The sequence below is a fragment of the Oreochromis niloticus genome, linkage group LG17, assembly GCF_001858045.2.
Source record: "Oreochromis niloticus isolate F11D_XX linkage group LG17, O_niloticus_UMD_NMBU, whole genome shotgun sequence".
NCBI classification, from domain to species: Eukaryota; Metazoa; Chordata; class Actinopteri; order Cichliformes; family Cichlidae; genus Oreochromis; species Oreochromis niloticus.
In genome coordinates this window covers 28,067,141-28,139,229 of record NC_031981.2, presented here as the reverse complement: position 1 = coordinate 28,139,229, position 72,089 = coordinate 28,067,141, and the positions used below count along the sequence as shown (strand labels likewise).

The 72,089-nt window shown below is 39.5% G+C and overlaps 3 protein-coding genes and 2 long non-coding RNA genes across 6 annotated transcripts in view; 2 read left to right on the top strand and 3 right to left on the bottom strand.

Annotated features, from left to right (window-relative positions):
• Nucleotides 1-5,348, bottom strand: part of rgs4 (regulator of G protein signaling 4) — a 6,115-nt gene extending 767 nt beyond the window's left edge. Inside the window, exons 1-5 of the mRNA XM_003453543.4 lie at nt 5,157-5,348; nt 4,744-4,851; nt 3,374-3,438; nt 1,414-1,577; nt 1-1,054 (exon numbers count right to left, since the gene is read on the bottom strand). The exon at nt 1-1,054 is cut by the window's left edge and continues 767 nt beyond it. Coding sequence (XP_003453591.1) covers nt 809-1,054; nt 1,414-1,577; nt 3,374-3,438; nt 4,744-4,851; nt 5,157-5,200 — 627 coding nt within the window. The 5' untranslated portion in view covers nt 5,201-5,348 and the 3' untranslated portion in view covers nt 1-808. The remainder of the gene's footprint in view (nt 1,055-1,413; nt 1,578-3,373; nt 3,439-4,743; nt 4,852-5,156) is intronic.
• Nucleotides 5,349-24,836: 19,488 nt separating this feature from the next.
• On the bottom strand, nt 24,837-25,887 carry LOC109195074 (uncharacterized). Its single transcript, XR_002056750.2, has 3 exons — nt 25,685-25,887; nt 25,522-25,611; nt 24,837-25,443 (listed from the first exon to the last, which is right to left on the bottom strand). It is a non-coding gene; the product is annotated as an uncharacterized LOC109195074 (long non-coding RNA).
• An 8,705-nt stretch (nt 25,888-34,592) lies between these two features.
• On the top strand, nt 34,593-39,475 carry fetub (fetuin B). The gene is made up of 7 exons (XM_019346985.2): nt 34,593-34,854; nt 35,220-35,333; nt 35,561-35,648; nt 35,821-35,987; nt 36,309-36,419; nt 36,733-36,819; nt 38,634-39,475. Exons 1-7 carry the CDS (start codon nt 34,639-34,641, stop codon nt 39,354-39,356), a joined length of 1,506 nt encoding a protein of 501 aa, XP_019202530.1. The 5' UTR covers nt 34,593-34,638; the 3' UTR covers nt 39,357-39,475.
• Nucleotides 39,476-44,388: 4,913 nt separating this feature from the next.
• LOC109195207 (uncharacterized) lies at nt 44,389-45,931 on the bottom strand. 2 transcript variants are annotated; one of them, XR_002056902.2, is made up of 3 exons: nt 45,651-45,931; nt 44,943-45,093; nt 44,389-44,848 (listed from the first exon to the last, which is right to left on the bottom strand). It is a non-coding gene; the product is annotated as an uncharacterized LOC109195207 (long non-coding RNA). The 2 variants fall into 2 exon arrangements; XR_003214381.1 differs by having other exon boundaries at nt 44,943-45,057.
• A 164-nt stretch (nt 45,932-46,095) lies between these two features.
• Nucleotides 46,096-51,448, top strand: LOC100708655 (histidine-rich glycoprotein). Its single transcript, XM_005458277.4, has 7 exons — nt 46,096-46,386; nt 46,689-46,799; nt 47,195-47,282; nt 47,449-47,606; nt 48,766-48,873; nt 49,956-50,042; nt 50,606-51,448. The coding sequence occupies exons 1-7, from the start codon at nt 46,171-46,173 to the stop codon at nt 51,335-51,337; spliced, it is 1,500 nt and encodes a 499-aa protein (XP_005458334.1). The 5' UTR covers nt 46,096-46,170; the 3' UTR covers nt 51,338-51,448.
• The last annotated feature ends 20,641 nt before the right edge of the window (nt 51,449-72,089 follow it).

Genomic DNA, 72,089 nt, shown 5'->3' with positions numbered 1-72,089 from the left:
ATAAAGCTTTTTTCCATTACCACTAAATTGTGAGGCCATAAGTCAACACGATGGAACATAACCAATCTGTGACCATGTTGTGACACCTAAAACTAACTGCAAAGCCAATCAATACAGTAAACGTAGTACGTTTAGCCTTGTTTCAGCTGTACCAGGGTCAATTATTACTTTACATTTATAATTGTATAAAATTGTACAACATTTAAACTTGGCGACTCTACTCCTACAAACAAGGGAAATCGGGGCATTATTTAAAAAGTGCTTGATGTATTCATTTAAATATTCAGGTCTGTACATAGCTAAACTAGTAATCTGTGCCGTTCCATTGACAAAATGTTCCAGTGGCACCAGTTTGTGTGTCTGTTGGCTGGAGGTAGCTTTCAATCGTTTTCTGTTCTAAGTATCAAGATAACCTGGTCACAGCTTGGAGATACGATTGTGTTTTGCAATGAATCCAGAAGGAAAACGTCACAATGCAATGATGTATTTACATTCTCTGTTCCCGTGTGCATGGAAATATTAAACATTCAGTCAGTCTGTAGAACATTTCACCTGATGAATGCAGAAATGGGAAATATATAAATATTTACAAGAGTGACCACATAAGCCCAGAAATCAAGAGCAAGTATCAAAAACAGAAGAACAAAAAACTACCTCACATGAACCTTCATCAGACATCTTCAAAACCATTCTTCTTTCCTTATCTAGAAACCCTGGACACCCCAGCAAACCTATCATTCCCAGTGTCAGCCCTAACTGACTGTCGGTCTTTGGCACCTGCTTCAAGCTTTTCCTTCCTTCGTCCTGACTAAGCACCACCAGCTAACACCTGACTGCTGTCAGCCATGTCACAGCTTCTCTTCTCTTTCTTCTCCTGAGCAGCGTTGCTCTGTTGTTGGCACAGATCCTGGATCAGTTTGGATTTGAGAAAGCGCCTATAGGAGTCTTTCTCCATCAGAGTGTAGATCATCTTCTGGGCATCGTCAAAACAAGAAGGGCAAGCGTTCTCCACGTTCTGTCTTGTTTTTTCTCTGGTCGCTGCATCTAAGTTTACCTTAAAGGTCACAGAATGAAAGAAAAGGTAAATGTACTGATCTGATGTATTCACTTATCAAGAGCCTAAAGCTGCCAGAGAAACAGCAACTGTTTTTGGTAATAGAGATCATTGCTGATGTGAGGCAGGAGAAACGCATGGGCTTATGATTATATGTGAAAAAGTAAAGAAGAAAGATATCTTAAAAGTAAATGTGGAATATTTTTTACTTGAAGGTAAATGTTCAGGTATAGTATTGGGGTGTGGTGAGTCATATTTTACCCGCCCAGCAAATAATCTTCTTTTTATGCAGAAGGATTTTACTCTTATAAATCAAATTGATTTTGTTTGTCATTTTATTTCAGTAGTGTTGTGATTACCTCATTAGGAGCTTCTGCACCAATATATTTCTGGTAGATCTGCTTGGCTCTGGTTGCTAGCTTGGTAGGTGCAGTCTTCTTGTAGTCCTCGCAAGCCATCCAGAAGTCCATGTTTTCCTCACTGAACTCTGACTTTAGGAAGCTGGTGAAGACTGTGCGACCCACTAAACACAGAAAGAAAAATGTGTCTCTTTTGATCCAACCGTGCTCAACAGCCACATAGTCCATTTATTCATTTATTTAACTTAATAACTTTAGCTAATATATATTAACTATTAATAAACTATTAATTAATAACATTGCAATTAATAATGTTGTTTACTCGTTGGTAAATTGTTCGTAAACCAGCTGGAACTTTCCAGTAGCCATCAAGCTCATGTTCACAGATGACCTTTGTAACACTTGTATAAAGCACATGTAAGTAGGCCAGTGAAGTGGTGATTGTGTAATTTAGTGCGAACCTTGTGTCCCGCTTCTCTAACTGGTTAATTTCGTTTATTCATGTTTATTTCTTCTTTTCTGTTTTTTTTTCTTAGGTTTAGATAAAATTTTGGTCAGAATTTTGGCACAGCGCAATGTAATTATATAAACATATATTTTAACACTACTAATGATTAGTAAAGACTATTCCTTTGTTGTGAAATAAGTATTTACCAAAGTTTAATTAAGTCTCAGTTTAAACATTATCGTCATTGTAAAGCATTGCCAAAAAGATAAAGCAGTGTGTTAATGAAGCAAAATGAATAAGCCTCAACAGAGTGTAATAAATGCTCTAATATAATGGTGTGGCAGCCTTCGCACTCATCAAAGCCAGTCTAATTTTCTAATTTGGCTGCCTGCCTGATGAATAATGCAGCAGAATTAGCTAGAGCAGTCCAATTTCAGGTAGCAGCACCTGCCCAGACTTAGCCAAAAATTATGCCACCTCCCCAATAGGAGATTTAATCAGCTCCCAATTGCACATTAGTTGCCAGAAAACAATGAATCATGAATACATAAATTCTGAGTGCTGGGTAAGAATTTTACCAGCGTGTCCAAGTGCAGGACTCCAGTGGCGCGTTCGTGTCATGCTACAAAGCAATGTAAAACTGATTTACTTTATATTTAAAAGCTGCATCTTGTCTCACATGTCTAACATGACTACAAGAAGAGTTTGAGGAGACCTTTGAGGTCTCAATGTGGTAAACAAAAGAAATAGCAGTAGCAGCTGACAGATGTAGTATGGACAGCAGAAGGAAGCCATAACTATGTTGGAGGTCATGGAAAGAAGCAGGTCAGAACTCCGCTGGTTCCCGTAAGGCCATTGCTCCCCATGCACACGCAGACAATATGATTCTCAGAGGTCTTATGCATCATGCATCCGCACGCACACACACAGACACACACGCAGAGACACACACACGTGCACTCTGCACTGGTCAGCACGCCCTGAGAGGCCATCTAGTAGTGCCTCGTGACACGTAGCAAAAGCTAGAGCATGAGAATGTGCTGGAAAGTGCTTGAGTGTGTGTGTGTGTGTGCTGCATTTGCGTGTTTGTGTGTCCCAGCCAAGTCCCCTTAACTTTCTTTTAACAGCAGTAATGAGCACAGTGATGATACTTAATTAGCCAAACCCAACCATCTGCTACGCTGCGCTTATTTTGACTCTGCAGCTTGATTTTCAGCATCACTTTTGGGATTAGCAAAGCCTTACTGTCAGCCCTTACAGTGATATGCTAAAGCCAGTATTTCCCATGATTGCAGCTGTATTGTACTACATGAAAATGATTAAATATATAAAGCCAAAGGCACATTTTGCTGAGAACAAATGAGTGAAGCTTCTGCCGGACAGCTGATGGCATTATTATTACTGGGATGAAAAAGTCAGAAGTTCTTCCAGCTAGCTTTGAATTAAAAGCCTCATCTGACTTGTTCTAATTCAGATCCAGTTTTTTATGTGTAAAACTAATGTAACACTTACTTTCACTGTTCAGCACATGGTTGAAAGACTCCTTCCATGTCTCCACCTCAGCTCTATTAGGCACCCTAAAACACAAATGATCAATGCCATTTTAAGTAAGGTTGCACAGAAAAACATTTTTACATAACGTACATATGTACATTTTCACCGTGTCTCTAGTCTTTTTGCAGTACTTTCTCCAAAAACGTGAAGTAGCCACCAAACATCTCTTAAAAACATAGCAAAACATGACAACAAAGATATCTGTATGAGATGTCTTTTGCTGTAAATAGAAAGACACATTCAAACCCCAGTCGCAACAATTCAATTATCAAAATGACAGCAAATCAAATCATACCAACGCACGTCATCTGACAGCAGCAAGCCCAGACTATAGTAAAATGATCATTTTCAGTAATAAAAGACTAATATAGTCAGCATTTAGAATCATAATTTGCATTATACACAACGTTATATAAGCGCCACATCGAGTCTTTGTGTTGTGCATAAAGTGATTGATACTGCTGCTGTGCAATTATAGCAGGAAAACTGAATATTGATCATCCATAGCTGTCTCGGGATGCTGCTAAAAAACAAAGGTCAATGCGAGCGGGGTCAATGCAAACGTTCTCATAAAGAACAATAACAGGCTTCCCGTGGGAAGACGCACTCTGGAAGTGCAGAGAAATCTGATAGATTGTGCTCTTTGGTAACATAATTCGATTTCAGAATTTATACAGAATTTATCAATTATAAAAGCTTAATGACTGTTAGCCACACAAGTCATCACGTCTATGTCCAATTACAGGAGGCACTGGCTATGCCACTGGGCCAATATTTTTTTTTAAAAACAGTACTAAATCATTTATTTTCCATGAAATGAAATGGTTCTTCAGCTTATTGCGTCAAAGTGAGCTCATCTTCTACGTGGAAAGATGCATCCATCTATTTTCTAATCACCTCCCTATCTCTTTCCCAACAAGCCTCAGATAACAGAGAAGTCCCGCGAGTTTCAGTGATTCATTTAGAGGCACATCAATATTAAGGGTCTGCAACTTGAATTGAAGCACGAGGCAGGATTTTCTTATCTGTACCATGTTAGGTGTTAGTCGCTGAGTTTAAAGTCAAAAATAAACTGTGGGGAAATGTTTTATTCAGCTCTGCATCAATCTGAAGGATCTAAAACAGACACCGCCATCACATTTTTAAGCAGTTTCAACTCCTTCAGATTGGAAACGCAATATACTTTTGAAGGCAGCATGTGTGGCAGGCTTGGTTTTAGTTTTCATCATAAAAATTCTCTCTTTCGAAGGAGGCTTGATGTGCGACTTAGCACATAGAGCACATCTTTGAAACAGCAAATTCAGCTGGGAGAAGCTTGTTCCTCTAACCTTTTTGCAGCAGCCGTGGTTGATTTTTCTTTCATCTGCTTCTGATCTGCTGCTTGAGGTTCAGGCTTCTGGAGTAAGAAGCTTATTTTGTGCTTGATGTCTTTGGCACTGTGGAGAGGCAGAACGAGAGGACCGTGAGCAAAATGCATTACAGAAAATGTCAGTGTGTTTCCATTAGTGATATCTGCACAGAGACTTCCTTTATCTATGTAAACAAGTGGTTAACAGCTTGTCAGCTAGTTCCTCTTTTTCTATATTTAAATTGAGTTGCTGTTGTAAAATAACAGCTCTTATATTTTTTACATGTACACACATCATATTCAAAAACAATGTTTTTAATTTTTTCTCTTTCTTTCTTTCTTTCTTTCTGAAATAATGCTTTTATCCACCTGTTGTTCAAGGAATGCACTTACCTTTTCAAGCATGTCGCAGGCAGTGTTGCAAGTCCTTTACACATGATGGAAGGTTAAAAATCTAAAAATCCAAAGTCAGTTCTGTTGTTTTAAATGACAACAGAGAGGTAACCACACAGTTGTGAGCAGCGGTGTTTTTGCAAGAGTCCTTCAGTATCACACAGCAAGCTGTGCTTGTCTCCACCCCCAGCAGTGGTTTTATACCTCCAAAATGGACTGACAATCCCACCAGACGGGCGAGGGGTGGGGTGGGGGAGTGTAAGACATTTAGAAAGGGACAACAGAGAAGGAGGAACAGAGGGAGAGAAAATAGGGGAAAATTTACAACAGATGGGATCATATGTAACCACAATAAAAGGTGTTTTCCACTGAGGGATTTAAGGCATTAGAGAAACTGGTGAAGTCATACATCACGTGGAAGAAAACAGAGCTTTTTCAAACCGAGCAAATCTAAAATCCAGACCTGGAAATTGTCACGGGACTCTTGTTTTCAATGCATTCTGTGAGGTCATTGTTGGAAAATGTGACCTTTGTTGCTGGACCTACTGTTAACTCAGCTTACAGCAGCGAGTGTTTATATTCAAGCATTAACAACCGTTTTTTTATACGACTGTACCTAAAGAGAATTATGTGCTACATAGCATTATTAATAATGTGATGCATGCAATAAATACATTTCAGTAAATTAGATGATTTCAGGATTCAATCATATTCTCATCAAATCAATAATTGCCTTGAATGTTTTGCAGCAGATCTGTCCACCAGGACACTTGTATCAAAAAGGGTGTATGCCACAACTCCCTACCAGAAACACATTTTATAACGTTTATAATATACACTAATAAGCATCCTGAATGACAGTTTATTATGTGTTACAGAAAACAGTAATGGTTTCATTCCAGCAATTTGGCCATTAGAGATTTATTTACAGTAGATCTCTTAAAAGAAGCATCAATATGGGACTTAATCCGATGCGTTGTTAATTGGCACTCTCTGAGGCTAACTCTAATGAACACTGCAGACATTGTAACTGTTGGTCTCCTTTTTGTTGGCTTACTGCTAATCAGAGTCTTTTCTCTCTACTTAGCTAAGCAGCTCGTGTCATGACATGATGACTACCTTGGAGCTGTTGTTTTGAAGAGTTTACAGCCTGAAAATGAATCCGTCTGAAAAGTAATTATGCAGTTTTCCCATTCCTTCACAAATGAATAACTGTCTCTCTGTGTAATTCTAATTGTCCTCATCGGGTTTCTCATTTCAGGATTTGGTTTATAATTGAAAATACAAAAAAATACTCAGAGTTTAACTTTCTGGGTTCTCAGTGGTGGTTTGACTGTGCCATTAGCTCTGTGGAAGTCTACAGCCAGGGATCACATAGCACATATCATGGACACGTAGTCAGAACAAGACAGGAAATGCTGCCAATGCTTATCTCTATTTTTACCTATAACTAGCTAAGTTACAGTGATAAAGAAGTGAAAGCAACCTATAGGACAGGATGCTGTTCTATGGTGATTACTGTACCATTCATCATGCATTCATTCTGTAATACAGTGCCTTCTTTTCACTTCAGTTGGGTTTTTTTCTCTCTTAAAGCTACAGTATGTTTAGCTTTTACATCTAAGTTCTTTCATTATAGTAGGTGTGGCCATGCCCTGCTGACAAAAGCCGTCCCTGAGCTATTGTCAGCAATGCTCAGATCAGCTATCATATTCCTCATGTTCATTTTATACATTAGCAGGAAGCTACTTGAACTACAGGAAAGGTCAATGAAAATGTATCTTAAGTGTTAAGAGGGTGCGGTAGCAAGTAAACTACAGTATACTGCAGTTTTTTATCACAGCGGATAAACTGCAAATCATTTTCCTCAAGATGTGTGAGTGTATTAACTGTTTTAGCACTATGGCAAGAAAAACATCTGAGATCACCAAGAAGGGAAGACCACCTCCCACAATGACAAGAGCAAGAGTTTAATGAGAGCAGGCGAGTTCAATATGAAACTCGGCATGTCTCTCCACATGTGAGAAAAAACAATTGTTTTGAGAATTACACAACCCTGATTTCATTCGTCAAATTACTTGCGCAAGTTTAGAGTCAATATTATGTCTTTTAAATTTTTCAGTTTTTTCATTTTGTAGCTTTAGCTTAAATTTCTGAGTCTCTGAGCTCAGTCTAAGTCATAGAATACATGTGGTTTAATAATCCATTGTAGAAAGCAGCAGGTTAACCTTGTGAAGTCATTATAATAAACCTAATCCTAAAACATTCTATGAAGGATGGTTAGAGAGCAAGTCAGAGAGCAAATTCAAAAAGAGACACAGGAATGCTTTTATTTGAGGCTTTTGCATGCAGGTCTTTTACTTATAATTTTTTATCTGGTAAAGATGCTTTAATTTAGCTGTCAGTTAATGGTAAATATCTTACCACCATAAAAGTGTATAAACTCTCTTTAAACAGAAAGGGTATGTTTTATCTGGTCTGTTTGTTTTGTTTAATCACCCGTTATTAGGTGTGTTGGGGTAAGTAGGTTTTAGAAAGTAACCACACACCACTATCCTTATGCAACCTTATCAGAAGTGGGACTCATCATCTAAGACGGCAGAAGAGAAGCTTACTAGTTTCTGCAGTGCTGTTGTGCTTTTGCACATTAAATGCCACAGAATGGGGCGTTTACAGGTTCTATAAAAACACATTTTGCTTTGTTTACATTTTGCCTACATTTCCTCACTACATTACACATTTTCTCACTACCTTAGACGATCATTTTATAGCACTGTCAACTTCAGTTTTTCCTCTTACTGTAGATCAGAACTGTCAATAATCTTGACAGTTCTGATCAAGTATAAAAACAACAATCAACTTAGTCAAACTCCAAGAAACGGCAGTGCAGCACTAAACCTGCTGACCCTATCGAACTCAACCCACTCCACTTCTCATTGTAATCCAACTGTCAATATGGGACAAAATGTGCCGCTACAAATTTCATCAAATTACACACAGACCTTGAATTACTGTGTGACGCAACTGAGACTCGGGTAAGGTGCTGTATTATAGCTGACCCTGTTTCTATTGTTTCCAAAACATCTGAGCATTTTAGTCTACTCTTCAATCTCTGCATGGTCTTTACTATATAAGGTGCCCAGGGATTGGTAAGCTTGTAAATTACTAAATGTTTTCTTTATCAAATTAAACTAAATCCAGTAAATTCAAACCAGTGGAAGGTTGGAATCTTATGAAATGCTGCTCTGAATTGTTTAAATGGAATTCAAAAGTCCCCCACATGACTTGTTTTGTGGCTCTGACGAGTCCTCTGCTGCAATTTCCTCCTACTTTACGACTCCAAGCATCTCCTTAAGAACTTTTTCTGACTTCGAGCAATATTCAATCATCCATGTATCTATCCTTGAATACAGAAGCCAGTGAACCAGTCCAAAGTGATTTTTTGAAGATGCAGCCAAGTGGCTATTGTTATGGTAATTCTTTTTTTGAGTTTCTGACGGCATGCTTCATTTAAAGGTAAGGAGCCACGAATGGTGGAGGATATTAATGCAGAAAGGCATGTTTTAACGAATAAGTCACGAACTAAAATGGAATACTGAACAAAAGAGGCTGCTTTGTGTTCTAAAGCACTGCATATCAATCAGGGGTTAAAATCATTATCCTGCGACCTGTAATTATTTTTGAACAATAAGCCTGCAGAACAGCAATCGCATTGCAAAGAATAAATTTGAGATCTGAAATTTACCCACCCCAGTGTTCTGTGCTTTCCCTCTGGCCAGTTGGAATTGCATCCAGCCCACATGCTCTAAGCTTGTTTTCTAATAGTATATAAGACTATGTGTCTTCATCAGCAGCGGCACTTTTAAAATAAGCAAAATAAACATGTATCAAAAAACGTAACCCTGTAAAACCTGGACCATGAAATACATGCCTGAAAATTTTAATCTTAACCTAAACCCCACCAAATTAAATTAACATATTTAATTATATATATATATAATTAAATATATATAAACATATATATATATATATATAGAAGGACAGGCCCCTGCACGGTATGTACCACTGGCAGATAGAGGAAGTGGCTCACATCCAGAAATCTTACCAGTGGCTGGACAAAGCTGGACTGAAAGACAGCACAGAGGCACTAATCATGTCAGGACAGGAACAAGCTCTGAGCACAAGATCCATAGAGGCTGGGGTCTATCACACCAGGCAAGAACCCAGGTGCAGGCTGTGTAAAGATGCCCCTGAGACAATCCAGCACATAACAGCAGGGTGTAAGATGCTAGCAGGCAGGGCATACATGGAACGCCAGAACCAAGTGGCCGGCATAGTGTACAGAAACATCTGTGCCGAATATGGCCTGGAAGTCCCGAGGTCAAAATGGGAGACGCCCCCTAGGGTGCTAGAGAATGACCGAGCTAAGATCCTGTGGGACTTCCAGATACAGACGGACAAAATGGTGGTGGCTAATCAAGAAGGAACACGAGAAGCTCGAGAAATACCAAAGGCTCAGAGAAGAGCTCGAGAAGATGTGGAGGGTGAAGGTAACAGTGGTCCCAGTGGTAGTCGGAGCACTAGGTGCGGTGACTCCCAAACTAGGTGAGTGGCTCCAGAAGATCCCAGGAACAACATCTGAGATCTCTGTCCAGAAGACCGCAGTCCTAGGAACAGCTAAGATACTGCGCAGGACCCTGAAGCTCCCAGGCCACTGGTAAAGGACCCGGGCTTGAAGGATAGACCGCCCGCATGGGCGAGTGGAGAATTATATATATATATATATATATATATATATATATATATATATATATATATATATATATATATATATATATATGGATGGATGGATGGATGGATTACACTTGGCGTTACAGGGGTGAACAACCCAATGAGAACTCAGTACAGGTAATGACATACCCTGATCAGGTATAATATTATGAGCACTGACAAGTCAATTACCTGATTAGCTCTTCATCATGGCACCTGTTAGTGGGTGGGATATATTAGGGAACAAGTGAACATTTTGTCCTGAAAGTTGATGTGCATGGGCAAGCATGAGGATTTCAGTGAGTTTGACAAACTGTGATGGCTAGACCCCACAAGACTTGTGGGGTGTTCTGGGTCTCCAGTTGTCAGCATCTAAAAGTGTTCCAGTGAAGGAACAGTGGTGAACCAGAGACAGGGTCAAGAGCGGTCAAGGCTCACTGATGCACGTGGGGAGCGAAAGTTGGTCGGTGTGGTCCCATCCATCAGACGAGGTACTGTAACTCACTTCGCTGAAAAAGTTCATGCTGGTCTTTATTAGACAGAAAGGTTTCAGAATACACAGTGCATCACAGTTTGTTGTGTATGGGGCTGCATCAGTTGCAGAGTAGTCAAGGTGCCGACGATGACCCCGTCCACCAACAAATGTATCAACAATTGGACCACGGAGCAAAGGAATAAGGTGCCCTGGTCTGATGAATCACATTTTCTTTGACATCATGTGGTTGATCAGGTGCCTGTGTGTTTCTTATCTGGGGAACATCTGGCACAGGGATGCACTATGGGAAGAGGGCATGCTGGTGGAGGCAGTGTAATGCTTTGGGCAATGTTCTGTTGTGAAACTTTGGGTCTTGCCATCCATGTGGATCTTACTTTGACAGGTACCACCTACCTAAACAGTGTTGCAGACCATGCCTGCAGTACCTGCCTGCAATACCGACTTTCAGGTCAGTACTGCAGGGACAATCTTAGGCAGGTGCTTATAATCTTATGCCTTATCTGTGTATGAAAAAAATACTGAATGATGATTTTTGGTAACTGCCAAACAATGTCCCAACTAAGGCCACCATATCAGAAAGCCGATGTGTGTCTTATCTACTGCTTGATGGAAATAATATAAAATATAACCAGAAAAATCCATTTGTAATGTTTTCACTTCTCTGTTTGCACCTGGTGCAGTTTTATGTCAGGAGAATAAATTATCTGCCGGTAGGTAGACTGTGACTCTAAAATCTCTGTTTCTTTGCTTTCTTTTGTTGTTTCTATATTGAAATAGTGAGTATAGAAGGTAAATCATTAGGCACCTCAGATGAATACGTGTAAGCTTGATGTTCCAGTCTTTGTCAGCACTTTTTAAACTGTTGGTTCTCAAACTGAGCAAGCTGAGCAGGTTGTTTTGATCAGCTCATTAATCTCAACCCAAAGGGACAGACTTATTCGTCATCAGTCTTGCTCACGGGTAATATAATAAAACAAGATTAAGTGATAAGCAAGCTGAGGTTTGTTCAAAGTCTGGAGGATAACCTTCTGATAAATGCATCCTTGAAAATGAGGATCATTTCCTTCTTTCCTTCTCTTTGTCCCAGCAACTCTTTTTCGCATGACCTCATAGCCAAAGCTGCAGCCCTGCATTATTCTTCCCTTTGATCTGATACCTAGCAGCAGCTTGAATTCTTGTCTCCAAAAGTTCTAAGAGCGTACCTTTCACATTTGTAGCCAACATGTGGAGGCATTTAAACAACGGAGGGCTGCCAGCATTTCCCTTTTAAGGTAGAATGATTTCCAAACAGTGAGAGCAGTTCTTTTAAAATTGGACGTACTCAGGGAGGAGATTGTTAGTGTTGTTTGTGCTTTTGGTGGATGGTATTTTCCCGGCGCCCCCATCATCTTCTGATGTGCTTTTGGCTTTTGCTTTTTTTTTTGCTTTTTTTTTTACAAGTTTTGCAGTGAACTACTTCAAATATCCAGCCTAAAACCACCGCCTTCTACAACTTATTTACAGAAAGCATTAAAATGATGTTCTGTCAAGAGAAAGCCAATTCACCGACTACATGCTCATAAGTGAATGAAGCACTTTTAGCCATTCTATATCAGCTGCAGGGTAGAAAATGTGGTTATAATAATACTGTAAAATTTAGGGCTTTTTGTAAAATGTAAATGAAAGCAGACTATAATAACTCGAAGCTTCTTTCATTTTAAATATAATCATCAAAAAACGAAGATTTTGAGCATGTTTCCCCATGTGCTATGTTGCCTCTTCTTTTAACAACACTCAAAAACAAGGATTTGATAACAGAACATTCCAGTTGCTGTAGTTTAGAAATGGAACTGTTTTGTCTGCTCAACGTTCAGGAAGCTCTTTGTCATATTTTGGTTTCTCGGTGAACCCAAAGCTTTTCACTTTCAGGTTGGAACTGCAGACAGGCCAGTTTAGCACCTATACCCTTTTTTCTACAGCGCAATGATGTGCAGAATCTGGGTGGACATTTTGTTCCTGAATTAAACAAGGCCTTCCCTGAAAAAGATGTCATCTGGATTGCGACACAGTATGTGGCTCCATTCCCAAACCTGTGTTTGTAACTCAGTATCAACGGCGCCTTCACAGATGTGCAAGTTACCCATGCTATGTAGCCGTTTACCGTCACAGTTGCTGGTCTTTGAATCATGTGCCGCTAACAAGCCAGATGGTCCCGTTCCTCTTTGGCCCTAGGGATGTGCTGTCCCCGACTTCCAAAAAAGAATTTCAGATTTTGATAGGTGCGATTGTGCCGTGTCTGGCGTTTGTTTATAAATGTTTTCCGTTGCATGCAAGAGTTTTCCTGAGCTCATGAGCTGAGATCTGCTACAGATTTTCAATGCAGTGCTGTCTGAGGGCCTCAAGCCATACAAAAATATTTTTCAGCCTTGTGCCTGGAATACAGAGATTTCTCTATAAATGTCCTTTATGTATATTTTATACCAATTATGGCAAAACTCCCTTTGCAGTTTAGCAATGAAAACATTTCTTCCTATCTGTTTTAAGTTTTCACTTTTCTTATGTTATTTTAGTAATTCAAGCACATCTTAAATGATTTGCAGATTTTTGTCTTTCACTTTTAGTTCCATTTTACACAAGTGCTCAACTTTTTTGTCTTCTTTCACTTTCTTGCTGTCTCCATGATGCTGAATGGGTACAATATAACACCCCGGCAGCTCACAGGAGTGCTGAGCGACTAAAACCGAGCTTCACAAATCAGACCGAACAGATCAGCAGCTTTTCATATAACATATATTTTGTTTCTCCTTCACGGTTTGGCTTTCCAAATAATGGTGTGGGGTCAGGTAAAATGGTTCTGTTTGGTTTCTGTCAGCATGGAACTGATAATGAATTTTGCCATGCTATCTCCTGCTGCTAACCAGACAGCAGGATATGATCAGCGCACCAGAGGCCAGGCTTACACAGCAGCAAGGTGATGATGGCTCTGTGTGTTCCTGGCACATGCAGAGCTTCACACAGACATGTGTGTGCTTCTGGAAAATGCACAGAGGATCCAAATTTGAATTACACACGTAAAGACAACAGTAAAGTGAACATGAAGTCTAGGTACACAATTCAATGGCACAATTTGAAAATATACATTATTTTATCTACTAAATTTGCCCCAGTTTTCAATTTATTTTGCATTTAAAACTTTCTGAATATATTGATATTGTGAAGAAAGGGAAAAAAGCTACAATGTACCTTGGCTCTTAAGCTTTACCAGTTAGTGCCAGGTAAGGATGTAACAAAGACAGGTCAAATCACCAAAAATGAATTCACACAGAAACTTGTTTTAACGTAGGGCAAAGGATTAGGTAGAAGAATATGCTTGAACCAATCTTGGTCCTAGAATGTCACTGTTAATGAAAAATTTCAAGTTTTTTTGGAAGAAAATATCTTCCAAATATCAAGTTCAGGCAAAATAAATGTTTTTTGTGAAGTCTGGACTAAGATGAGACTTTTGAATCCAGCAATAGGTTGGCAGTTCTTGGCCAAACGGCACCTCTGAGACTGCTCTGAGGTGAAACACAGCAAAACAAGAAATCTTTGAGCTCAGAAGACACAAAAAACAGGTCAGTTTGATTTCTATGTTTTTCTGACAAAAACTCCTAATTTGACATTGGAGGTTAAGTCTGTAAGTTACGTGGGGGCTTTTTTATGGGTTGATGGTGTTTATGTGGTTTCAAAATAGTGTTAATCTTCACTTTTCATGGACGCTTTCCGCAGCTTGCATTTCCCTAGCAAAACATTGCAGCTGATTGCTTGCTCAAAACAAGTGAAGTGAATAATATTAGCTGCACAGTGAGTTATTGTAGGTAACAGCTTGGTAGGTAGAAAACAGTCAGGGTTTTTTTCTTTTAATGGTGTGTTTAATGCATAAGGGTGTGTTTCCCATCACATTAATGGCTCCAAAGGTCAAGAGCAGCCTAGGCAGCTAGATATAGATCCCCATAAAGCACATCAGGTGGCAGGGAATAGCCTTGGTAAAATGGCTTAATCTCAGTAAATTATCCCACACAGGCTTCTCCTCAACCCCAATGATCTAGTCACCCCTCCGAGGAAGGACGACCTAGCCCTTCATAAGCTGTCAACTTTGTTCTCATCAGTTCTGTAGAGGACAGTTAGTGAAGGATAATTGCATATCTCATGTGGTAAAGAGATGCATCTGTCATTTGGAGAGACATTAAATGTGATGGGTAAATCTAATGCAGTCAAGGAGTACAGCTAGCCGTCCTACGATATCATCATTCCATTTTGATTTGAGTTGTTTACTGTGCTCTACAATTCCATTAAAAACATCAGTGCTTGCAAATGTATTACTTTTCACATTTGGGCCTACAAAATTTAAAGACTGAGGCATGATTCTACAAACAATGTATGTAAAGGATGTGTAAATAACCCAATATGAACTTAATGAAATTCTTTCACTTCAGTTATTTGTGAATCAGGGGAAAGTGTGACTGACACATCTACTGTGAAAAAACACAGAGGATGCATATCTCTTCAAAACAAAGTACTCCCAGAGGTAATATTACATAATACTGCACAACATAGATGTGAGACTGATTTAATTATTTTGATGATCGAGTAAGACAAAAGAAAAGGGGATAAACAAAGACGTTGGGACAGATTGTGAGGCAACCTTGAATATCTGTGCAAAAATGCTCTCCTTTTAAATGTAGAAGTTCTTTGATTTTTTTGGTTCGAATTGTTTTGAAACAATTTTGAAGCAAAGTATTTGCTTTATCCTTCTGTGAATTTGAATATATAAATTTTCTGAAAACCAAAGAAGCAAAACCAAAGGACTAAAGGAGCAAAGTCAGCCAATCAGAAACCAAACCCTTTTATGTATTCCTAAGGTTCAGCAAGTCCTCCAATTAAACTAATGGTTTGCATGGTATAATGATCCCTGGTGGCTCACAGAGTCATTGAAGGGGCGGGCATAGAAAAAGCTGACTTAAATAAGTGGAAGAAAATGGTTGTGGGACAAGGGAAATGGACAAGGATCTATAACTAGAATAAAAACATTGCAGTTACATTCCTTGCAACTGTGAAAAAATAGTTGTTGGCCAGTGATTACAGTGATGTTTTTTCAATGACCAGTCGTTGGCTCAGAGGCTGACTGTGCAAGTTCATTGCACATGGTCGCAATAATTTTGGTCATATGGTCTCCAACCACTCTTCTCCCCACTGTGACTCTAGCATACCCGACAACTCAAAGAGCTTTAGACAAAAAGCAAATACTTTCTCATGCAGCATTACTCTTTTATCATGTATACTTTAACTACCTGAACTCTGTTGCCAATTTAGAATAACTAATTAACCGAATATAAAAGTCTTTGGATTGTGGGAGGAAACCAGACTACATGTAAATGCCACACAGAAAGATTCACACAACACTAACCACCTTTTTGTTGACTTCTGAAGCCAAAAAAATTTAAATATTAAAAAGCAACAAAACAAATGAAAACAGCAGTTTATTTAAGACCATAATGACCAATGTCAGGCTTCATGGTGTCCTCCAGCCACTAGTGAAAAATGTGGATTCCCCAACCAGTTGGCAAGTGGTTGCTGGAAGGTGATGGTTGTTGCTTGATGGGACAGGTTGCAAGGAGGTTGCTGCTCGAAAAGCCACTTTGTGATTGCTTTGGTCTCTAACAGACTGTCACACACACATGTAGTCAGACTGCTTCAAAGACCAAAAAAAGTCTATGTCAGGAGTTAGAAAGACTGGTAAGGATACAAAGAACCCAGATTTAGCTCTGGATTATCATTGCTTTCTGTTTTGGGTTAAGTTAAGCTAATAGTAAAGAGGACTTTCTCCAAAAATTCTAAGACCTATTTGTTTCTCCACTCAAGAAGCGGCTTTTGTAGTCTGATTTAATGCCTTGCTAAAATTCCAGTCTGTGTTCCATTCCTTCTTTTGCTCACAGCAAATGTAGAATTTTTAGGAAAGGCCTACACTGATAAAAATCCAGTTAATTTTAAAACAATGTAATTTCCTACATCCGAGCTTCTCTGGATAAGGTACCATAACAGGAATGCTTGTTTAATGAAAAGTCATAGCTTGCTAAACGAAGGATGTTTTTTGTGGCGTTACTGTAAACTGTAAGTACTCGCTGCTTCGAATTATAAATGGGTTCCTCAGGAATAATTGTGAAGGCAGTTTTCATTATGCACTCACAGATGACTGTGAGCATATCGAACCCAAACAAAGTGCTAGACATTTCCAGATTCTGTTAAATGACCCTTAGCAGAAAACTCAGTGTTTTGTGCAAAGGAAGAGAGAGCGCTGCTATAGTGATTGTTTTTAGACACTGTCTGCAAGTCAGTCATGACAGGTCATAATGGGCTGTGAAGAGGCTACGTGTGGAACAACATGCAGGTTCACAATCAAAATCACTCTTCCTGGGTGGCCTCAAGCACTGCTTTCATGGAGACAGCGCTGATGGATGAGTCATTGGGCTGTGTGTGTTTCTGTGCATATAGAATCTGTGCCATGCTTGACAGTTTTAGCTTGGTGCCGTGAGCCCATCTGAAAATGTGTCAAATGATGTAATGCAAGTAGATCAACACAAGGTCGCACTTGGTCGATGAGGTATTTTTGGCCTTCTTGTTAATACAGATATTGGTTAAAAAAAGAAATCTGTTGAAAAATGTTCCACTTGCTTCCTGTCAAACTGATGTTTCCCATGTGCACTTCACAGAGTTCACAAAGAAAAGATTTCAAGTATGAGATCTTGCACGTCCTCTGTTGTTGATTTTTTTTTTAACTGTTTTTATTATTACAGCTTGTTAGCCTGACACCAAAAAAATCTTTTGTCTGTACTCAACAAAGCTTCACTTCAGCTCTGAATTGGCTCCTGTGGGCTGGACACTTCTAATGTTTGTTGACTTGGATACTGCACTCACCGCAAATCTCCTCAACACTAATTAAAATGTCAATGGTGCCACGTGAAAAAGTCCATTTTAATCACTCTCACAACTGATAACTGATTACTGAACTCATTCTTTGTGCATACAATGAGTTCACAAGTAGAAAGAAAGTTTGACCCAAACATTAAAATCAAACAGTCTGTGAAACTGTTACTGCAACCAGACAGATGGCGATATAAACACACACATAATTTGCACTTAAATATGATCTGTGGTTATGTCATATAAACACTGACAACTGCAGTCAAAGAGTGACCACAGGCCCCTCCGGAGACGAGCTTTAAGACTGTATGCCTGCAGACTGCAGCCTCGAAGTGTTTTTGCTGCTCATAATGTCCCCACCAGATCACCATGTTGTAGTTACAGGCCACAGCTGTTCCTGAGGGATGGTATGTGTAATAACAAAAGCCAAGGTCTCATATCACATGAAGGAAAAGGGATCCTCTGTTTATTGTCAGAGCACATATGGTGTATCAGGCATTCGGCAGAATGTTTTTAATAATAGCAGACTCCCTGTCAGACCTTGTATTTCTGCTTTTCAGTGTAATATTTATTGTGATACTCAAAACCAAAAAAAGAAAGAGGTAGAAAACAATTTTGGTGTCCTGAGGCGTGGTAATTATCTAGCTCCAACTCAGGTGGCATACATTTTTATTGTGTACCTGGGGCCCATCATGACCAGCTAAAGAGGTGAAAGCTGACAAATCCTACAAAGTCCTGGCAAATCCTGGCGGAAGAACATGTTTTACCTCACCTCCATAAACTAATACACAGATTATAGCAGTTCCAATGAAATAATGTCAGTACAAAAACATTCTCTTAAAATATGACGAGGTTTCTGGCACAAAGCTTCAAGGGCTCATTGTACAAGGGTAAACCATGAATTGTTTTCAAAAGATGGACATAGGCACTGTGACAACACCAGTCTATACTTTGACTTCTGGAATAGTTTTTTGAAAAGAAGTAATGTATTGTTACTTTTCTTAAAAGTAATCCAGTAATGTTACCTAATTACTTATCACAGAAAGTAGTTCATTAAACTACTTATTATTTAAAATGACCCGAAAAGCACTGTCACATAATTACCGCTGAAGCTGAAGCTACAGTCCCGCACACCAACACAGATCCCTGTCCTAATGATGACACACATAAACTCTTTCTTTTAGTGTTTATGTAAGAGCACAAAACCAACAACAACAAACTGAACTGAAAACCAGCCAAAAGAGACTTTAAAGCACTCGTCACAGTGATTCTCTGTAGAAACAGAAAAAGGTAGGAACAGAGACTACAATCATGGCTGCTCAACACTATCTTTGTTAACAGTTGAAGTTCAAGCTCTGGCTGCTGGGCTGGGTTCAGCATTCATAGTGTTAGCATGTTAGCAGTATATAACACAGTTGTTTCTCCCTGGACGTAGATTTAAAAAAAACAAAACCTTTGTAACACAAATAACTACATAATTGTAACTAGTGTAATTACAGAATTAACTAAAGTAACACACTACATTAGTACATTACTGAAAAAAGTAATACGATGTAATTACGATGACACATAAACTTCTTGTACTTTCGAGTTTAGCGACTTGAATTCATGAAGGCGAGACTTAGCATACTAATCAGCTACATCTAAGTCAGGCCATCTATCAGTTAAAAAGAGCCAAGTCTCTAACATTAAATGTTACTAATAAATTAGTGAGTCATGAAAAATATACTCACCCAAGAGGAAAACTATTCCTATAACCTCCAAATGTTTTTTGAACCAGGCTGCTAATATTACAGCTGATCATAGGAGTCTATGAGCAACCCTTAAGTGGCCAGTCTAGAACATGCAGTTTCTGACACTTCATTCTGGCTTCATTTTACAGCCCTTGAGGTTGCCACCTAGACTCAGCTTTATTCTTTTTAATCAATAAATTGCACAAGAAAAAGCTTCTTGACTGTGTTCGCTCATAATTAAAGTGTGCCTTACAATTAATACTAATGGTTTAAAATCATCAGCTCTCCATACAATGGAGTGCTTTCACAACAGCAGCATTTTTATTCACACAGTTATTGCTAATGGATTGGAGCTCAGGAAAATCTATTTCAGCTAACACTCACTGAGCCTGTGTTTGTCTGCCCAATCGATATATTGGTCTGTGAAATTGCAATTGAAGTTATCTTTGCATGCATGTGCGTGCAAACTAGCATGTGTCAGACCGTGTCTTTGTGCACGTGTTTGTCAGTTCATTGCCGATTAAATGGTCACACAAAGTCCTCCATTAGCGAGTCATGAGGTGTGTAATTTAGGATTTAAACTGCAGTCTGTGTTGTTGCCTCTCTCTGTTTGCCATGGAAAATACTATTTCAGGCCATTTCCTCTGAGCTGTTCTTCACTATCACACTTAAGGGCAAGGACAAGCGCATTGTACACAACAGTGTAGATTTAATCTGGGTTCAAACTTGTATATGGTGACATAAATGGATGTATGATTTTAAAAACATTTTTAAAATAACAGGTTTCTAATTAGACACAGCTGATTTAGATAAAGACGGGACTTTTAGCCACATTAAAACAACCAGATGAGGGTCACGGTACAGTCAAATGCTTCTACATTTAGTGTTTTGTTAAGTGTTTAAGCTCAGTATTTCACTCTGAACTGAAAAGCAGAAAATAGCAATCGGAACATATTGTTACTTGTTATGTAACTTAATGGCAGCATTAATTTAACAATACTCAAAAAACAAGAAAACGAGTCATGCTTATACCTAATCCATGGATGCACTTTAAGACTGAAACGATTGTTTTCCATTTTAAGTTAACAGACCAATTTAATGCATGCATAAATTATTAAGGTTCTTCTTGGCCAGTCAGTAACAACATGTACTGTTCTCTTTTTAAAAGCCTCATTAAAGTCAGACTGGGGATGTAGCTGTTACGTCCTTTGAAGGAAATTCAACAACAGGATCACATGGCACAAACCTGCTGCTCTGCTTTTTATGGGTCGAAACTTTCAGTGATAACAGTACTCAAATCTTCTTCTTGGATGTACCACTATCATATCAAATTTTCCATAGGTTTATGCATTTTAATCATTCTTTACTAAAGTTAAAGGAGAATTAATAATAAAAGGCTCAAGAAATCAGTGTTAATCAGTGTTAGACAACTAGAGAACGACAAAACTTACAAAAGCCCATGGCTACTATGGGACACATGAAAGGAAGCAGGTGCTTTTTATCCAGCTAAATGAATCTGCAGTCTCACCTGTACATATGTATGCCCAATATTCACTGTTCCTTAAGTTCATATTTGTGTGGTTCTCTATCTTTATCAAGTTACTTGTCTAAGATACAGCAAAAGTTATGCGAGATGCTGAAAAAGACTTTTTTTTTCTCTGCATTTATTGTACTTCCATTGGTACCCGTGAAGCTGTCCAGAGCACTAAGGAATGGTAATGAATTCAACCCGGACCACCAAGTCAGAGTACGCCTTGCCCCAAGTGTTTCCCCTTGCACTAAGAACACCCTTCACATGTCTCTCATTTATATAAAAACTGTGTAATGCAAAGCACTGATTCCATCACAGTCTTCCAGTCCTCCTGGCCAACTCGTCTCTTTCTCGCTCTCTCTCTGTACGTGTGTGTCTGCATTAACCACACTCTGTTTTTTAGATGTGGGCCCTCCTCCTGTTCTTACCTGCCAACACCTGAGCTGATTGCCTCACCTGATAGTGATCGGGGAATCAGCTGCTCCCTACTTAAGCTGAAGGATGATGTCCATTGTTGTTAACAAAGAAAGAGTTAGTAGAATTGGCTGTTCTTTGTTGGAATGTTAAACAACTTACTTTTTGCTTTGTTCTGCGTAGTACTGTACATCAGGACCTGTGGTGTGAGTTACCTGAGAGTGAGAGATTGAGCGAAAGGAGGATTTCAGTTTTGTGTGATGGGCAACTAAGAAGTTGAAGATCAGACCGCTTGGAGTTTCCACTGGCGCTAACAAGCTGAAGATCTCATTGTCTTTTTGTTAAATAATTCACTGTAAATAAATTCACTGAACTTGGTCATTGTGTCTGCATATTCAGTACTTTCAAAAAAAAAAGCTCAGACATTGACAGAACAATCCCTCCAGAGCTCAGACTATGCAGACTGCGCTCCGTTTAGTCATTTTCTCACTGTCCAGGAAGCTTAGCTGGAGAGGACATGAGAACGTGCTTTGGCACATCTCAGGGCAACAAGATGCAATGCTGCAAAAGATTGTGGAGTTGTTAACCTCTCCCTCTTCCCATCCTTTGCAAGCCTCCAGCAGCTCCTGCTCTGCCATTTTTGGACCCTCCTGAAAGAGAAATTTCTAATCCAGAGGTTTTTTCTAGTGATTTGGAAAAGGGGGGGGGTTGGCTCAATGTATGCTTGTGTTTAGACAGCAAAGTCACACATATGCCTCTGAAGGCACCAAGATCACTTTCATTATGCAGTTACTGCAGGAGTGAGCTTTAAAATTGGCACACACAGTGTTGAAGACTAACCCTAACCTGTCCTTAAGTAGGTAGGTCAGTATGTGATAAAAGATCAAGTCCTGAAACGGCAGCACAAAGTCTCCTCACCATATGACAAGGTAAGCAGAGTGTTGCTAATTATTTCATTGATTTTTGGATTCTGGCTGAAGAGGCAGGTTGGAGTAGAATGCTCTGAGAGCAACATTTCTTCATGGCTTATCTGAAGATTTAATGCATGAGCTGGCTGCTTTGATTAACTTGTGTATTTGTTTAGATAGATCCCATGATTCCTCGCGGCAGGCTGTTATGGTGTCCAGTGGAATTGCCCCCAAAGTTGGTGCAGAAACAAGAACAGAAGGATGATGTTGATCAGCCGATAGAATTTAGAGCATCGAATCTCAGCCCACGGGAGAGGCAGGGGAGAACTGCTGATGATGAGTGTTTGTATTGTAAGGGGACATTTTGCAAATTTGGCCAATGCCACCACCTGGCAGTAAAGGTGGGGATACTGGTGGGCAACGAGGACCCACTACCAATGTTTCTGTTACTGGCTAGTATATTTTTTTCAGACTGCTTCTCAAGCTCTACAAGTCTTTGACTCTGGTGCGGCACAATGCTTCATGGATTTGGATTTGGCCACAGAAGTGAACATATCTCTCTGAACCTCTGCGGGTAACAGCATTGGAAAGAACCTGCTTCCCAGATCCACCTCTGCCTTCTACCCTGCCCATCCACCTCACTAATCTGAGGTCTGTATAACCCCCATCACTCAGACAGCTCACACACTGACTGAATTCTGACAGTCTTTTTTTCTTTGCACTACTCCAAACACTTTGTTCTCATGTGTCTTGTTTTATATATATTCCTTTAGTTTGTATATTTCTCCCCTTTATTTGTTCTTGCTTTCTGACTATTTGTATTGTATTCCTGCACAGTTGCAGTGGAGCACCCATAATTTTGTTGTACTTGAACAATGACAATAAAGGGTTTCATTCTATCAGCCACACACACATTAATTCAAACCCTCTACCAGAATTCAGTAACTCCCTGGCTCTTTCTTAAGTACCTCAAGAGTATCATGACCTACCTGAGGTTTATTATCCTCAGCTTCTGAATCCTGCTGGGGGCCACCAATCCTGCTGGGGGCCACCATCTTAAAAGGTGAGCTGCACAATGCTTACCACCGATTTCGCATTTAAAAAAAGGGAGATGAGTAGGGACCACCTTTAACACACACTTGAGATATTTCAAGTATCTGGTTATGTCGTTTGGTCTTAAAAAAAAGCTCTGGCAGTTTTCTAAGCTCTCATCAGTGATGTACTTCATGATTTTCTTTTGTCTTTGTTTATCTTACAACATCCTCATCTTTTCTAGAAGTTCTACTAGAGATAATCTAGCCAAGTTTGAGGTTGTTGTGCACTGGCCTGTTCCTGTCATGTAAGCATCGGGAGCATTGCCAATTTCTGCTGGCATCTCAACAAGAATTACAGTAAGGTTGCATTACCCCACTGCTCTCACTTTTAAATGGAATAATGGTGCTCAAAATACTTTCTCCACATTAAAGAATCTGTTTACCACTGCACTCATTCTAATTCTCCCTCCGCCATGAATTGGTGGCTCACTCACTTGGGAGGTACAATCTTTGGTCAGGAATGCTCAAAAGTCTCAGCCTGATCCCAGGGGTGGTCCTGCCAACTTTGTATATGCTGTCCAGCATTCTCTCCTGGGTTATCCACTGGGCCCATGCCTCCAAGTTTGCTTGTGTGATTCTTACCACGGTGACAATCTCTCTGCTTCAAGACCTGTTCTAGTGGCCAACACTAATCAGATGTTTGAGAGTATGTGTCTGCATGTCAAGTCTATCCATAGAAGTCTGGAAGCTCTCCGCCAGCTGGTCTGCTCCGCCCTCTTCCAACTCCCAGACGGCCATGGTCCCACATTGCTGTGGACTGTCACTTCCTTACCCTCGTCTGCTGATGATACTGTCATACTCATAATAATAGACTGTTTTTCCAAGGCTGTACATTTTGTTGCCTTTCCCAAACTCCCATCTGCTTTAGAGACAGCTCAACTCCTTGTGGACCACTTTTCTTTTCTTGCTTCCACGGAAAAATTAATGCAATTAATATACAAAGACTATTCACACTTTTGGTAAATGCATTTTGCTTAGTAGACAAATATAAATACAATTGTGGCGAGACATGGTTCGTCATTCATGTGGTGCCGAAACCCAGGAGGTCACATGCAGAAACACGACCAGGCCAGCCAGTGGAGGGCTGGCCTGAATGGTGGCCACGGCCACGCAGAGGGATCAGGTGGTGATGTTTTGCCACCAGGTGGAACAGCTGCCTGCCAAGTCACCTGTGAGCCTTGGCTCACGTTCTCGCCTGTTGTGCCACCGCCTGCCACTGGCCACACAGTTGGCCCCCAGACCAGCTCCTTCGCTGGATCCGCCTCATCACCGTCACTGCTGGACATGCGGTCACCCCCCAGATCAAACCCTTCCCGGCCGGTGGGCCATGGGCCGGGGCCAGTGATGGGAATAACGGCGTTACAAGTAACGGCGTTACTTTTTTCACTAACGAATAATCTAATTACTATTTCTATCGTTACAACGCCGTTACCGTTACTAACAAGAAAATGCGGTGCGGTCGCGTTACTTTTTTTCAACAAACAGACGGTTGAAGCTGTGTTCAGCTTACCGCATGTTATATCAGTTGCACGGAAGTAGTTGTCTATGTAAGTAATCTGGGCGCTACAGCTTTAATCACTTTCTGCCAGGCGATCACTTTTTAGCACAACACCTGGAGCTAAGGGCAAAACAATCGCATGAGTGCTGCTGTTTGACTTAGGAAGAATAAAGTAGTCGTGGTAAGCCAATCACACGACCACTTTAAGATGACAAAGCAACAAGGTGATATATACCAGTTTTTAAATTGTGTTGATAGGCCACGTAAAACCAGAGTCATGATAAACAATTGTGACCCCTGGTAGGTACCTATTTAAAATAGGACAGAGCCGTAGGCGCACAGTCAGTTAAAAAGAATTTAATTTTTAATACAAAATAAAAGTAACAATGTAACAGCGGCACTTAAAAACAATTAAAAACTTTACCTTGTTTAAAAACGATAAAACTGTATGATTGCCCGTGAGACAGGACAAGCGCTGCGGGGAACCGTTTAAGAACAAATCAACAACACACAGGTTAAAAAGGGACGGCAACTGACACACGACCCCAGATGGGCAAAACACTATAGAGAAAAACAAAAGCTTCAGTGCCGTCTTCACTCAGGCCCACCGCTGTGCATGCAGAAGCGGTGAGGAAAAAAAAGGATTTGTTTTCCCTGCAGCGCCTTCACCGTTCGCGACTATATCTATCTATCTATATTTTAAAAAAGGGTTAAAATACTAAAAGAATCAATATTTGTGGTGCCTACTGATATAGAAAAAATAAAACAAAAAAACAAAACAATCGACAGCTGCAGCAGTCGGGCCGTCGACTTACACCAGTTTAAAACAAATTAAAACACACTGATGTGTCCGGTCCTTTGCCCGCAACCAGAAATCCACCTGGCAAAGCAGCAGCTCGGTACTCTGTGAATAAAAGGCAGGAGATCACTTATGCTGGACAATAAAACACAGGAATATTCCTCAACTTAATTGTTTTGTTACCTGTCCACAAGTTCGTGTCACACCCTAATAACTGTGGGTCAGTGGCGATGAAGTCCACTATACCGTTCTCACGGGAGCAATGTTTCCCACCTACAAGGGTGCACATAACTATAAACCTCTGCCAACAGCCAGAGCTCAAGTGGTACATTTTTGTGTAACCTACCGTTCTAATAGAAGTTTAGGAGAGAACCCATATCAGACTTTCATAGAAAGAAGTTACAAACACCAACTTGCCCAACTTGGACTGAGCACTTGCAGCTTCAGGTTTGCAGAGAAAATGCCCAATTGCCCACACCTGCGCTTATCAAAGGAGCAAAGACCAGCTCCGCCCACCAGGGGCGGTTCCCAGACTCAGGTCTCACCTGTCACACAATGTATACGCGGCGTTTTTTCCTGAATAGGTTCGTCACGTTTACTGTCTAAGGACAGCGCTAGCAAGCACTCTCTGCTTATGACCAAAAAAATTAAAAAACAAAACAAAAACCAGACCTTTCGTCTTGGTGGAAAAATGCACCATGTCGATCAATCAAAAAATGATATGGCAACATGACATTTGGATGTTTAGGAAGAGGGGGAAGTTTTAGGAGTGACGGCAAGAGAGAGAGAGAGAGAGAGAGACAGCAGAAAAAGAAAAAGCGAGTTTTGAGATGTGAGATTTTTGTGACATTTAGCATTTTTGTATGTAGTGTGTGTAGTAGTTAATGTGTTGTCTTGTGTAGTTAGTGTGTAGTGTTGTGGATAGTTTTGTGTTGTGTGTCAGAACAATGAGGCGACTGCTGTCTCCAGGCAGAGAACAGCAGTGATACACCTGCTGCTGTCAGACCTGCAGATATCAGGCTGTGATGTTCTCCTTTGTAGTGGACAGAAAGTATTTTTTTGGAGTGGCACAAATAATTTATGTGGCATCTTATTGAATGCAGAACAGCTGATTGTTATGTAAATAGTTTGACAAGTAGAAGGTAAATCGCTGCAAATAACTTTGTTGTTTGCAAAATTTGTGCGTATGATTTTAAAATTGACAATTTATATTTGCACTTAAAGTTATGAAATATGATTCAATAAACATGTTTGTGGTTGTTACAGTAAAAAATATAACTTTTTCTACTCGGATTTTATGTTTTTTGTCTGATTTTAGATCAGTTGTGTTAATACAGTATGTAAAAATGAAAACATAACTGTAAATTCAGACACTTGAGGTTGTGCTGAAAAGAATGATACCAAACAAGCAACTATACCCTGGACCCCAGAGCGTTAAACATTTTTTTTAAAGGAACGCAATAGTTACTTTTCAAGTTATTAATTACTTTTAGAATCTTGTAACTCAGTTACTTTTTTTGGAGAAGTAACTAGTAACTATAATTAATTACTCTTTCAAAGTAACTTGCCCAACACTGGTCATGGCTGATTTCCTCTTCCGTTTGCTGTGGGGGGGAGTAGGCTGGGCCAGAAGGCTCCTCGGATTAGGTCGGCGGGGCGTGGTTTGTGACACAACTGCAGGTGAGGCTGACACACCGGAGCTCCATCAGCTCATCACACCTCCCCTGCATAAAATGTGCCGGGAGCTGAGGTTGGGTTGTTGTTGTGTGTGGGACACAGCTGAAAAGCTGAAGCTGTGTGTTAGAGGAACAGCAACCAGAATAAAAAGGTTAAATGAACTAGGTGGTTGATCATTGGTCATTCATGCCACAACAGTTTATTTATATTTTTTACTATGTTCATTAATTTTTTCCTTAATTGCACTTATTATTTTCCCACATCTAGTTTTATTCTTAATTGGGTCTTAGCCCAATGAACATTTCATGTACAACTCAGCTTATTAAAAGGAAGCCACTTTTGGCTATACTGGAGTTAACCAGTTATTGCTCTTCCGAATACTCCCACATTTGTGTTCCAGTTATATTCATATTATTATCCTGATGATAAGGAGTTTAAAAACATTTAAGTCTTCCTCTCTGATTTTCTGGCAAGTGTCCAGGAAAATCATCCAACATAAGCAGATCAAAAGCACTGATTTACATTTCTTTAGTCACTTGTAAAATCAGTTTCCGAGTACATTACTGGCATGATAATCAGGGAAATTACATCACCTCTAATTTATGAACTATGCATCATAGTTCATAAATGTAATCGATTTTGACATTCACTGGAACTTTGTGCCAGCCCTGTGTGCATTTAAATGTGAAAAGAGGGTTTTTTGGATTGTACCAGACAGTCTATATATGGAGCCAAACTGCTGTACTGGAATACCTTACATTAGCATAGCTTCTTTTTCCAGTCAGCAGCATTGTAAACACTGTAACAGTGCTCATAATAGCAAATAAGAATAGAACAATCTGAAAAGATATGGGATGTTTCAGAACTAAGGGCTTATTAACAACAATTGCTTGAATTTTGAGGTTCTGTAAGGTTCTCTGCGCTGTGGATTATTGCTTTTATACATTAATCTATTTCATCAATTTTATTTTGGGACACTGTAGAGATTTGTGAGACCAAAAGCAGAATGGAGAAAGAGGTGACACAACAGGATTTAAATCGTGTGTTTTGTTCTGTCTTTTTAAGTAACTGAAAACTGCAGTTCCTCCTATGGCCACTTGAGACTAAAAAGGAAAATCAATCCCTATAAACTCTGCTATATTCACCTCTGCTAATTTGAGTCTCTAAGCTGGACTCCATAACATAGTCGTTTTGACTATGTTTGTGCATGTGGAACAACAGAATAATCTGAAAAATTATATTATCAGCTGTGAGATACAAACCATTTAAGTTTATGTAGCAGTTTTGTAGCATTTTATTAGCCCATTTATTAGTACTAATTAGCAAATAACTTTGTAAATTTCAACCATACATGGAGGCATGGAGGTTAAGAAAGCTTGCTAGCCTTACCTGGTGGTTTAACACTCTACTCCCTTGTCTAAATACTTTTGTAGAAGAAAAAAACTGTATGGCAGTGGCCAGAAATGCTCATGCGTAGTTTTCATAGTTTAAGTCCACAAACTATTGGGTGACATCAAAGTGGCTAAAAGCATCTTTTACACAATCTATGCAAGATACAGACAAGAACATCCGTTTTTTCACGTAATATTTGTATTAAACCCTTTACAGCATGTGTTTTAAATACTGCACTGGTCAGTAAAATCCAAATGCATTATGTCTTAAGCAATATGAAGTGTGGTTCCAAACAAATCCAGGTCTGAGCATGCTGGTACAACCAGTGAGAACGGGTTGGCTGGTATTACACACTCCCTGTGTAACCTGTGAGATCTGAAAGACAGATGAGATAACCCTTCTCTCTGTGCCAAGAGCTACAATTATTTCCTCATCTTCCCCCGAAACCCCTCTCTTTCTCCTGCATGGGTTATAGCCTTATAATATGAGTCATTGTTTACAAATCCACTGACCCATGACGTTTGAGATCTATCTAAATTCTGACTATGTGAGACGGCGACCTTACACAAGCTCCGTGTAAATGCAAATAAATCCCACACATTTGTCATCCCCGATGATGAGTAGTTTTGCTGACAGTTCAAAAACAGTCAGAAAAAAACAAAAACAGGTTTGTTAAAAAGCTGTTCTACCACCATAATAGCTTTAATTCTCCTTAGCATTGAGTGTCCAAGTCGGCTGGAAGCCCCATTCTTCATTACGACTGAGGAAGAGATTATCTACATGCGTTCACCCTGTGGACTGAGGCTAAAGACGAGTCCTATCAGGATACAAGTGTTTCCTCACATTTTAATGGTGATCATTTGGAACAACTTGATGTGCCTGGCCTTTCCCTGTAAAATAAGATGGACTAATAATATGGACTGACACCAAGACATGAAAATGCACCCCAAAACATACAGGCCTGAATGCTTGACCCTAATATTGAGGGGATCAAGTGATGAGTTTTGTTCTCTTTGTGCATGTCACTCACTTCCTCAGCTGCTGATGACTCACTTGACCGTATCAGTATTTTTCCACACATCTCTGTAGAACATTGTCTGTGGTTTATGCACCGCAGGGTCTCCAAATCCACGTTTTTATAATAAGGGGTTGACAGACTACATCTGTATTACAATATCACGCATTATTATAATTTTTAATTAGAGTTCTTAATTCAACAGTCTGATTACAGCCTGCAGATTTTCTCAGGTACCTGAGGAAGCTGCTGTTATGTGCATCAAAAGCATTAGAGTCAGCGTATATGCACTGCTGATTACAGTTTCCTAGCCCATTTATTGATGTCTTTTCAGTAGATCTGGATGCAGATGTTGCTTAGTCACTGTTCCCATTGAGGCACTGGCCAGGGGAACAGTCTGTGATTAATGCTTCTGCCATCTGTGCCCTGACAAATGAGCCTTCTTTCAAAGTCACTGAGATGATTTCCTCCTGTTATCAGGATGAAGTGAGCCCACTCAGTTGGCCAAAGTGATGATTGGAGTCAAATGTTTAATTGTACCTTGCATCAGAAACACCAGAAACAATTGTGTTTCACCTTGTTTTATTTCAGGGGGTTCATTAATTTGACACTTTTTTTTGTATAGATACAATTTTTATTTTTAATGTACATTGCTGCAGTATCACACCCATGTATATGTACATATACATATACATATACATACACCACTAACTAAACATACACATGGTAGACTATTCATTAATTCTTAATGTCTTTTGTGTCTTTTATTAAATGCTGAATGATGCATTCTGTGCTGCGTCTTTAAGTGCAGAATAGCTTCAGACTTATGACCAGTGTATCCAGGACCTCAGTGTGCAAAATGATGGTCTGATATTGAATTATACTGTAGCACCACCTTGTGCTTGAAATAAGATAGTGTGTTTCAAGAAACTCAAACGTAATTCCTTAGTATGTACTTAAACACTGCAGGTTGTCATGATTGCATATTCACCTATCGAATACCTCTGCATTTTCTCTCTGAAGGATTTGCAAACTTACATGAAATTAAGTCCAGAATTCATGAAGGAAATTCCGAAGATCTTCTTTAAATGGTGGCTGCTTTTTGTCCTGCTTTGTGTCAAGATGATCCCACATGACTTCAATAACCCTGAGAGCTAGGCTCTAGTGGGACAAATTGTTTTACTAATAACTCTATGGATATCACCTTGTTCTTCCAAAAATACTACTTTATGCTTGTCAAAGGTCACATGATTTACTGCAGCTAAAGGAAAACAAGTAACAGCTCATACCCTTCAGTGAAGAGGCCAATCTGTGAGGAGGGATTCGGGGTCAAATTTACGAACAGGGGGAATACACCTAAAGTCTCATCTTCCACTCATCTTCCATTTCTGCTTCAGTTTATCCTCACAACATCAAGTAAAGACCAAAGAATGTTAGAATGTTAACATAACGCTTTAAATACCTCAGTTGCACACACTGAAGAGGGAGGCGTTCACTGATATAATATTTCAATTATTTATTCTGAAAAATGGTTCAAAAAACATGTTAAGGAAGTGAACGTGATCAGTTAAGAAAGAGTAGGGAGATGATGAGGTCACAATGTAGGAACTCCAGCAACACTTAAGGGAAGATGAACAACTTTAATAATGATGAGGTCACACAGTTTAAGAATAAACATAGAGCTGTAAAAATGGCAAACTGCATGACCAAAGAAAGCAGGCACATTCATTCATTCAGAATGGGTTTGTGTGGCACTCTGTGGGGCTATGCTAAGTGTAACAACACAAATTTAAAAACAAAACCACTTAGTTTATTATAATTTCCTAAGATTAAACTAACAACTAAAATGTTTAAGCTTTAATTAAATGAAAAACATAACTGAAAACATACTGAAACAAGAATGTGTACTTAAAAGGAAAAGTATATGGCAATGTCTTTTATTTTTGTATTTCTTAAGTATTGATGCATAGGTTTAGTGAATATTTTGGGATGTCTATGACTATGTATCAATTCTATTTGCAACATGCTGTCCTTGTATGTTACGAAGTTCTTAAGTTCCTCTGCACTGACAAAAGGCCATGTTGGATTTATTTAATTCAATAGTGGACATTGGTTGCACTCAGCTGTTTTGCTTTTGCAGAAACTTAAACAACTGAGTTAAAACAACACAACTTATAAACCTGTGCATTTTGTGTCGATAAAACGCGATTGAAACATGTTTAGATGAAGTAAGGTGAGCTCTTGGAATATTTTAATCATTCGCAATGTTGTCATTTTATTTCAACACTATTCACTATTTTAACCCAGTACTACTTGGTCACTTAAATACTACATGTTGTCTTCATATTACATAATGTTCAACAAAGTTTAGAGTCTGGTTAACATAAGAACTGAATGGATCTACTGAATGACTACCATCCTCCTATCTTTATCCGGGTTACTGGGGGCTGGGGCATAACCCAGAAGTGATAGGGTAAGAGGTAGGCTACCCCCTGGACAGCTTACCAGTCTATTACATAGAGACAAAAAACCATTTGCACTCACAGGTAATTTAGAATCACCAATTAACCCAGGGGTCTGCAACCTTTTACACCCAAAGAGCCATTTGTACCCGGTTTCCACGCAAAAGAAAACACTGGGAGCCGCAAATACTTTTTGACATCTAAAATGAAGATAACACCGTATATATTGTTTTTTATCTTTATGCTTTGTGTGAACAACTAAGGTGTGCTGCTTATGAAATCCATGAAGTGCAACAGAGAAAATTAAATTGTATTTATGTAATCAACACATTTTGAACTCTTAAAGAAATATAACAAAAGGAAAGACACCCAGCTGAACTAAAATGATCCATGTAGCAAACAAAAACTGTTGTGAGCCGCCACCCTTATATCGCCTTTGGGCTGTTGGAGCCTTGACCTGACTCTTAAAAAGTAATTGGAAAAAAGCTCTATGCTGCTGAAAAATGAAAAATAGATATTTGCAAAATTCTGCCTAAATATGTATTTTACCTGGTTAATGCGTGCGGCGGGGCGTGGTTTGCGGCGCCGCTGCAGGGGAGGCGGACGCACCTGAGCGACACCCGCAATCACGCCTCGCTGCCTTTACGTCTGCGCTATCTGTGTTGTTGTCTTGGTGGTGTATGTCGGGCTGTGAGCTGAAAAGCTACAGCCGGCTGTATGCGTACAGCAACCGTGTGTGAAAAGTGCTCAATAAAGAGATGCTCATGGAAACATCGTCGGGTCTGCCGTGATTTGTTTACAATGGGACTTCTGCTCCTGAACCTCTGCTCACAGAGTCCGCAAATCGGGGCTATACGAAGTCAGTTTACGCAGGACTGTAAGCTGTCATCTGTCAGGCGTGAACGGTGTTTGTTTTTAACATAGTTCACGGAGAACAGCTGCTGACATAATGTGGATCCGAAGATCCATAATTGGCCTACCTGGGGTTGAAAGTCTCGATAAATGCACGGCGTTTCGGCGGGTATACCGGCTTCCACGAGTGTGACTCTTATTTTGAGCGATGAAAAAATAATAGAATATAATTTTATTTTTATATTTCAATATCACAATAATCTTCCAATTTAGAACTACAAGTTAAAAAGAACTAACATAAATAAAATACACTTCAGCTAAATGCTTCTAATTTATTTGCCCAAACCAGGCGGAGCCGCATCGCCGCAGGTTGCCGACCCCTGAATTAACCTAACCACTGCATGACTTTTAACCCATATGGAAAAGATATATATATATATAAATCTTATAAAGTTTGTATCTGTCTTGTGTGAAACTTGTATGAAAAGCATACAAGAGTGAAAACAAATATAAGATCCCTTGAAAAATTATATAATGAAACTTGTATGTTTTGGATACTTACGAAAACAATATATGAAAGTAATGAGAAAGTGGCCACTTTCAGTGCAAACTAGCCAGATTATGGATTTGAACCTAGACCCTTCTTGCTGTGAGGCAACAGCGCTAACCGCCATGCCACCAATCCAGGCTTAAGAAAAGTTGGAAAGCTATGATTTCAAGGCTTGATGCAGAATTTTCTGTACATTTTTGTCCTTGACAGGTTAAACCACAATAGCGATAGCATGCACGTGGTGTGTGTGTAGTTGTCTTGAAATCTCGTTCGATCTTGTGAATTTCATGAGTCCAGCAACTAACCACTCTTACTAGATTGTATCTTGCCATCTCAACAAGAACAAATTAAGTTGTCGAATTTCGTACAGATCCTACACGATTTACGTTCAAGATAGAAACATGAAATTTTTGTGTTCAAATTACAAGGTAGACTTTTTTATTGTAACAACCACCCAATTTACTTTTTCGGTATACCGAAAAAGTAGAGGCGGCTGCTCGACTTCACTAAGATGGATGCCTTCCTCAAACCACAATCCAAAGCGCGCAAGACTGAAATCCTGTGCGGTGTCGCAAGATTTAACATTGCTATATTATTGACTTACTTCACTCGAACATGATATGAACAATTTAATCCACCCTCTCTGCATATCATGTAGTTTCTACACTATATAGTTACACTTTAAAGCATGAGGCAATTGTGTTAAATACACACAAGATGCTTACATAAATCCAAGAAATGGCCAATCCCTTTTTTTCAGTGTGATACATATACAGCCTGCTATACATATACTGCTTGTGTTTCCAAATGCAGTGGAAAAAGAAGATAGTATACAAGCCAGTGGAAAGTTTCAGTTAGCCCCACTGTTCTTCTGTGATTTAATCAGACAGTGGTGACATGATATCGCTTCAGTTAGCTGATATGAAGTTGTACAGTGATCAGTAGCTGCTCTGATTACTCTCCAACATTCTTTGTCTTTTTAGATCACTGACTGCTGTGGTCCTGTATCTTGTCCATGCTGTTTCTCTTTAACGAACATTAAGCCTTGTCCTTAATTAATCTCAGTGGCTAGAGTGGATCATGTGACTTTAAACCCACTGGCTGCACCCATTGATCCCAAAGAAGAAAGACTCTTGAAAGACTCTCAGCTAATAAGCTCCATTGTGCAGTCTGGAGAGTATTTGCCTTGTTGCCTGATAGATGAGCATGATTTATTTAAGGAGTTGGGGTCAGTGGTTATATTTACTTTTTACAGGAGGAGGAGCTGTGTGTGTGACAGTAGCAGGATATAAAATGTGACCTCTCCTCTGCACATCTCTTGTAGAAGCCTGTGTGTGACAGTGTGTACCACCATGAAGACCTGCGTGCTGTTATCACTGCTGCTGGCGTTGGGTTGTTTGACCATCAATGGTGCACCAGTGGAGCATGTTGGCATGGAGCCAGCCTCATGTGAAAACGCATCAACAAAAGCAGCTGCTGAGCTGGCTCTTACCAAAATCAACCAGGACAGGAAGGAGGGCTACATCTTCAGTCTGCACCGCCTGTCCAACGCCCACATAAAGAGACATGTAAGCCTGCTCCTGCAGTATCAGACCACTTCAGTTCACTGCATTTCTGTTTGTTAACTGGAACACTTTTAGTTTTCAGTACAATCCAGACATTTAGGGTTGTGACTGAAAAGCGTTTGGCTGAAATCTGGAGACAGAGCAGCAACAATTACAGCACAATTGCACAGAAAGATGGGCAGAAAGGAACTATTAGACCTGCAACACTAAAAAACTAGTGTTTGTATTTTGCAAGGGGTCAGCTTATAAATCAGGAGATTTCACGGATCTCAGGAAGTAAAACCAGAAACTGCTGTTAAATTCTATTAAGGTTTTAATGACTGTAAATGTTTGTGTTTTTGATAAAACTGTATATGTGTGTGTTACAGGGAGAGAACAGCGTGGTCTTCTACCTGACTCTGGATGTCGTGGAGACCAAATGCAGCGTTCTCAGCAAGAACGACTGGAAGAGCTGTGAAACTCGTCCCACTGCAAACATGCCGGTTAGAAAAGACACACACTCTGCAAGTGCATGTACTCACACTGTTAAGTAGCTGTTATTTAAAAAAAATGTTTTTATTATATTTTTACTTTTTAATCGATATGCAGTGGTTTGCAAATTGTAAAATGCCTTAAGAGAATTTTCAAAAATGAAAACAAAGGTCTTTTGTTATGTACTTGTATTCTACAGGAGTAGAAAGTACAGTGAAATATATATTTCTGTTTGCAGGTATATGGACAGTGCAAAGCTGCTATCTTCATCAACAAGGTGCACAGTGCGGAGCGTCTCTACAAATACAACTGTGTTATCAGACCAGGTATGAAAATTACTGCATCTCTTTGTTTAACCTATTTCCAGTTTTCCTTGCAAAACATTAAGAAATGATGTGCAGAGCAACACTTGGCACTACATGTCCAAATTTGAGACAGCACTTTTTTTTCACACCACAAAATGTATGAAAATTTGAAGACAATTTTTCTTCTGCTCAGTTCCTGCAGCTAGAGTACATGAGATGTGTCCTGACTGTCCAACTTTAATTCACCACGACAATAACAACGTTCAGAAGACTGTGTCCCACTCTCTGGAAAAGTTCAACAAGGAAAGCGGACTCGCCAATTGTTTTGCTCTCCTCAAAATCTGCCGTGCTGCAGCAGGGGTAAGCTTACCATACCTCCAAAAGGAACATCAGCACATGTGACATAATTATCCTGTCATCTTAACTTCCATAACACACAGTGTCAAGGCTGAGAATATTGTGACTGAATTTCTGACACCAGAAATTAGTTGAAATCACACAAAAATATCCTTCTTAGAGGTTAATCTAAAATCTTTATCAATAAATGACTAAATACTGGCTTTCCATCAAACCACATGCCTGCTTTTCATGTTCAACAGTTTTTATTCCCACCACTCTTTACTTAATAATTCCTCTGCAAATGATTTTCTCACTTAAACGTTTGTTTATTTGTGTGTTCAGATGGCCATGAGTATGTATTACAATGTGGAATTCAGCATCCAGGAGACCATCTGCCCTAACAGCGCAGAAGCAACAGCTGAGAAGTGCCCCCTCATGAACTGCGAGTTCGCCGTGAGTCAAGATAAACACTTCACACCTTTTTTATTTTATCTGAACTGAATTTCCTAAATGAGAAATTTTGATCACACTGCTTGATGAAATTACTTCACTGTGGCTTCTCCAATCAGGGGGCTATCAGTTTTTATCACTACAAGCAAAGTCATCTGATTACAGTCAAGCCTCGAGCAAGGATGTGTTCTAGCTTTATATTACTGGCTAGTTTACGTCAGCAGGAGATTATTCCTAGATTCAGTTTTTCTAATTCTTAAACCTTAGTGAAATGGGCATTCCTCTCTGCTCTTTGTTCCTCTTTTTCTCTCCTCAGCACAAGGGCTTCTGTAAGGCATCCCTCTACCACTCCCCCACTAATGATGAAATCATCGACATAGAGTGTGAGATCTATGAGCCTGAGGTAAGTCTTATCAGGATATGATCTCTGTGTTTTTTTAACATCTTTCAATAACACAGAAAAAACATACAAAACAGGGAATTTGTGTTTGTCCTAGCTGTTGGTTGCTTCTTCTATTGGACAGCAAGTCTTCCTCTGTATGTCAAGTTTTATTTTGATTTTTTATCTGTGATGTCAAACACTTTTTTTTCTTCCATAACGTCCATCATACTTCTACATAAAACCTTGGTTGTCTGATGCTGTTCTCTAGTTTCTGAAAATAATTAAGCCTAGCCTTAGACTATTAGTTATTCTTGTTGTCAACACAACATTTATAGAATAATTATGACTTTCAACTCAAAAACTTCAGACATGAAACATATAACCATACCCTTTGTAATAATATTGTAAGGAAATAGTTTTCAATGACATTAATATTTTTAATGTCTCATGTTCATGTTTTCCTTTTCAGACACAGGTGAGTAGTTGTGTAACAATATAAACTACACATAAAAGTAAATTTTATGTATAGTATAAATTTATGTATAAATTTCAAAATGCAACAGTACAAGACTGTTGGTTTAAAAGAGCATTTGTATTGTTTTCGATTACTAGTGTTTAGATTAGTAAGAAAACACTCTTAGTTTTGACGATGGACTTTTTATGGTTTCCTGTGGAGCTGTAGCAACCCAGATTCTTTCATTACCATTTGCTGCTCTCACAACCAACCAAGATCAACAACAAACTTCTGGAGTTTGATTAATAAATGTGTGAAAATGACTCTATAACACATTTTAGTGCACCGTGGACCTAAACTTTTAACTGTGAATGATGCAATAATTACAGTGAGGTAAAGGTTGATCTTTTCACATGCGAGTGTGGCAGCTCCTGTGTATCAGCTCATCACGGCAGATGCATCATCGCAACATCACATACACTAACTCCAGTACATAACTGCAAGACAAGTTTAAATAAGAAGTTGCAGATCTTACCTTTGTATAGAAAGCTGATGTCCAAAATCATGCATGTGTTTGACAGTCAGTAGGAATATATCTAGAATATATCTATATATCTCACCTGTAAACTGTGATACCACAGGAACCAGAAGAATTTTTCTGTTGCTTAGTTAGTGGCAGATTTTACTTTGAAACAGTGGTGCTTGTTAGGATGGTGAAAAGCAGGATCCAGCTAGTCAACCTTACACAGTGTCATCTTTACAGTCGTACCATTTAAAGTAAAAGTTGGTATCTTGTTTGTGCTCTAGACTGTTTCAAGCTCTAACATTACAAAATCGGATGATACAGCTAAATTCTCACCAGGGCAATCAAAATATCATTCAATGATTCGATTTAAAGTCCTTTCATTTTATTTATATAATACCAATTCAAAACAATAGTGACCTCGAGGTGCTTTATGTTGTAAAGTCAAGACCCTATGATAATAAAAAAAAAAAGCAACTCCAACAATCACCAACAATTACAATATAGGCGTTTTTCCAAATTAATATTGTAAAGAAAAATAAAAATGGTGGTAAAAGTTGACTTGACTTTTAATGAGAAATGCAGTGATTAGCTTTCATCTGGTAGTCACTATGGATTGCAATCAAATCATAGAATCCTTATGGGGCCATTAGCAGAAGTTCAGATTGTAATTCTTCCATCTTGACTTTATTTTTTTTAAATACCTTTTTCTGAAACATGTGTAAGACAGCTTCATTTTCTGGTCACCATTAAATTTGCTCCCATCTGAAGTAGGTCAGATTTTGTTAGCACTTATTCACAGGGCCACTGGATTTTGCTTTACTGTAATGTACCGTATACTCTTTATCTCTTCTCCAGGCTGCTGAGAAAGAGAAGAAGCTCCACCTCCTGGGCGGAGAGACTGACCACAGCCACAATGACACATACTCACACAGCCACGAACAAGACCAAACACACGACCACGTACACGATCACACCAAGAGCCACTCTCATCATGACGAAACCCACAAGCATGCTGACAACCATGATCACCACCACACACATGACCATGCCACAGGCAGCACACACAGGCACGCTCATGACCACTCCCACGACCACAGTCACAGTCACGATCACGTGCACGCTCATCACGACAAGGCACACAACCACAGCAGTGACTTTCCTAACCACCACCACGACTACAAGCACGCTGAAGGTGTGCACACCCATGAACATGACCACGAGCTGGCGCTGGACCACGATCACAACCACAGTCACCTGCATGAACACGAGCACCACCACCATCACCACGAGCACGAACATGAGAACACACCCCACGACCACCCAGAAGGCATGGTGACAATGCTGCCAGCTCTGGGCCAGCCTGTGACCCTGCCTTCCTTCCCTGATGTCCCTGCTGGTGGCCCTGAGCTCGGAGTCACTCTCCCACTTAAACCCGACCCCCAGATTCCTGGAGAAATGGAACCTGCCATCGAGCCCTTCCCAACCTCAGTCTCAGACCAGTGTCCTGTCCCAAAGGCAGGGCGTGACCTGGTGGAGAAACTCTTTGCTGAGGACGCTTTTTTTATGCTTGCTGTATGACATGGCCTATGGAACTGTTTTAGAGGTACACAATGACTCAAGTGTAACAAAGAATGGAAAACTATATGATAAATGATACATTTGCAATAAAAAACATTCACAGTCATTGTAACACATCACTTCTCACGTGTCTAGCCTCTTATCCTAACCATCAAAAATGAATGCCTAACCCTAAACCTTTGGCCTAAACCTAACTGTAACGGGAATGACGTACCTGACCGCTCGTTTAACACACTTTATTCCCATTTGCTGCAATCAGAACACTCAGCTGCAGCATTTCAGCTACAGTCACACACAACAACAACCAAAACTTCTCAGGTCCAGGCCTGTTTAATAGTGGAGATATGATGAGCTGATCGAGCTCAGCTGTGTCCGCCTCCCCCACAGCTGCGCCATGACCCATGCCCTGCCACACTAACCATAACCTAATCCGGTCTTTAAATCTGACACCATTAGCCGTTTCCGGATCCAGTGTTGGGTGTAATGCGTTACTAAGTAACACGTTACTGTAATTAAAATACTTTTCCACTGAAAAAGTAGAGTAACTAATTACTGTTCATATTTAGGTATTTTAATTACAGTTACTTACAATGTACTTGCGTTACATTGTAAAATAATTAAACTCGCTGAATATCATTATTTAATTTCAATCATTTATCTTCTAAACGTAGAAGTAAACTCTGCTGCTTTAACATCGCTGTAGTGCAGCTGCACGTCATTTCGCGCCAGTTTGCTGCATAGTCGTATTCTAAAGCGGCAGATGTCGGACTCGGCTGAAGCGTGTGGCTGTTTTATGAAGTGGACATATTCCCGTCTCTTCACTTTTCTGAAACAAGCAGACAAGAATATTACAGTAATATGTAAGCTATGTCCTGGGGAGAAAAAGCTATCGGCTGCTGTTAATAACACGAGTAATCTACTGAAGCGCCTGACACAAGAGCATAGACGAACACTTCTGAGTGATTCTTGTTCATCATCCATGGATAACACCGCGGCAACTCCTGCTAAGCAGGCAAAACTTGATTTTACTTCAGCAGCACAGAAAGTGTCTGAAGGTGAGCTTAAAAAATGATTGCAGGCTACGTTGTGGAAGAGATGCTACCGGTGCGTACTGTAGAGTCTACGTCTTTTAAACAAAATATTTATTATTTAAAGAGTTTAGTTTCTATTGTTTGCCCACTCAAGGTTTATAGGGATTTTTAAGAAGTATTTAGTTAAATTACTTATTTAGGAATTAAGTTACTTTTCTGACACAGTAATTAGATAAGTATTTTAAATACAATATTGACTAAGTAATTAGTAATTAGTAATTAATTACTTTTTTAAAGTAACTTACCCAACACTGTCCGGATCCAACTTCCGCTTCAGGTCCCAAAGTCAAATGAACACTGTGGCATCACTGGGGGTTAAAAACTTTCTAAATCTCTTGATCTTTAATAAAAATGATCGGCATTGCTGCTTTACGGGTTGTAAAAAGTACAGCTCTGCTATCACATTCGACATAAATGAAGACAGAAAACTAAACAGCAGTGACTTTTCTAGTGTTACTGAACTTGGACTAGCTGGTATATAATGATGTGCTACGTGGTGGCTAGCTACACAGCTATAGTTAGCATAATATCAACACATTAGCACAGTGAAGCTGGGGGATGAACGCTAACTTTTTTCCACTCGATAAAAGTTAACGTGAGGGTTCTAAATGGTTAGGGACAAATGCGATCACGCGGCAGTATCCTGTAAACGGACGGAGAACAACTAGAACACAATACAAAGCATTAAAACATGTTAAAAATATAACAGCCTTAATAAACGTCGAGTAGTTTGGACCCGGAAGCAGGGTTCATACATCATCATTTAAAGACTGAATTGTAACCCTGACACTAAAACCCAGGGCTCTAGAGTGCGACCAATTTGGTCACATATGCAACTTAATTTCTCAATGGTGCGACTGAAAAAAATCCTAGGTCATACCGGTGCTACCTGCCATTCGAGTACAAAGAAGAAAAAGTCTCTGCAACTCTGAAAGTCTGAAACTCAGTTGAACAACAGACACACATTATGCCCATATCGTGGTCCAAACCAATCAGAGATAGTCAGGGGCAGACCTCTCTGATTGGCAAAAAATGCCAGAATCTCAGGTTAAAGCTATCAAAACTATTTCAACAACCACCAAACAGCTAAAACAGCAAATCAGAGCAGGTAAACGGATTCCGCACAAAGACGTAAACACAGAGTGTGGACCCGACGCATCAGAATGAGTGAGATGTCGGCTTTCTCACCCGACGGCACATACGCAGACACGCTGTCGAGGCTGAAAGCCGACAGTTCACTGATTCTGATGCGTCAGGTCCGCTCTTTGTGTTCACGTCTTTTTTTGCGCTAGATTCTGATGCTGCAGGTTTTGTCTCTCTCCAACCAAATTAGACTGAACCAGCAGCAAAAGAAGATCAAAACTAGGCTTCACATTCGACAAACATGGTGATTAATTCCCTCTTACTTTTGCTGTTTTGCTTCCATCGCTATAAAAAAATCACACTTCCTGCACAGGTCTCTCTCTCTCTCTCTTGTTGTACTTCAAGAACAGTTTCCCATCTCAAATCTCTGTTTTCTGCATTTTTCGTTTGCTTATTACGCACAAGACTTGTACAGTGCTGTCAGCCACTGTTTTGTGTTTGTTTGTTTTTTCAAAAAATGACTTCCGACAAGAAAGCCTCATTTCTGCTGTTTAATAGCGAAGAAATTTAAACTGTTTAAAATGATGTAAAATTGCAAAACTCTTGGCCATTTCTCTAATTAAACCTCTGTAACTTTGCTCTGTAATGAGAAAAGATGAAATGAACGACTGATAACTTTTTTGTTAAGTTAAGGCCTGATCCATCTGGAATTCATAGCTACTGCTCTGACATGGAGCCATCAACCTCTGAACACTGAAAAAGCACAGTGTATCCAGAAAACACATTATATGCTGCAATAAATGCACTGCACTGCACTGCCCAAGTGTGCCCTCTCCCCACTGTCTTTCATCAGCAGGCAGCAGCAAACAGGTCATCAGAGCAGGCTGAGATGAAGATTAAGTTTAACATTGCCTACGATATTGTCAAAGAGTGCCAAAGCACTTTAAGCACAAGCACTTTTTCAGTAACTTATCTTTCTTGTAGAACTGTGCTCCAAATAAAGAACTTTGTGTTGACAAGATTGTTGAAAAATTTGGGTGCGCCTAATTTTTGTGCTGGTGCACTTAAGAAAAAAAGTTTGGCACAGCAGTGCAACTGTGGCAATAAGTTAGTCTAGAGCCCTGAAATCACATTTTGAGCCTCAAAAAATGCTTTCAAACTCTTGGGGATAGGCTTTTTGTACCCATTAGTGCCTGTTGGTCTCCACAAGTATAGTGGCATGCCAATTTTCTTTCCCCACAAAGATGTCTAAAGACGCACGCACAGGTTAAAGACACTGGACCAGAGTACTGTTAGTCTTTCAATCAACAGGAGCATGGACCGAACCAGTGATAGCATTACTTTTCAGCATTACAATGTTTGTTTGGGTTTTTTACATATTATAAGATTCATGCAAATTAAGATTATATATACACACCATATGAATAGGAATAAAAATAAGGAAGGCTTTATTTGGAATATTATATGTACTATTCTATGTACCATTTTTCTTCCACTTATCCAATATTTAGGAAACTATAATTATAGCTATAAGATCAAACTAAGCATCAGAATCTTGTTTGAGAAAGGGGCAATGTTCCCCTTCAGCTCCACTGCACCTTGAGACCTTCTGGATTTCATTGATGAGAAAAAGAAAATCTTGACTTGCTCAACCCCACCACAACTTAAGGAGATGTGATGCTTTTCCGAGTAGGCATGACCATCCAACACAAGACGATATGTTGAAAAAAACAGAATCGATGTGTGAACATGATCCAGAAAAGCTTCTCTGGGCCAAAGCTTTTTTTAAACTGAGGCAAAGCCTGAAAGCCACAATGTCTGGAATTAAGATGAGAGTGACCATCTGGTTTGCTATCAGCACTCATTTCAAAAACCATGCATCTCTGATGCTTCAGTCTGGAGCATCTGTTGCAATGGTAAATTGCATACTGCATCTGTTACAACAACATGACTTCATAGTACGAGAGTCCAGGTGCAGTCCAGGTCTTTCACCAGATGAAAACACTATAAAATCAGGAAGAGCTAGGACTGCTGAGCAGCTAGAATCCTATATATCTGTAGAATTGGGTAACATTCCTCTCCCTAAAGTTTAGCAGCTGATCTCCTCAGTTCCTTCAGTTTTTTGAGACATGTGACTGTCATCAATTTCAAAATAAGCCAATATTTTGTCATAAAATTTCATTTTTCTGTGTAAACATTGAATATATTTTCTATTGTGGATAAAATATGTGAAATTGTGAGATTCAAAAATCAATGTATTCTGTTTTTATTTACGTTTAACACAATGTCCCAACTTTTTCAGAATTCATTAAAAATCCACATGTTGAACTCTCTCTTCTGACTTTGACTAATTTTACACAAAGCTTTGATAAATGCTTATGATGTTTTGGTTTTCCTTAATAAGGAGAGTGTGTGGAATGTTGTGAAGAGAGGCAGGATGATCCAAGATGAAAGGGACAAGTTGCCAGAAGGCAGAATATCAGGCATACAAGTTACAAGTGCCATGGCATTCCATATTACAATGACAATCATAATAAAAATCCACAAAGGTCAGCAACAGAAGGTAAGACAGGTGCTGAGAAACCAACTGAAAGTATTCGCCCCCCTTGAACTTTTCCACATTTTGTCACATTACAGCCACAAACATGAATCAATTTTATTGGAATTCCACGTGAAAGACCAATACAAAGTGGTGTACACGTGAGAAGTGGAACGAAAATCATACATGATTCCAAACATTTTTTACAAATAAATAACTGAAAAGTGGGGTGTGCGTAATTATTCAGCCCCCTGAGTCAATACTTTGTAGAACCACCTTTTGCGGCAATTACAGCTGCCAGTCTTTTAGGGTATGTCTCTACCAGCTTTGCACATCTAGAGACTGAAATCCTTGCCCATTCTTCTTTGCACAACAGCTCCAGCTCAGTCAGATTAGATGGACAGCGTTTGTGAACAGCAGTTTTCAGATCTTGCCATAGATTCTTGATTTCTTGATTGATTTCCTCTCTTCCCCAGTGCACTATGGCCCCTCAGTTTGTCTGAGCCAGCCATTGGCCTCCAGAGCAACAGATAGAAGAGGAGAAAGTCCAGCATTAGTCTCACATGTGTCTGTCGAAAATCTCTCTGTAAGAACTAGGCTTACAGGTCCTGCAAAGGAAGATTTCCAGGTCAATACTGATACTGATATTGCTCCAGTACACTCGAGACCAGGTCAAGGTGAACATTCAGCAAATACGTGGACAAAAAGATGAGCATGCAAAAAGAAAAAGCATGTGGCAACATAATCAGCTGATCGACCGGCAGCCTTCTTTGGAGAGCCTAGAGACATCACGGAAAGAAGAAAGCAAATAGAGTTAGAAGTGCTTATTTAAATGTGTGTGTATCCAGGAGAAAGATCTCTCTGTAAACTAACCTCTGATATCATGTCTGAGTTCAAGGCCTTAGTCAGGGAGATGCAAAGAACCCAAAGGTCAATCTTCCTGCTCCAGAGTGCTCTGAACCTCAGACCTCCAAACAGGACAATGACCCTAAGCACACAGCACAGGAGTGGCTTCAGGACCACTCTGTGAATGTTCCAGACAGAGACACACTTGAACCCAATTGAACATCTCTGAAGAGATCTGAAAATGGCTGTGCACCAACTGTCCGAATTTGTACAAATAAATGCTATGTTCTTTTGACCTTTCACCCTCTTGATCCTCCCATTTAGTTTGTGTTAATATGGTGGTGAATGTGTACCCACACTGTCCCAGAGCCAAAAATCACAATGAACCAATCACCAAGGAAACAACTGACTCTCCCTGTATGCACATCTATGAATTGTGGCTTTGCGTCACGTAACAAACAAATACTTCAAAACAAAGTGAGCTTATTATCTAATTACTTATAGTAATTTCATTAAAATGTGCTTTTAAGAGGCTGAATTTAGAAACCTGATGCTGACAGTGTTCTGAAATTTACAGTCACTTAGGCTGCTAGAGAAAGAATAAAGAATGAATAGCTAGCTCTAGTGTTGTTAATAAGAAAAGTATACTGTATTCAGTTTAAGTTTCTATTTATGATACTGAATGTAAGATTCGGTTTATAATTTTTAAATGTATTTTCATATATGTGATCTTACCTTTCGTGTGCTCTGTGTGTGTTCTGTCCAGTCTCCTCTAACCCCAGATCCCACCAAGTTGTAAATGCATGCTCAACTGTAGAATAGCAGTGTGAGATTAGTTGCTGCTTTGATTACTCGCCATCATTTTTTACCTTTTTGCTGTTTTTATTGAACAAACGTTAAGCTTCGTCCTTGATTTTACTCAGTGCCAAGAGTAGATCATATGACCTTCAACAAACTGGTTGCACACGCTGATCCAAAAGAAGAAATAGATTGCATAAGTGATTATCTAACAACTGATAAGCTCCGTTGTGCAAGTGTGCACTGCATGTGTTTGGCTGGATGATAGGTGAGCATGACTTTTTGAGAGGTAGGGGTCAATGGTTATATTTACCATTGACAAGAGGTGTGTGTGGGTGGAATGGGGGGACTTAAACAGTAGCAGGATATAAAATGTGACCTCTCTGTCTCTGCACATCCCTTATTTAAGCCTGAGTGTGACGGTGTGTAAGAGAGAGAGTCGTCCCAGGCCTTTACCATGAAGACCTGCGTGCTGTTATCACTGCTGCTGGCGTTGGGTTGTGTGACCATCAATGGTGCACCAGTGGAACATGGTGGCATAGCACCAGGCTCATGTGAAGATGCTTCAACAAAAGCAGCTGCTGAACTGGCTCTTACCAAAATCAACCAGGACAGAAAGGAGGGCTACATCTTCAGTCTGCACCGCCTGTCCAACGCCCACACAAAGAGACATGTAAGCTGAGCTTGCAGTATTATTATTGTATGGTAGACCAGAGCTGTTTAAGGCAGAATTACTTTCTAGCAGAGTCCAGACCAGTTCAGTGTATTTTGGCATTACTGGAATACTGAAATTCATAAAATCATAAAGTGATTTGACTAAAAATCTGGAGAAAGAGTCAGTTAGAAACATTTGCATAAAACAAATATGTTCCAAAAAAGGATCAGAAGATAAATTACGAGTAACCACTGAAAATAAATTCCATTAGCGTTTTATTGCCAGTAAATAATGTTTGATTAAATCTGTGTGTGTTACAGGGACAGAATGGTGTGGTCTTCTACCTGAATCTGGATGTTGTGGAGACCAACTGCAGCGTACTCAGCAATAAGGACTGGAAGAGCTGTGACATTCGTAGTGGCAATACGCAGGTTAGAAAAAACACGCACAAACACTGCATGTGCAAATTCTCATCAACAAGTTTACCAAAAATCTGTATGCGTATGTAATTAATACATGTGTTAGTCCTGGTTTTTTCATTACTGTCTCTTGTGTTCTGCTTAAGGCTTTCTTACAATCTTAAATGTATCTGTTTTAACATAGTGAGCATCTTAGTTTTGTGTTCCATAAGCAATAGTTCAGAAGATGGCAGGTGAATAAAGATATTTGGTATTGTCATTGTTCTTTCAGCTAACAGTAATACATTTATATAAAGGTATAAAAGGTATAAAAAATGTTTTAAAAAAGTCTAAATAAAATCTTTTGCGAATGTGATGCTGTATGTATGAGCAGTACAGTAACATCATGTATTGTGTTGTGTTTGCAGGTATATGGACAGTGCAAAGCTGCTATCTTCATCAGTAAGGTACACAGAGTGGTTCGTCTCTACAAATACAAGTGTGCTATCAGACCAGGTATGAAAAATATTACATATATCAAAAAGAAGTGATTGTGGTTTTCATTAAAATTCAACCGTCAGATCTACAAAGACATCAAGGTCCAGACTTAGAACATGTTTTTGTGGAGTGCAACAGTCTCTTCATAATTAAAATGATTTTTTGTTCTGCTCAATTCCTGCAGGTAGGGTGCATCAGTTCTGTGGTGGCTGTCCAGGTTTAACTGACCATAGTCACGATAAAGTTCAGAAGGCTGTGACCCAGTCTCTGGAGAAGTTCAATCAGCAGAGTGGGCTGGCCAATCGTTTTGCTCTGCTCAAAATCTCCCGTGCTACTTCACAGGTAGGGAGATCAAAATTAAGATGTGAGGCATCATGTATCCTCTGCTCTTTTATTGTATATATATATTCTCATCATGCACTGTCAAGGCTGAGAATAAGGTGGCAGAATTCCCCTTTACAAATTTACACCGTCAAATTTAATGGAACCACACAGAGAAGCTCTTACACAAAAATTAGATTAAAAAACTACAGTAGCCAGTAAGTAAAGTTTGCATGAACTGTATCATATTTCATAAAGTTTTCTACCAAATCTGGTATAAACAGAAAGGAGGCACATACATTTTTATGGTAGTGGCACTGCTCTGCCTGGACTGATACTGATTGTATCCATACCTAACTGGTACTACTACTGTACTGGTACTTTGGTACTTACATTAAGACACATTTTGCTCCACCCACTCTTTCCTGCTCTGCTGTGTTTCGTTGACCTGCGGTCACATGACTCAGCAGCACTAAGCAGAACTATACAGGCTGCAGGAAGTGACAAAGTGGAGCAACGTATAGAGGTTCCAGGTTCTAAGAAATAAAATGTATACAGTTTTCCATTCATCTTGTCACATTCTAATATTGCACTAAAAAGTATCTCAGTTTTGAAATGACCAGACCACAGCCCAGCAGCCAAGAAGAAACAGACAGAAAACAGAAGAAACAAAGCTAATTTGTTTGTCTCCCCAAATAGTGAGTGCAGATGGCTGCCCCTCCCTGAGCCTGATTCTGCTGGAGGTTTCTTCCTGTTAAAAGGGAGTTTTTCCTTCCCACTGGTGATTTCATTACTGGGGTTATCTCTGTATTTTTGTAAGGTCTCTACCTTACAATATAAAATGCCTTGAGGCTACATAAAAAACTGAATTAAAATTAATTTAATTTAATTAAACAGAACGAGAAAATTTTGCACATGCATTACTGTCGTGACAGGGGGCGCTACACCACCCCCAGACTTGCCAATGGCCATTCTGTTAACTAGTTACTGTGTGAAAAAAGAATCACAGCAATTTAGTGGTTATTAAAATGTATTCTATACCAAAAATTTGCTGTATCCGACACCACCACAGAATACTAAAAAAAAAACTATGCTGCCCCAATTCTCACACATGATTTTATATCAAGTCTCTTCCTTAATTTGGGCTTTTTCCTTTCTCTGTGTGTCTTTGTGCGTCCAGGTTGTCGCAGGTAGGAAGTACCATGTGGAATACACCATCCAGGAGACCACCTGCCCCCAGAGGGCAGGAGCAGATGAACATTGCCCCCCCATGGAATGCGAGTTTGCTGTGAGTCTTTTATTAATCTTTCATCTACTAGGTTTTGCCCTGTTTATTCTCAAATGAAATGAAGTTCAACTCACCTTCTCCATCAGGGGATTGTTTTACTTTCTAACAGTGCAAGGAAAAGACCTTCATTTGCTGCCAAAGCTTAGTATGTTCTAGCTTCATATCAGTGGCTTGTGTATGACAGCAGGAGATTACTTTGACATTTAGTTTGCGTAGTTTAGAAAAAACAACATAAAACTACGAAGTTTTCAGATGCAAATTTGTAGTGTAATGGCATCAAGTGACGATGAGTTGGCCGTAAGGTTTGTAAACAAGAAAACAAAGAAACTTTATTTTGGATTCATCCAGACATCCATTCGCTTCCGCTTATCCTTTTCAGGGTCATGGGGGTGCTGGAGCCTATCCCAGCTGTCATAGGGCGAGAGGCGGGCACCCTGGACAGGTCGTCAGTCTGTCGCAGGGCTAACACACAGGGGCAGACAACGATTCACACTCATACCTATGGGCAATTTAGACTTTTCAATTAACCTATCCCCACAAAGTGCATGTCTTTGGACTGTGGGAGGAGAACCCACGCAAACACGGGGAGAACATGCAAACTCCACACAGAAAGACCCTGGCCTGATGGTGGAATTGAATTCAGGACCTTCTTGCTGTGAGGCAACAGTGCTAACCATGCTACTGTGCTGCCCATTCTGGATTCATCCAATTCTAAATAGAAGGCAGCAGCAAGAAGAATTTCTTGCTTTAATCCAAGAGGTGAAGCTGCATCACAGCTGCTTTTGTACATAATTCAAGACGTCAGTGAGGAAGTCTGAGCTCTTGTGGGTAGACCACGCCTGAGGAGGCAGAGAAATATTTTTCAGATTGCCGTATGATCCAGTGCAGCATCTAGCTGCTTAGAATTGAAAACCTATTTCCATATCCTTGTATATTCAGTACTGGTATGCCTTTGAGCTGCAAGCACACTTGCCAAATGCAGTGGTCTGATTGGTCCAATCTGTTTATTCACATTCGAGAATCAGAAAAACTGAACTTGATCCCAAAAAATTAGTCCAAAAGTCTTCTTTTTCTCTCCTCAGCACAAGGGTTTCTGTAAGGCATCCCTCTTCCACGCTCTCAATGACGATGAGGTTATTGAGGTAGCCTGTGAGATCTATGAGCCTGAGGTGAGACTCTTTTAGATTGTTTCGCTGTATAACTTCAATGTCTTTTTACAGCATAAGAAAAAAAAGGATGATTGGTGGATTGTGTGATTTTAATTTTAATTCACTGCACGCAGTGTTTTGGAACTCACTAAATTAACACAAACTGTTTATACATGTCTTTGCTGTATACCTCCAATGAGGATGTGTTTTTTTAAACTACAGAATCAGATGGACACATCCAAAGTTTTGTTAACACCATACCCCTAAAGTTTAGCAAACAGATCTGCTACAGTGCTTTAGCCTGTCAAAATTCTCAGTCACACCTGGTACACCTCTATTTTGAAGCTGTAATTGTCCAGATAGAAGAATTAAAAAATACAATTCACTCTGTGCTGTTGCTGTGAAGGGGGACCATAGCTATGGAAGCCAAAATTGCTGTTTGTTATTTTCAGGACTTAAGTGGGCCTTGAAAATCTGAAGATGGAAGCACCAGCCCATATTTTATTCACATGGCCATTAGAGGTTGCAAACCTATAATACACTGTTCACTCTTTAATATCCTACACTCTTTATCTCTTCTCCAGGCTGCTGAGAGAGAGAAGAAGCTCCACCTGCTGGGCGGAGAGACTGACCACAGCCACAATGACACACACTCACACAGCCACGACCAAGACCAAACACACGACCACGCACATGATCACACCAAGTGCCACTCTCATCATGGCCCCACCCACAACCACACTGATGACCATGATCACCACCACACACATGACCATGCCACAAACAGCGCCCATAGGCACGCTCATGACCACTCCCATGACCACGGTCTGAATCACGATCACGTGCACGCTCATCACGCCAAGGCACATAACCACAGCGGTGATTCTCTCAATCACCACCACCACTATAAGCATGCTCTAGGTGTGCACACACATGAACATGACCACGAGCTGGCTCTGGACCATGACCACAACCACGGTCACCTGCATGAACATGAGCACCACCACCATCACCACAAGCACGAACATGAGAACACACCCCACGATGAACCACAGGGAACAGTGATAGTCCTGCCCGCCTTGGGCCAGCCTGTGACCCTGCCTTCCTTCCCTGATGTCCCAGTTGGTGGCCCTGGAGTTGGAGTCACTCTCCCACTTAAACCCGACCCTCAGATTCCTGGACAGATGGAGCCCACCATCGAGCCCTTCCCAACCTCAGTCTCTGCCCAGTGCCCCACCACAGCGGGAAAGCATAAAAATGTGGATGAACTCTTCAATAAAGACCCCGAATTTAAGCCAGCTGCAGCCAGGTCATAAAGCCTATAAAACTGTTTTTAAATACACACACAAAGGCTCAAGTGTAATGAAAAGAAGGAAGACTATTTGGCATTAAATTTTTCTACATTAAACACATTATCAGTAAAGGACTGCTTGCATGAGTCAATCTTACTGTTTCATGTCATATAGCAAAAAAAATGTTTTAAATGCACCTTTTCCACTCTGGCATTTTTTTTCATAGATTCCACTAAACAACTGATTTGCTTTGGCAAAAGGCTGCTAGTATTTTTGCACCAACCACGCAATTCCCATAGAGGTTTTAACTGAAACCCTGCCATAACTCAGCATGCTGTGGAGTTAAAAATTTGTGGCACCTTAAAAATTTAATACAGGTGACAAAAGGTAAAGACATTCTGTAGCTGAGTAGAAGTACAGGGACTTGTTTTAAAACTTTGGGAACCAGCTGAAGTATTGATTCAGCTTCTCTGCAATGAAATGAATAGCTGAACCTCCGAGTGTACACCTGTGGACTAACCAACTGATAGGTTTGTAGCTTGAACCTATTCGCTGGAACGTTGAAGGCAATGTGATTACACAGCAAGCAAGACACGAGTAGGCAACATTCTTTATGTTTCACGTGCACGGGAGAGAACTGGACAGGCGCCGTTCCTTCGCTTGACCCCAGTTGCTCTCGTCCGCTCTCCCGTAACACTGCTCTTTTATTGTGGTTACATGAATATGCCTATATAGGTTCATTAACATATGACATCTTATATAGGTATGCATGTGAACAAAGAATACCCTGAGTGTGTGTGTGTGTGTATCTGTGTGTGTATGGGGTCAAGATGTAACCCCATGAAGACTCCCCAAAGCTGGTGCCAGGAGTCTAGCGGTACATCTGAACAAAAGGCTCTTAGCCTAAAACAGATATACGTATGTTTGCTATACCATATATCAGCAAGAGAAGATACGACCTCTCCTAGGAGGTGTGTGATCTATGCCAGAACACTCTGAAGAGGAGTGAACGCACTCCCCTCTTCATGCTACACAGAGTTGTTACAGACCTCCTAGGATGAGACATTCTTTCAATCTACAAATGATTATATACTTCTAAGCATATATGAGTAAATATTTCTAAGCATAAATGACAATCACAATACAAATCTAACACCAACTGTTTAAGGTAACGTGCTAACACGGTTAATGCTAGCATCACTGCATTTAGCCCCACCTTTTTATGCTCATGTTAGCAGTACTAGCTAGCTAACTTGCTCTTCACAAATAAAGCTTCAAGTTGAGGCTCGCTGCATACCCAAGAGAAATGTGACATTTGAGAGGCACAGATTCTTCAGAGCTGCAGAACAGAAGCAAAACGTGTGAATTTGGAGGACTTACAGACTCTTTGATCAAAGACAGACTTGTGTGTGGGATTCCATACAACAGTCTGAGATAGAGGCTACTGAGAGGAGAATATCTTGACCTGGAAAAAGCATTAACACAGTGCTCAGTGGCTGAGACGGTGAAAGCACAAGCTAAAGAACTGCTTAGTGACAGCCGCAGAGTGGATGCAAGAACACAAAGTTTATAAGACGAGTGCTGCCGCTGAAATGCAACAGCAATTAAAACTGTCAGCAAACAGGGACAGAAAAGAAAAGACTTGTGGTCGATGTGGAATGCAACATTCACCTAAAAAATGTCCTGCGTATGGCAAAAGATGCAATAACTGTAACAAAAATAACCATTTTGCTAGATGATGCAAAGCTCAAACCCCAAAACAAAGTACAGTCCATGCTGTGGATGTAGAAGACACAGAGGAACTCTATGTAGTCACAGTGACTCAAGTGACTTGAAAAAGCTGCTTATAAAAGAACCAGTTCTGAAGTTTTATTATCCGACGAGACCTGTTAAGATCTCATCCGATGCATCACAGAGTGAGCTTGGAGCTGTTCTTATGCAGAAGTATGGTGAGTGGCAGCCTGTTGCATATACATCGCGATCCATTACAAACACAGAGGCAAGATATGCACAGATTGAAAAAGAAATGCTGAGAAGGGCTAGGTTTCGTCACTAATTTCTAGAATCGATTTGATTCCAATTCACAAGGTCCTGATTCGATTCAATCCATGATTTCGATTCGATTCAATTTGAATAGGGGAAATTTTGCCTCGGACAGTCAGAAATATTATACTAATGATCATTTATCAGTACTGACACTTGTGAGACTTCATCAGAGGTGTGAGTATCAAAGCAGATGCCTTTGTGTCAAAGTAACTGAAGATAAAACACAGAAAAAACATGAAGGAGATTTTCCTGGCCTGGCTTATTATAGCAGATAGCCTTAAAAACATTCTGCAGTAGAAGAAAAACTGAAGAAAAACATGAATCAACATATGAACATTACCTGATGCTGCTGAAGTGAAGCACAGCAAAGTTACAGAAGTTTTATTACAGACACAGCTAAGCAATTTGCAGTTTGTCATCATTTTAAAAACAGCAAAAATGAAACTTTCTTGTCGGAAGTCTTTTTTTTTTTTTTAAACAGCGCTGTTACGTTGATACGGCGCTGTTTTTAATAACTTAATAATTTAACCAACACGGTAATAAGCAGTGTTGGTTAAGTTACTTTGAAAAATAATTAATTATACTTACTAGTTACTTCTTCAAAAAAGTAACTGAGTTAGTTTAACCCTCTGGGGTCCAGGTTATAATCAGCCATTTACTTTGCCTTGTTTGGTATCATCCTTTTCAGCACAACCTCACGTGTCTGAATTTACAATTATGTTTTCATTTTGATATACTGTATTAACACAATTGATCTAAAATCAGAAAAAAACATAAAATCAGAGCAGAAAAGTTTTAAAGTTTTAAAATAATTTTACTGTAACAACCACTGTTAAAAAAAAATTGTACATAATGTGATCAGCTACATGAAATGTGCTCTTTTTATGGATCACTAAGCAAACCACATGTCTATGTGACCTTTCACCTAATAACTTTTGTGATGAACTTATTTACCAACTAACAGCTTCCTCTTTCTCTAAGAACATACAGATTTAGAAAAAGGGGAACCTCAGCTCTGAGTTCTTAGAATAACTCTGTTTTATTTGTACACACACACACACACACACACACACACACACAGACACACAGAAAAGTATAAATAAAGCACGCAGACAGTGATGAGACGCAGGTCGTGCGTCCATGACTGCCCTCGCGAGTGAAAGACAACTGCATTGTTTGTGTTTTCTAACTCAGGGGTCTTAGCTGAAGAACTGCGGGGTGATTTTTAGAAATCTCCTGTCAACCACAAACATGTTTAATGAATCATATTTCATGAATTTAAATGCAAATATAAATTGTCAATTTTAAAATGCACAAGTTTTGCAAACTTGTGCATTTTGCAAAAGTTATTTGCAAAAGTAATTTGCAGCCATTTACCTTTTACCCTTTTTTATAACCATTTCAAACTATTTACATGACAATAAGCTGTTCTGCATTAAATAAGATGCCACACAAATTATTTCTGCCACTTCAAAAAAATAATTTCTGTCCACTATAAAGGAGAACATCACAAGCTGACAGCAGCAGGTGTATCACTCCTCCTGTTTTTTACCTGGAGACAGCAGTCACCTCATTGTTCTGACACACAACATTACACACTAACTACAAAAGGCAACACATTAACTACACACTCCAAACACGCTAAACGTCAAAAATCTCTCACTTAAAACTCGCACTCTCTCGTTTTCTGCTGTCTTTCTTTCTCTCTCTCTCTCTCACCATCACTCCTAAAACTTAACCCTCTTTCTAATCAACCAAATGTCATGTTGCCATATCATTTTTGATTGGTCAACACGAACTGGCTGTTTTTTGTTTTGTTTTTTTAATTTTTTGGTCAGAAGCAGAGAGTGCTTGCTAGCGCTGTCCTTAGTAAACGTGACGAAACTATTGAGGAAAAAATGCCACGTATATACAGTGGGTTGCAAAAGTATTCGGCCCCCTTGAACTTTCCCACATTTTGTCACATTACAGCCACAAACATGAATCAATTTTATTGGAATTCCACGTGAAAGACCAATACAAAGTGGTGTACACGTGAGAAGTGGAACGAAAATCATACATGATTCCAAACATTTTTTACAAATAAATAACTGCAAAGTTACAGCTCGATAGCTAGCCGGGAGCTCGAGGGTCACTGAAGCCGCCGAGAACGGCACAACTCCCGGCACATCATTTTCAGATCACCGCGGACTTTCGCTAGTCAGGTTAAACGTAATATATATGTCACTTAGACAACCTAAAATGTTATTGTTGGGCTTTTTTCAGTGTTATGTTTGTTCGTGAGTAAATCGGTTTGGCTGAGATTAAAGTTATTAGATTAGATTAGATAAAATAAAACTTTATTAATCCCCGGGTGGGTTCCTCCTTGGTTTTCACACAGCTGACTAAACGTCAAAGAGAAAACTGATTAAACAGAAGTGTGAGACGGTCGAGAATTTACACCAGTGTCCTGTTATATTTTAGATAGCAAGGAGCAGACGGCCGAGTTTATTAAACTCCACCGAGACAGCGGTTACGCTAATCAGAAGGCTAGACCGTCCAATTTCCCCAGCCGTTTACTTCCGGCCTACCTGACCTTCTGAGGACCCGGCCCACGTAGACCGCGAAGGCCGGGTCCTCAGGAGGATGCAGCCCATGAATTTGGACACGACCACTATCACCTGGAACAGCTACACATACATAAGAACAAACACTCAGAAGATCTGTAAGACAAGTAAAGCAACCTATGAGACTGACTGAACAGAGGTAAATGTGTTGATATGTTGTTTGGAAGATAATATTATCATGGTATTTACACAAGTTTCAGTATAATTGTGTACTGGTGTTGAACTGATTATGATTGTTGAAAACTAGTTGTGCTGTTAACCTTTAATTGACAAAGCTTGGTTTAACAAGTAAAAGGAGAGATAGTTTATGTTTATGAAAGTAGAATTATTATATTTTTAAAGAGGGACGATGTAATGATAACAGCAAATGCATATTTGCTTAGTATCAGTGTTTGATGTTGATGTTGTTAATATGCCCAGACTGTAGGGGGAGCTAGAGGTCTAGAGGAGTTACCTCATGGCAGACTGGCAGAGTTGCTGTTCACATGTGATTAACACCAGTTCGATAAAATACCTTCTCTTCAGGTAACGGTGTTGTCATGGCCTTGATTCTGATGACTCGGTGTTTTGTGTTTCTTTATGTTATTCTATGTTCTTGATTATTCTGTCATGTCTTTTGTTAATGTTTTTGTTAAGGTTTGCCATTCATTAGGGTTTTATTCTGTGCCTGCCTGCTCCCACTTCTCTGTGTCTGTCTGTCCATGGTGTCACTGTGTCTGCTTGTGAGTCTGTCTGTTAAGTTCAGTGTCTTGTCTGGTTCTCTGTGTCTGTAAGTTTCCTGTTTTATTCTGAAGGTCTCTGTCTCATGTGAGTGTGTTCAGTTTACGTTTCCCCTGTCTCGTCAGCTCTGATTTCTCCCAGGTGTGTTCCCCTCCTGTCTCCCATCCCTTGATTACTGCTGTGTGTATTTAAGCCCTGTGTGTTCTCCTGCCTGTTGCTGGTTTGTCTGTGTTCTTTCCCTGCGTCGTCCTGCATCATTTTCTTTGTCTCCCTGCATCTCTGTTTCGAGGTTTGTTTTTGCTTCGTTTTCCCAGTTTAGGTTTTCTCAGTTCTGTTTTCACCACCCTCGCCCTTTGTTGTATGTTCACTCTCCTTTAATAAAGCTCCCTCACATCAGTAGTGCCTGCATCTTGGGTCCCTTAATAATTCCACACGGTTTGCCCTGCTAACCGTTGTTAAGGTTCAAATATTGAGGGGAAATCCAAAAATAACCACAGATCCAGCCGTGTGCAATTAGACGACATTTTAATGAACACGTGTGAGTTCAACAGCCCAATCGGTATTGAACTACTTTACAATAGTCAGACAAAGGTTTTATAGGGTTGGGGGTGATATTGCTTCCCCCCCCCTCTCAGACACAATACAGCATACGTCAATGCAAAACCACAAACGTTCAGTTAACTTTGACATAGTTTAAAACAGAACATCATCTTCGCGTCGAAGCCAGGTGCTTCCCCCAGCTCGTCTTCGCTGTCGCTTATCTCTGGGACATCTGGTGTACTTCCTGGAACAGACTACCACGTACGCCCCGACTTTGCAGCCATAGCAAAACATGATTAAACTCTTCCCTACTCAAAGGAGTCTATCTAATATGTGTGTGTGTATATGTCAGCTTCTGCTGCCCTCTGTTTCACCCTTCACTTCATCAGCTACACCTTGTAACCTTTCCACTAGACAGAAGGCCAGCACAACTGAAACTCTGTGTGTGTATGTCTCGTCTGTCTGTGCGTGCACACTGCATGTGCTCTCTGAACCTTAGTTGACCTCAACTTAGGCAACCAGGCTAAAGCCATCCTGTGTGTACTGATCTTGACTTATATGTGAAATGTATAAAATGTATAAAACAAATGTTTCAATCTAATACAACTACTTAAAGCTTAGTCAGCGATAAATGCATAAAAGACACCCTACTCTTAACTTGCACTTAGACTCTGGTTTCAGTTTCGCTTCTGCAGAAGATGCCTTGCAGAAGTGTTTCCTGTCTCATTTTGGCACAGAGTGTATCTCCTGTCCCTGCAGTCTACACAGAAACATTTAAGATTATTATATAGGAGCATTGAAAAGCATTTAAAATTATAGATTCAACTCCAGTTTAAAGTGGTTCTTGTTGGACCTGTAATAAAGACTAATATAATACCAATATATTTGAACATCTGAATGCATCTGAATGCAACATCACTCTTAATAATGAAATGGTAATGATGATTATAAAAATAGCAGCAAATAATAGCAGTAAAAGTTAGGTTCTTCCTCGGTCCCTCTCTCGTGGAAATCAGGCCTCCTGCAAAGGATAGAAAACACCTTCTCCTCCTACGGCTCTAACTTACTCTGTTCCTCAATTGCTCTCTTTATTCAAACCTGATTCAACCTAATATTACTCAAAACATGAACCTAATTTCGTATTTGGTTTTTGACTTTTATTTTTATATCTTATTCAACCGTACTCAGCATTTCTAAACCTCTGAAAGCGCTGTCTTTAAGAGGATCAAAGGAAGCACGTCTCTGCATGTGCTTCCTGTTGCTCCTGTGCACAAAACTGTCGCTGCTGCACGGAGCTCTCCCTTAACGTCACCTTTCACAATAAAAATCATCATAACCACTTATTCTACACAAGGATCAAAGAAAAAACAACCACTTTAATCACTAAGTGTAAGCACATAGTTAATAGCTCCTAAGTAAATTTCATCATAGCTAAAAGCTGAACTCTAACTGTATTTTAGAACTCACATTTCCTGTGTTATAACCTGCTTTAATATATCATTTTATTTCATTTTGCTGCTCTTAATGTTATGATACACTCTAATTTATACTTTATCAGACTTAACCAAAAATATATAAACTTTCTCCCATTTGCTTCTGTTTTAAACAAAAACTTGGTCACTTCAACAAACATTTGTTATTCTGTAACTGCATTTTATATAATAAGACTAATTTAGAGCTGCATGTGTTATCTCAATATTTTACATGTCACACAGTTTAGTTACAAGCCCACTCCTATTCAGTTAAATGCTAAATGGATTTCAGGCCTTTTGCCTGGAATCAATACTGTCAGGTGTGTTGATGAACTCTATATGTCTGTAAGCGTGTGCAATCCTTCAAAACTCAGGTCATTCTCACAGTAGATTGGCTAATCATAACATTAACCAAAAGTTTGTGACCCTCAAGAGACGACTCTCTGAGCCACAACTCCGTTAACGGCACAGAATGCAATGTGTATGAAATCATCCTCATAAAAAGCTCTCCTCTACCCTAGAAATAAATCTATTTACTATCTGTTTCTAAAGCCTACATTATAACAACTTACTCTAAAAATCAAAAAGAAATCACACATTTTCTACTCCTAAAATCTTCACTATTTTTCCCCATTATTATTATTCCCACAGTTTCCCTTTAAGTTTGGTGTACAACTCCTTATGAACACCGCATTTTATCTTCTAAACCTAACTCAGTTCATTTTAATCCTTTCTTTAAAAATAACATTCTCTGCCCCAGTTTTACCATATCTAAATTATCAAACCACCCCAATAGTTATTCAATGATCCTAAAACCCATTTCAAATTAAACAAAGTAAACCTTAAATCCCTCTCTTTTTTGACACATCTCATGTGGCAAAAAACTCAAAATGCTTCACCCAAGCTTAACAAATTAAAAGGGAAAAAAGGTTAATCATATCATTTCTCAGAACAGCTCAGCAATCCTCCTCTCCGTTATTTTGCTCCGGCCCTAAAACCTGTGTTTAAGGAATAAGATCAATTTAATCATCATGTCAAATCTTCTTGAACTCCTGCTCCCTTCGAAGTCTGGATCCTTGGAATTTCCTGGAAACAAAACCTGTACTTTACATTTCATACTCAACTCCCCCGTTATGATCCAGTCTGTGTCATGACAAAAATAAACTTAAACAGAACTGTCATCAGTCCTGTGTTTCTTCAGTTACTGATAACATGAGTTATATCAAACAATGTTTCCCTTTTAGCATTTAGCATTCTCCCAACAATATAATGCAATACCATAATCTAACCCCAGTAAAAAAGAAATTTTCTCCAAGCATACATCAGCAACCCAAAATCAGCATCCCCAGATTTAAGTCCTTGTCCTGCTTATGGCAAAAGCAAAACAAAGCATCCCCTTTCTTTTCCTCACATGGTAAATTTGTCCACATTTAGTCATCCCCACCTTAGTCCAGTCACTCACATTCACTCACATGCATCCACACATGATATTTTTGCTGATACTGCAGCCTTCTGCGCAAATAATGAAATGCTCCACATCAGCAAAATGAGCTCAATCATTTATTTTATTTCGTTTTCCTTTTTAGGAAAATAGTTCTCTATACTTTTGACTGGATTGAATCGCTACAATCCGTTTTTAGACAGAGACTCGCCGCCAATCAGGTCTCCTCCTCAGCCAATTATGATCTGGAAAGCCCACCTGATTTTCGTACTCGGTAATTTTGTCAGCGCCGTCAGTTCACTCTCTTCCAGGCCTGCTTAGAACCAAAATGAAAAGAAAAAAAAAGAGAGCTGATTATTAGCTCATCAAAGTACAAAACAAAATCACCTGTCAGGTTCTTTAAGTGCACTGTTACAAAAACTATGGGCCCTTTTAGACATGTCCATGTTTATTAAAACTCCTTCTATTAAAGTAACAAACAACAACCTCAAAAATCTTAAACAATCTTAACTGTCACCCGTTCAACACACTGAAAACCTTGTTAAAGCTGCACCGTTTTTCACACAACAACGTCTCCCTTCCTCACTCTGCCATGTTTTCATTCAGCGTAAGATATAAACCGATTTCAACAACGTATCATCACTAAATTATAAATTTCCTGTCCAAATCTGCACCTCTGAACAGACCTGACCACCGTAATCAATTATCGTGTTGCTTTACCATTATATATTTCGCCAAATAATCCTCCACAGCCACCGCTGTCTCTTGAACTGAAAGCCTCCGACACACGGACACAGGAAGTGTCTTTGCTCCAGCTAATTTGCATAGTGACTCATCTCCACAAGTCAACTTGACAAGAGAAATACATGTTTAAACCTTAACACATTATTGAATTATTTTCATTTTCTTTCTATACTAATCACTTACTTTTATCAATCAGTGCCAAAGCACTCCTAACTCACTCTTTTAAAACTGCTTTAATCACTTTTCTTCTGTTAATTTCCATAGCTCACTCCCCTGTCATATAACCCCTTTGAGTCAACTTCAACCTCAAGCTTTAAGTTTATTTTATTAAACATTCACACCATTCTATCACTCATACAAGTAGCAAGCTGATCTTCATTGCGTATGTTTGTGTGTGTTATTTTTGCATATATGGCTTCACAGTCTCACAGACACCTTTCCAATTCTCCAGTTAAACAGTCAGTTTTCTCCTTCCCCGAATTGCTAACCCAAATTTTAATTTCCCACCTTAAATAAAGCACTCCTGGTCTTCAGCCAGGTGTTAGGGCCTATTTTCCAGGTTCATGGACACATCATGCTGTGAACAATTCAACCAGAAACTTGCCTTAACTTATCCATTGATGTTAACCTACAATTTCCTTCCGACTGCTGGATCTGGAGAACTGGTCCAGGTCTGCTTTACTCCTGAAAATAACAAACTAAGACATTTTCATTATTATCACGAGTGTTTAAACGAGCCACTTCTCTCTCTTTCCTGTCACAAATACCAGTTATGTCATGTTTATGTCATGAATATGAATGTAAGCATTTTCTTCCTCGTTACATTTCATGTTAATTGAGTGTAAGCTGCTTTCTTCGTCGCATGCCAGGTGTTCATCTTAATTAAGTGTAAGCTGCATCTTCATTGCATCCTATTTGTGCTCTTCATTGCATTTTTATGTATTCACATTTAATTTATGCATCTTTTCACTGGGCTTTAGCTTCAAACTATCTCACTTCTGATTCATTTCAAAAATAATTTCACATGTAACAATTTGTGTATGTGTGTTTTCATTTTGTGTTTACCTCTTTTAAACGTGATATGGTGGACATCCCTAAACAATCATGAGTTCAGGCTTCAATTTTCAGTCCAATCATGTCCTGTATTCTCGCAGTCAAACTCGTCCAGCTTCATCTCTCACTGGTCCTTTTTCATTCACAGTGTCCTGTCCGGGCTTCAAAGCTCCAAGAAACAAGGTCTGTTTCTTCTCTGTTTTGATCTTTCAGTATTCTTCTTCCTTCAGTCTTATTTTCATTTGCTCTGTTTTCTTCTCCATTCATCTTTTCAGTCTTCTCTTCCAAGATTGCTCCAAGCATGGCAAATATGAGAGTCAGTGCCTTCAAGCAGACACATCACACTGTTCTTCACCAGCATGCATGTTGCATCACGTGCTTTCTTTCATACTGCTGGACTCATCAGTCGTCGTCAGTGTTACTGCTTTCGCTTGCACTGCTTTTAGCTTCAGTTAATTCTTCAAGTCCACGATGTTCTGTCGGTCTTCATCAGGAAATTGACTGTCCTTGACTGTCCTTTGAGTTTCTTCTCAGTTTCAGGGACAAAGTGAGAGATCAAGCCACACAATTTCGAGCCAAAGACTGGCTTATTCTCCCAATTCTGTTAATCTATTGTTCTGCTGCTGTACTCAAGGTTCCCATGTTGAGAGAAGTCCACCTGTATTGGCACACTAAAGCATATAATTAGTATCATATTCATTTTTTTTTATCTTAAAACCTCGATTTGCTTCGTCTGCCTAGAGTTAACTCGTCTGTCTCTCTGTGTTCTTTCTTTACACACTCAGCTACCTTTTATGGGCATGCATTTCCTGTCCCAGACACACACACACACACTTCCTGTTTGTGCAGACTCTGCAGAGACTTTCTCCAGGCAACAGGCAGACTCTGTCTCCCTTTGAATTTCACAGTCTACAAACAATCAGTAATTCTACTAAATCTTGATCTAAAAACAATACACCTTCATTTCACTCACACACATTTAAATAGAGCTCTTTCACACATCAAAACAATTAACACTTCTTCACACACACCACCATTCTTTAGGTCAGTTTTGTAGCATCAGTCACACAATAATCTCTTGAGTGGGTGTACCAAGTGTATATACTTATGTGTTTTTGAACTGAGAGAAAAATAAACTCAACCTCTCATACCATAACTCATGGATTTCTTGAATTAAAAGCACTTTCAAACTTTAAAACATCCTACTTTACATCACAAAAGAAATATATTTCATACACACTTTTAAACGTTCTAACCTCTTTCAGACACCATGAATCGTCTCACACACCCTGCCTTTTCTCTCACTCAGACAAATCACGCAGTGTCATTCAAATCAAATACTGACAGCATTCACACAGTTAAAATCACTCAAAATACACTTTCATACGAGTATTTTGGACATGCCTTCCATAATCAGAAAGAGCCAGTCAAAAAGAAAAGAAAAAAACTGAAACCTCTCGTCATCCTCACGGCCTCTCACCACACACACATAACTGAAAAAATAAAACACACCAGCATTTATGGCTCAAGATATATACATCTATCAAAATTCAGTCAATTACTATACATCCACACTAATATATTCAAACTGTATTTATACTCTCGTAATAAGCAAAACCAGCCTCTTAATTACAGGCATTTCGCAATATTGGCAAACAATAGTTATAAAGCTCAATACTCTCGAAACCGAAACCACCCTCTCTGCGCGTCACCGCTGCTCATTTGCATTTTCACACACCATCAGTGCACATCCGGCTGTGCACTGCTTACACAGAGACTGATCTCACACATAGATCTCATATTTTATATTACAGACGTCTTATTAATTACAGCTGCACAGATTTTTAGGCCTCTTAGCTCCTACAAATTTCGATAAATTTAACATAACGGCTCCAACCGATAAGTCCCTGACTTTTTTGCGACCAATTCACCGGACCAGCTCCAACCATTCCGTCCACATTTCTAACCCTAACTTAATTTACAAGTAGCCAAAAAAGCGCGAAATAGAGGCTCCAACCCCTAGCAATTTTGGAGATTCCCAAGTCCTCCCCCGCTGTCGACGGTACTATCCCTACTCGCCGGTAGGTCAAGGGTCAGCGTCCTGCCCAGGCGCAAGCGTTACCAAGGAGAAAAATGCGCTTCTTAACAGACGCCGCTGTCGTTCTAGAAAAATTTAGAGTAATTTGAACCAACAATCTACATCCGAACCAGGATTAAGATTAAGGACAACCCTCAACAGTTTTGGAGATTCCCCAGTCCTCCTCGGATGTTGCCCGAAACTATCCCTAGTCATCGCTAGGTGAAGGATAAATTTCTCTATCCAGCAGGGAGCGTCACCTCTGAGAAACTTCTTAAGGGTTGCATAACCAATGGGGCTCCAACCCACAAAATGACCAAATTCCCTACCACACTAAATTAGCAGCTCCAACTGCTTTAATTCTCTCAACGGCTCCAACCGTTCTTAATTCTCTCAGCGGCTCCAACCGCTTTTAACTTTCTCAGTACTGTACTTTATTACTTTCATTATCACCAAAATCAAAACAGACATTCACCAGTAATTTTCAGTGAGTAGACTTTCATTTTGTCATGTCCAATTCTGGCACACTTTGGAAAATTCAACAGGTATGTGCCTTACCTTTGTATAAGCCGGCTTGTCACTCACTTCCGACCACTGACTCGTATCTGCCCGTCTAATCACCACGGACCCCGGATCTCTTCGTAACCACCAAAATTCCCCTCTCACCGGACGATGCCCCCAAATGTTAAGGTTCAAATATTGAGGGGAAATCCAAAAATAACCACAGATCCAGCCGTGTGCAATTAGACGACATTTTAATGAACACATGTGTGAGTTCAACAGCCCAATCGGTATTGAACTACTTTACAATAGTCAGACAAAGGTTTTATAGGGTTGGGGGTGATATTGCTCCCCCCCCCCTCTCAGACACAATACAGCATACGTCAATGCAAAACCACAAACGTTCAGTTAACTTTGACATAGTTTAAAACAGAACATCATCTTCGCGTCGAAGCCAGGTGCTTCCCCCAGCTCGTCTTCGCTGTCGCTTATCTCTGGGACATCTGGTGTACTTCCTGGAACAGACTACCACGTACGCCCCGACTTTGCAGCCATAGCAAAACATGATTAAACTCTTCCCTACTCAAAGGAGTCTATCTAATATGTGTGTGTGTATATGTCAGCTTCTGCTGCCCTCTGTTTCACCCTTCACTTCATCAGCTACACCTTGTAACCTTTCCACTAGACAGAAGGCCAGCACAACTGAAACTCTGTGTGTGTATGTCTCGTCTGTCTGTGCGTGCACACTGCATGTGCTCTCTGAACCTTAGTTGACCTCAACTTAGGCAACCAGGCTAAAGCCATCCTGTGTGTACGGATCTTGACTTATATGTGAAATGTATAAAATGTATAAAACAAATGTTTCAATCTAATACAACTACTTAAAGCTTAGTCAGCGATAAATGCATAAAAGACACCCTACTCTTAACTTGCACTTAGACTCTGGTTTCAGTTTCGCTTCTGCAGAAGATGCCTTGCAGAAGTGTTTCCTGTCTCATTTTGGCACAGAGTGTATCTCCTGTCCCTGCAGTCTACACAGAAACATTTAAGATTATTATATAGGAGCATTGAAAAGCATTTAAAATTATAGATTCAACTCCAGTTTAAAGTGGTTCTTGTTGGACCTGTAATAAAGACTAATATAATACCAATATATTTGAACATCTGAATGCATCTGAATGCAACATCACTCTTAATAATGAAATGGTAATGATGATTATAAAAATAGCAGCAAATAATAGCAGTAAAACATTTCTCCTCTTGACACTGTGACAGGTGTCATTATTGAGAACCAACAGCTAGAGAAAAGGCACATAGCTCAAAGAAAGAACCGGTGTCTACGCAAAACACAAAACTCAGCTAAGAGCCTATTTTAAATTGTGTCTTTAGGCACTTTGTTTCTAGCAGCCTATTACAAAAACATACAGTTTGTTTAGTTGAATCTATAACAAATGTAAAGTTAGTTGCATTTAGCAAACATATAGTTGTACTTCTGCCAATAATCAAGATTATTCCCAAAGAATCATTAGCTTTATAAATCTGAGGAAGTTGAGGAGCAAAAAAATAAAATAAAGAAGTGTCAGGCCTAAAAAATTACTAAAAACTGAGGATCAGTATCTGAAAGTCATGTCCTTGTGACACACAAGGGGGAGCTTGTTTATTCACCGTTGAGAACACACCCAACACTGTGCTTCCAAAAGGCTCAGTAACCCTGCATATATCTTCACTTATGGTGTAACATCTCTTTTCCACTATAACAACAGCTGTATGTTAAAACAACACAGCACGATATGCAGGAACAAAACTAAGTAAGTTTCATAACAATAACACATATAGCAAAGACAATTTCCTTAAACTTAACATGAAGCACAGTTTGCCAGAGGCATGATGGGAGATAACATACAGATTACAACAGATTACATTCAGCCAAATCTTGGAGGTTTTGGGGAAGGCAACACTGGCAAGGCCTTTTTTCCTCTATGGGCTATAAACCCACACCTGCCGGGTGCAAGACCTTCCCCCCTTCTTTGAGTATCATGTTTCTCATTGACCAGACACCCAGCTGTGGTAACAGCACTCTGGGCGGCGACTGTATATGCTTCAGGTCTCTTGGTGAAGTAGTCCATGGCAGAAAAAGGACATAGCGGTCCCCTAGGTTAGTGGTAGGGAAACGGCCAAGGATGACTACCCCAACACCTTCCATGGGAGCCCCCACCTGATACTGTTGCAAGTGGGGACCATTCTGATGGCCCCTTCTGGGCAGTGCAAGCATCATACTGATGGAGCTCTACATCTTGGTGATACCCTGGCCAGTAGAACCAGGACTGAAGTCGTTGCAAAGTTATGGTGACTCCGAAGTGACCCGCTGCCACCAAACCACGAACCAGGTGGAGCACATTGGTATGTAGCTGATGAGGCACCAAGAGCTGGAAAACATCACGGTGGCCCCCGTTTGGTTACTCAGTGAATCTTGAGATAAGGGACAAAACATGTCCGCCAGATAAAATCCAATTTTGGGGTTAAAAATATGAATACAAGTGTTAACCCAACTGACTAAAAGACAAACCAAGGCAATGTTTATACAACAAAAGTATGATTTTGCATTTTTTATACATATATATTTATTTTAAATGGTACAATAGCTTACCAGTACCTTAAAAATCCATTGTCCAGAAGCAGGTGTGATAATATTAAAATACAGAAAAAAAATTAAAAGTAATGTAAAATTAAACATCATGGCTCTCGTCACTAAGTATTTAAGTCAATACATTATATAATATCAAAATATGCAATTGAAAATGTATTTTTACATATGTTTTAAGTGATTAAAATCGTGTCCAGATTTTTTGTCAACACCATCAGATTTTTTTAAAAGTAGAAAAAAATCAGGAATTATTGTGGGTAGCTTACACTCTGAGGACCCCTTTACCACTTCCTGTTTGGTACACATGCCATGAGGTCACTGCTGTGATAATTTATTTTATTTTTATTTAATTTATGACAAACCTTTCTGATAAAACTCTGTGTCACAACCATAGTGCGTCAACACCAAAGTCGATGTAAACCAAGATTTAATTTTTTTTTTTTTTTGTAAAAAGAGCTTAATTTAGGTAGATTGTAGAGGCCATAAGCAAATGATGTAAAACAAGATGGCTCCTGTCACAAAAACATGTGTTATGAGAGAAAGTAGGGTATTTTGTCAACACCATCAGGATTTTTGTCTGTCGGTGTTGACCCTTTTTCTAATGGTGTTGACAAATGTCACAAAAGTGTGCTATTCATCAATTATATTAAGTTATTTTTTACTAATATTTCAGATATATTACTTCCTGTGTATTTTACTGATATTTCTGCTTCACAGATGTGTCAAATATTATCAAATTTGCCTTTATTTTGAATCTCATTGTTTATGTATACATTATTAATCCTGTAGGAAAATGCTTAGTCCTCTGCATTTAACCCATTCACTCAGTGATGCAGTGGGCAGCTACCAATCCAGGATAGCCGCTGTTCGTTGGATTTGAATGCCCAACCTTCCGATCATGTGGCATCTACTGAGCTATCTCTGCCCCGAGAGCTGGTCTTTAAGTGATGATGTATGAATCCTGCTTCCGGGCCTAAACTACTCTGTGTTTATTAAACCTGTTGTGCTGTTAAAATGTTTTAATGGTTTTTATCTTGTTCTGTTACATCTGAACAAGCCCCTAAAAACAGTCAGTGATCACTGTCAGCCTAACCATCAGGAACCCTCACGTTAACTTTTATCAAGTGGAAAAAAGTTAGCATTCATCCTCCAGCTTCACTGTGTTTATATTATGCTAACATAGCTGTGTCGCTAGTGATCACGTAGCACATCACTATATACCAGCTAGTCCAACTTCAGTAACCCTACAGAAGTCACTGCTGTTTAGTTTTCTCTCTTCATTTATGTTGGAAGTGATAGCAGAGCTGGTATTTCATGTTCAGGTGGAAACAAGCAATCTAACTTCTAACTCTGTTAAATTTCATATATTCTGTTTTCATGGATGCCTGGATGGAGCAGCCACACTGATCATTGTATTAAAGATGAAAGAATTTAGACAGTTTGTAACTCTCAGTGATGCCGCAGAGTTCCTTTGACTTTGGGATCTGCAGCGGAGTTTGGACCTGGAAACGGCTAATGACATCAGACTTAATGGCCGGATAACATCTCTATTGCTTAATGCATAATTGTGTTGTGAATATTCATCCTTAATCTGTAAAACAGCATCAGGTTCAGAAAAACTATAGTAATTACAAAATGGTACATTTCAGGCTAGAATAGCAAAGGGGAACCTGTCAGAGGAACGAAAGAGAAGGAACAGGGATGATCAAAAAAGAAGGAGAGAAAAAGTTAACAGCCAGCCTGAGTTTCTCATAAAGGAAAGGGAAAGATGGAGAAATAGAGTGAAAGAGGGAAAAATAAAGAAAAATCAGTGATCTGAAAGAACAAGAAAAAAGGCAGAAGAGAAGGTTTTAGAAACAAGCACAGAGAGACAAAAGGAGAGAAAGTACAGCAGGGTCTAAACACACAACCACAGAGTACTTTAGGAATCAAGGAGTAGTAGGCAGCTACTTGTTGGTGAACTATTAAGATGTAGAACTTGACATGTGCAAAAACAGAATTGTTATGAAGTGTCTTGTGATATTACAAAGGTTGTTAAGGTTTAATGGTCATTTTGAAAGAAATAATATCTTGTTTTCTACTAGTGTGTCAACACCGTCAGATTTGTGTCACCACCGTCAGCACCTTGTCAACTGGAGTTTTTGTTTATTTTTCTCTTTTGGAGAACCATATATTTTCCTCCCTCATGATCTTCCAATAAAAATACGTAATTTTCTCAATAAATGTGTAATTTGCATGCTGCTTAATATGATTGTTTCTTATAGAGATTAAATACAAGCTTCTGAAAATATGTATGAGTGTAACTCTAATAATAAAAAGCCAAAACAAATAGAATAGAGAAGCTGCTAATAGTCAAAATAGCTGAAACAACTTAATTTAAAATATATATTTTTGCATTTCTTTGTGTCTGACGGTGTTGACAAAAACCTTGCACTTCTCCAGCAAAAACATAAATTATTAAAAAATGTTACACCTGGGAGATTGTACCAAAACATGGTGAGACAGCCAAAACTTTGTGTAACAATTATATATAAATATGTTTTTGAAAAATCAAAAAATATATTTTAGAAAATTAAAACCTGTTTTGTCCCTAATCTCAGGAATCACTGAGTTACACTATCCATCCATCCATCCATCCATCCGTTCTCTTCTGCTTATCCTTATCCCAAGTGGACTGAAGCCTATCCCAGCTATCATAGGGCAGGATACACCCTAAATAGGTTGCAGGGTTAATTAACTGTGAGAATTTCTATGAGTATTAAGTATTAAAAATAAACAATTGTATTTCTTTGAGTCCATTTACCCAGTTCAACAGTATCCTATGACCTGTCAGTTTGTCTGAACCAGAAAAGTCTGGCCAGACAGCTGTTTGTTTGATCATCCTTACGGGAAGTCTCGCATCACAGTGCAAACAGGCCCTGCAAAGGAAAATTTTCTAGACAAAAGGATAAACTGTTACTCAGTCTGCTTGCAATGCTTATCTGTTGTGGTCCTTTTTCATCTTTTATATTTTCCGGCCATCGGACCAGGATTTTATAACTTCATCTCTCATGGTGGGGCACAATATGATGAGCCTAGCAGCTGCAAACCTACACGTAATGTATTTTAAGGAAAAATCATCATTTAGACAAGTACTGTAGGTGTCACTGTGTTGAGCATTGAGCTCCAATACATCACTCCCTCTCTCTCTCTGAGAAAGTGCTTATATAGATTATCTTCTCTGGCTGGACAGTTACATGTTAAAGATCAAAGAAATGCAGAGTGGCAGGAGAACCATGTTTACCTTCATAATATTCTTCGAATAACTGATTTCATGTTCTGAAATATGTTGAGTGCTGTCTTTGTTCGATGAATATAAGCTTATATTAATATAAGCTGTTGTTATTAAAAGATTAGAAAAAATCTTTACTTTGTGACTCTTTCAATATGGTTGTCTGACAGAAATATATATGACCTCCAATGTGTTTCATAGTCTGATGAAGGCTAAAAGGATGAAACATTAGCATGTTTGTTGGCTTGGCCAAATAAATTGGTATATTTGAGAATTGTCAGCTATCAAAGTTTTATGTGTGTGCAACCTATTTCCTTTGGGTATTCAGTGCTGGAGTATTTACAAAATGCTTTGCATCCACTGTTGTTAGTATCATTAGCTGAATTTGTCAGTGACACTAACTATGAGGATTTCTGAATATTTAAGTTTTAAAAAATAAACATACCCTGTTTCCCAATGCACTATGACCTCTCAGTTTGTCTGAACCAGCCTTTGACCTGCAGAGCTGCAGATACCAGCTGTTTGCTCATCCTTACTGGAAGTCCAGCATCAGTTTGCCAAAAGGCCCCACAAAGAACATTTTCAGACTCGCATATGTGTTAATATTAACCCTGTAGGTACAAGGGGATAATTATCTGTTTTTGGCTACTCTTGATTTTTCCTTTATATTTTAGCTTTAAAAGGGCCAGCCTTGTCATTTGGTATCATTCTTCCCAGAACAATCTCACGTCTGATTTTGCTTTTTTTTGTTTGTTTGTTTTGACCTAAAATCACACAAACATAAAATAAGAATAGGAAATTGATTTTTTTTTTCTGCGAAAACCACAAGCATGTTTAACAAATCATTCTATCAACTTGTCAATTTCAAAAACCTATGCATAAATTTAGGAAACAACAAAGGTATATACAACTATTTACATAATAATGCAGGAAATGCCTCTGGAATGTTTTGTACAAACTCTTTACAGTACAAAAAGATGTTTGTGTCACTCCAAAATATAGTTCCTGTCCACCAAATGACAGATGGGTAATTCACAGATTGATCAACAGCTTTGTTTACAGAGCCTTAAAATATAAGACAAGAAAAAGAAAGCAAATACAGAGAGAATTGTTTTTTAAATGTCTATATGGGTCCAGGAGAAAGGTGGATCTCTTTACAAACACTGAAGGAGACGAGTTAACCAACTTGGAACTTCCACTGTTGGACGAGGAGAAAAATTCTCCCTCGCTAGCATCAGCTGAGCTGCATTGCCCCCGCCATTTCATACTGTATAGCGCAGAATCACAACTACAGTACGGTCACCTCTAAGCACTTTATATTGTAAGGTAAAGACCCTACAATAATACAGAGCCACAGTGTTCCTGCTCATTGCTCTGACCTGTGGGTAATTAAGCTGTCAACTTATAAGGCCAGCGCTCTCAACTTCTCTTTGCCAGATTCTCAGCTAACCAGAGTTAGTGCAGGCCAACATAGTGTTTATTGAACGTCATAGTAAATTGCCTTGACTTACCTTTTGATTCTCGTTCATAGCTACTCACCTGATTGCCAGACACCAACCTTCTCCATAGAACCTGCATTTGGACGCTGGACCTCTCAGCAGTCTTTATAGCCAAGGCTTTTGCTCACTCCACGCACCTGCCTGCCTCAACTTCAGGAGTTT

What these genes read in the sequence shown, in the direction of transcription:
- fetub (XM_019346985.2), top strand. Translation starts at nt 34,639, where the DNA reads ATGAAGACCTGCGTGCTGTTATCACTGCTGCTGGCGTTGGGTTGTTTG. An exon ending in ACGCCCACATAAAGAGACAT is followed by an intron (nt 34,855 to 35,219) that starts GTAAGCCTGCTC and finishes TGTGTGTTACAG; the next exon opens with GGAGAGAACAGCGTGGTCTT. An exon ending in CAACTGTGTTATCAGACCAG is followed by an intron (nt 35,649 to 35,820) that starts GTATGAAAATTA and finishes TCTTCTGCTCAG; the next exon opens with TTCCTGCAGCTAGAGTACAT.
- LOC100708655 (XM_005458277.4), top strand. Translation starts at nt 46,171, where the DNA reads ATGAAGACCTGCGTGCTGTTATCACTGCTGCTGGCGTTGGGTTGTGTG. An exon ending in CCATGGAATGCGAGTTTGCT is followed by an intron (nt 48,874 to 49,955) that starts GTGAGTCTTTTA and finishes TTCTCTCCTCAG; the next exon opens with CACAAGGGTTTCTGTAAGGC. An exon ending in GTGAGATCTATGAGCCTGAG is followed by an intron (nt 50,043 to 50,605) that starts GTGAGACTCTTT and finishes TCTCTTCTCCAG; the next exon opens with GCTGCTGAGAGAGAGAAGAA.